General features: G+C 31.8%; 1 protein-coding gene across 1 annotated transcript; it reads left to right on the top strand.

Moving 5' to 3' along the window:
* The first annotated feature begins 54,436 nt into the window (after positions 1 to 54,436).
* Positions 54,437 to 71,880, top strand: LOC127736956 (lutropin-choriogonadotropic hormone receptor-like). Its single transcript, XM_052247519.1, has 7 exons — positions 54,437 to 54,441; positions 55,095 to 55,166; positions 55,820 to 55,906; positions 62,566 to 62,655; positions 63,353 to 63,421; positions 65,130 to 65,198; positions 69,232 to 71,880. Exons 1-7 carry the CDS (start codon positions 54,437 to 54,439, stop codon positions 71,531 to 71,533), a joined length of 2,694 nt encoding a protein of 897 aa, XP_052103479.1. The 3' UTR covers positions 71,534 to 71,880.
* Positions 71,881 to 72,089: the final 209 nt, after the last annotated feature.

Below are 72,089 nucleotides of genomic sequence, written 5' to 3'. Positions count from 1 at the left end.
GACCTAGTCTGAACCATATCTATTGTATTTCATCAATTTAGGAACTGTTTTTAACAGCTATTTCCCCTGGCTAGAAATTTGAACAACAATTTGAAATTTAAAATGTATTCAATATGGCATTGAAACCAAAATTTCACAATAAACATAATATAAATTCAACACCATATTTATCAACACTTACATATATATCACCTTTAAAATAAAAATAAAACAAGCTGATCAAATAATCTCAAAACTGAATTGTGACTAATATTTTCAATGTTATTCAAATTTTTTTGAATGTTTCAGATATATTTTATGGTTATTGGACAATTTTAACCATTTACTTAAGCCTTGTATAGATTTATGATGTCAGTTGAGTTTAGTTAATAATGCAGTGAACATTTTTTTATTAAAATATATTTAAAATAGTATTTAAAGCAACTTAATAAATTTTAAAAATCACACCTTTGTTTTGTAAAACCAAGAATTTAATATAATCATGATAATAGAACTTCCATAGCAATCCTTGATAACCATTTAAAAAAGGAAATGTGTTCCAAAGTTGCAGAAAAAATTTATTTCAATTAAAATTAAATAACTTTTGTCAAAATTAAAGACATGGCATACAAGAAGCACTTTAATAAGGTTTATTTACCTCAGTACATGTGTGTTTTACAGGTAAAAAGAAAGCCCTTTTTTTCTTAAACTCGTGTATTACTTATCTAGTGAATTCAAAAGGCCTTGCGATTTAAGTTTCACAGGATGTTGCAATTTTTAATGAATGTTCATTAGAAATTAATACTCTCTGACCAGGTGTGATCTTTTTAATGAGTTTGCCCCAAAGCAGGAGGTATTACTTTATACTTTAACACTAATCAGAAGAAAAATTTTATCTATTTCTTTAATTTTTTTATCCCTTTTTGATATATATTATATATAATATATCCCAAATTATAATAAGAATAGATATATTTCTAATATAAGGTTAAACAATTTCAGTGATTTTTTTAGCTGTTGTTGCCTCATTAAAAAGATAATTAAATAACTATTGTATGTAACCATGAAACCTATATAGTTTTTCTTTAGGAATTTAGGAAAATTAAGTTTGAAAAAAAAACACATGCCAAACAAGAAGCACCTTAATAAGGTTTTATTACCTTCAGTAAAGGTGTGGTTTTTAGTTTAAAGAAAATCTTTTTTTTAACAAAACTCTAAAACTTTAAAAATTAATATAATTAAATTATTATATAAGATAATTTAATTTAACTATCTCTATTTGATAAATCTGAGAATCATGTAAGGATGTAAAAATATGTTTTTATATATATCTTTATTTTATTGTGGCTGTTGTCATGTCAGAAAAAAAGAAATTAATTTCAACAGCTAAAATAAAAAAAAAGTATAGGTTTTTTGGTCAAGAATGGTTCAGACTGGTCGAGTATTGTTCAGACCTTTGGTCGAGTATGGTTTAGACTGAAAAAATTGGTCGAGTACAGGTCGAAAATGGGTTAAGACTGTTTCAGACTGGTCGAGTAATAGTTCAGACTATTTTCAATGGCAAAGATAAGGGTCAAGTACAAATCAGTACGGTCGAGTATGGTTAAGACTGGGGTCGAGTAATGTCGGGTAAAATTCAGACCAATTCAGACTGGTCGAGTAAAAATCAGTACAGTCGAGTACAGATATAGGCCATTTCAGACTTATACTGGTTTGTAGTGTTTTATTTCTTAACACACAGTTTTTGTATCAAGTTTGCTTTTGAAACTTGTTGAACATATGAAGGTATAAAAAAATCTTAAATTTGAAACTTTTCATCCACACCGTATCCGTTTCCCCCAATAGATGGACAAAATTCCAATTCGGTGTGTAAATATTGTCCAATTATTCTTATAAATTCATCTATATTCGATATAAAATCGCAAATGTAATTATACAATAATCTGTTCGTTGTTTGAATTTTTATCTCCTATTTTCATTATACTTCAAAAATTTCAAAAGGTCGAGTAGATATTATACGGCAATACTGTGTATAATACCTAAACATGGTTAGAGAAAGAGAGGCGAAAGATACCAAAGGGACATTCAAACTCATAAGTCGAAAATTTACTGACAACGCCATGGCTAAAACAGAAAAAGGCAAACTGACAAACAATAGTCCACAAAACACAACATAGAAAACTAAAGAATGAGCAACACGAACCCCACCAAAACCTGGGGGTGATCTTAGGTGCTCCAGAAGGATAAGCAGATCCTGCTCCACATGTGGCACCCGCCGTGCTGGGCATGTTAGTACAAACCCGGTGATAAGTATAATTCGGTAGGTCACATTCGGGATTGTAGTTACGACAAATGGAACACATTCGTTGTCATCTGTGAAACGGATATTCCATAACGGTCAACCAATTCGTGATGGCGTCCGTAAAATTTACGAAGGGACGATTAGCTTCCTTTGTGAGCAGCAACCCTCTATCAAGGAAATCATGACAGGAAGTACAAGCCCTGGAGAATTATATTTAGAGAAAGTAATATAGATAATTGTTCTATAAGTGAGTATATAGTATTCATCATTTATAAAAAAAGGATGTAATATATAGTATTTTTATGCAATCAAAAAGTTCTCTGAAACTTACATTATGAAGATGCTTGATTTTTTGAATTACAACATATTTGTTATGTTATGTTCAACAAACAGTCGTCATTCCTATGGGAATCAATTGAGCTCTTTTTCTAGCTGACTTGTTCATGCATTCATACGAATGACATCATACAGGGACTTTTATTAATCAAGAATAAAAAGCTAGTATTATCCTTTTACTTCTTTTCTGTATATAGATGATACCCTCTCATTTGATTTTTCAATGTTTAGCGACAATGGTGATCACTTATATCCATTAAACGTGCAAAATTAATAGATATCACATATATAAGTCTGCTTCATATCTTTACTCAGATCTAGAAATTGACAGTAAGGGAAAACTTCTGATAATTAAACTTCATGACAAAATGGATGATTCAAACTTTCATATTGTTTAATGGAGCAAGCAAATGTTGATATGAATGTTTAGAAAAACTTTTTTTCAAATCTTATATTCAGCCATGAGATAGGTTAAGATAATTTACATGTACCGATGGTTGATAAATATAGGAATGTCCTAGGGTTAGAAAAGAGACATTTGCCAATCCGCTATTATGTGATGCATTATCACCGCTTTTGACCTCTCAACGGATTATAAACGGAGTAAAATAAGGGATGTTACTACATAAATTACTAACCCGGGTTTGTAGTGCTCAATTTCTATTTGTTTTTGTGTCGTGTTTTGAAGACATATCTTTATCATTTTGCCTTGGTACTGTTTGTCTTTTTTTAATTATGGATCTTTGACGAAAATGTAGTTTTAAATCCTTTTGCCTGTCCTATCGATATCTTACACAAAATGTTAAACCATCATTCTCCTTTCAAATGTCTGGTTTTAAATATGATGCATGAATACGGAACAAAGACTCCGTTCGTAAGTTGCATACTTTTTATCACTATAAGATATCGTAAGACTTTTTTTTATACTCACTCAACTGAAAATGCAAACATCAAAATACTGGATTGTTAATCCAAAAATTTCTCATTGAAGTAGTCGAAGGTTTGGTTTTGTCAGGTTTTGTGGACTTCCCCCTTTTTAATTTACCTTGAGGTTTGGTAGTTTTATTATTACATTTTTAACTGATCTTTTTGCATTTTTAAAGATAAATAAATTGAAATAATACAAAAGTAACACAAGTTTCGAGTTAGTACAGGATTATAATAACTGTCTCATTCAGATTTTTCACAGGGCAGCATAAATGTTCGCATGCATAAATTTCAGTAAGAAATCTTTACCGTTCATAGAAATGGCTAATAAACATATTGTCACACTGTTAAGATTTCAAGTAACAACAACCCAAAGGCGTCTTGTTGTATTTGAAAGTATCATATTAGGTGAATATTGGGCGAAATATCAATAGGCTGTATAAATCCAATAGAAATAACAATGATAACAGACTATCAAGGATAGTAATTTTAAAACATGTCAGCATTGACCTCCAGGAATCCAATATATTGCGATATCAGATGATGATATACTAACACCAAATGAATTTACATGATGATTAACTTTATTCTTGCTTCAGTTACTTAGCACAATACAAGTCGACAACTCAGTTAAGACATTCTGTGATCTTCTATCTTATAAATTGTATCTGTTGTCATCATTTGCATGTTCGTGGAAAGAAGCAATCTTACATATATATATATTCTCATCTTCGATCACCTAAAAAAGGTTGACATTTGCATGTCTATAGGCACTTCCTTCTGAATATATATACGATGCCTACCGGAAATTCTATTCGTCCGGTCAGCTAAGTCCGTTAATTTAACTTGTCAACGAAATGCACGAAATTACTGGAGGAACATTACGATAGAGAATAAAAAACGAGCATAATGAAATTAACATATTTTATTGTACTTAAATAATATTGCAAAATTACAATAGAGAAAATTACCATAGCCTGGATGTATTAATAAACAAAAAAATGTTGACCAATTTGGCGTTTTACCGGACTGCATAATTTCACCAATTAACCGGAGTAAAATGAGTGATGTTACTACAAAAAAAGTAAAATAACAAAAATACCGAACTCCAAGGGAAATTCAATCCGAAATGTTCCTTATCAAATGGCAAAATCAAAAGCTCAAACACATCAAACGAAAGAAAAACAACTGACATATTCAAGACTTGGTACAGGCATTTCCTTATGTAGAAAATGGTGGATTAAACCTGGTTTTATAGCTAGCTAAACCTCTCACTTGTATGACAGTCGCATATAATTCCATTATATTGACAACTATGTGCGAACAAAACAAACAGACATAATAGAAAAAAATTCAAAAATAAGGGTACATCAAAGATATACGAAGATGTGGTATGAGTGCCAATGAGACAACTCTCCATTCTAGTCACAATTTGTAAAAGTAAACCATTATAGGTCAAAGTACGGCCTTCAACACGGAGCCATGGCTCACACCGAACAGCAAGCTTTAAAGGGCTCCAAAAATGACTAGTGTAAAATCATTTAAACAGGAAAACCAACGATACACTCTATATAAAAAACGAGAAACGAGAAACACTTATGAACCACATCAACAAACGACAACCACTAAACATCAGTCAACATTGTGTTAAAATCTTAATCACTATAAAACAAACAAATATGTCAACAAAGAAACACAAAATGGCATATAGACAAAGCACATAAGCAAAAATGAAAGACTAGAATACAAAAAATGACCATAGCACAATAACACATGTACAATAGTGGGATGTTTAAGTACCCAGCCACGCCAAAAGGAAATTACCAAGAATAAACTAAACAGTAAAGGTTAATAATTTACAAAGACAAATTGCTTAAATCCACTTCATTTGAACTTTGGTGGATAGATTTCACATTGGCAATCATACCACATCTCCTTATTTTTAAATAAAAGAACACTATAACACGTAATAAAGATGATAAACAATGTCAGTACCTATAATCTATTCTTCAAGACCATCATGTATTATCAAATTGCTAACCCGGGTTTGTATTCCTCAATTTTTATTTGTTTTTTGTGTCGTGTTTTGAAGACTGATATCTTTATCTTTTTGTCATGGTACTGTTTGTCTTTTTTAAATTATGGATCTTTGACGAAAACAACAGTTACTCCCTTCGAAAATGTAATTTTAAGTCCTTTGGCCGTCCTACTGATATCTTACACAAAATGTCTGGTTTTAAATATAATGCATGAAAACGGAATAAAGACTCCGTTCGTAAGTTGCACACTTTTTATCACTATTAGATATCTTAAGACATTTTTATACTCCCTCAACTGAAAATGCATACATCAGAGAATGTTCGCATTGATATGGTCGACGGTTTGGTTTTGTCAGGTTTTGTGGACTTCACCCTTTTTAATTTACCTTGAGGTTAGGTAGTTTTGTTATTACATTTTTAATTGATGTTTTTGCATTTTTTAAAGATAAATGAATCGAAATAAAACAAAAATAACACAAGTTTCGAGTTGTTAATACATGACTATGATAACTGTCTCATTCAGATTTTTCACCGGACAGCATAACTGTTAGCATGCATAAATTTCAGTAAAAAATCTGTACGGTTCATAGAAATGGCTAAAAAGCATATTGTCAAACTGTTAAGATCAGCAAGTAACAACAACCTAAAGGCGTCTTGTTGTGTTTGAAAGTATCATATTAGGTGAATATTGGGTGAAATATCAAAATGTGTTGTAAATCCAATAGAAATAACAATGATCATAGACTATCGAGGATAGTAGTTTTAACCTCCAGGAATCCAATATTGCGATATCAGATGATGATATACTAAGACCAAATGAATTTACATGATGATTAACTTTATTCTTGCTTCAGTTACTTAGCACAATACAAGTCGACAACTCAGTTAAGACATTCTGTGATCTTCTATTTCATAAATTGTATCTGTTGTCATCATTTACATGTTCATGAAAAGAAGCAATCTTACACATATATATATTATCATCTTCGATCACCTAAAACGGTTGACATTTGCATGTCTATAGGCACTTCCTTCTGAATATATATACGATGCCTACCGGAAATTCTATTCGTCCGGTCAGTCCGTTCATTTTACTTGTCAACGAAATGCACGAAATTACTGGAGGAACATTACGACAGAAAATAAAGACAAATAAATGAAATTAACATACTTGATTGTACTTAAATATTATTGCAAAATTACAATAGAGAAAATGACCATAGCCTGGATTTATTAATAAACAAAAAGTGTTGACCAATTTGGTGTTTGTTTGATAGTCGAATATGAGCAAAGTAGATTTAAGAATGCAATATTTCAAGCATCTTTATTTATTTTCGAGGTGCGTGAAAATAGGTAGTTCTTAACTCGACATGGAGACAGAAAGTTTTGCCTAGTGGATAAAATAATTAATCTTTAAAACATCCTGCAGGTATTTTCATAAAAAAATAAGAAGGAATGTTGTACTATTTTTTTTTTTTGGAAAACTTTGAATTTAAGCTATCAGATTTTTGTTGAACATGAAAAAAAATCCTTATACCACGGGTTGAATGATTCCAAATATAATATAGATAGACAACAAACAATGGGTTTTTTATGTAACTATAAGGTATATTCTTAAAAAAATAGTGCCCATACATACTGGCTATTTATGGGTAAAATCCCGTAATGCGATCCTTATGGAAACAAAGAAAATGACAACCATAATCTTCTTGGTCTCAAGAAGGACGTATTAATGAATGTGTGTTTATCTATAATAAAGTTTCCTCAACTACAAAACCCCAAAAATTGTTTATATCCTCATCCAGAGGAATTGTAAGTTAAAGAAATGCACCTCCCATAAAGAGCTAAAAAAAACCAGAACAAATACAAAATCAGCAAAAAATCTTCGTCATTCAAGTGCAAAAATATAGACAAAGCTCAGGAATAAAACGGTGTTAAGAGAATAACTTACTTCATTATTGTGTTTGGAGTTCGATCAATTTTTATCATTCATTCTTAGATATGATAATGGTATTGGACAACATGTTGTTTTTATCCAAATAACAGCTCCAAAGAAGGAGAATCCTAATATTAAAACCCGAAATATCTCGACATAGTTACATTAAATTAACTATTACAGAATATGTTGAAAAATAAATTCTTCTTACATGCTAGAAGAGCACTGTGCTAGAGCAGAAAGGAAAAGCTCAATCCTTTTTTTGGTTTCAATTTGATGTCGTTAAATAAGTGCAAAACGAATTTTCTTTATATTTTGATAATAATGTTCTAAGAGTCAAGCTGATAGTCGTCTATTGTTTTATATGCCAACTATTGAGATAGTATGTATTTCCGGTTTCTTCATCAGAAAACCGATATGACGCCTTTAGCCGTAAAATGATTTATCAACTGTTTGTAAAATAATGTTATTGGCTTACCATTTGAAGTAGCAATTCTATCAGAAATAATCCTTGGGAGGTTATTATTAACAAATATCTTAGGTATATAAGTTTTGATTAAACAGTTTGTTTTGTTACAGTTTTATTCTGTATTATTTCTATATAAGACACTTCTTATCTTCTAACTACAATGATATCTCAACTGAAGTCAATAGAGAGGGCTTTTGTATTCTCTGTCATTCATTATAAAGCAAGCGATACATAACCCAAATAGTCAATTTCTAGCATTACCCGAAACTTATCGTTTGCATTTGGGTTGAATCACAGAGAACACATAAGCCCTCCCTGATTTTCTTTAGTTTGTAAAGTCATTGGACATGTTATCCTCTATCGTATTTTATTCCTATTTGACGCAACTAGAAAGCATTTGTTTATGTTAAGCATTTTAATGTCAAAGTTGATCATAAATTTTGCCGGTGCACTTTTTTCGAACTTTGCCAAATCTGGTTATAATGCTACTTTTGACAAAAAATTAATACATAAATAGAAATACGGAAATAAATTCAAATAAACAACTTTTATAACCTTCAAAATTGCTGAAATTCTCATAATCCATATAAATCATATTGGGAATTATAAGTTACATAATGAGTCAATGTTCTATATTGCTTCATTTCAACTCGAGTTATTCAATTTCAATATAGCAATAAACGAGCCTATGTCAATATTAGTATTATTAATGTTGAAACAAATACCGAGAGTTCACATCAAGCGATATATAATTCTCATGAGTTCTTAAACCTTTTTCTCTTTTGATAAAAATAAATTCTGGTGAAATATTTTCGATTTCGCAAGCTTCATTTCAAATATTAGTCCGCCTACGGAATTGGGAATATTGCGTCAGGAAACCAAACTACTATAAATCAGACGTTTTCAAGCCTTTTGTACGCTTCAAAATGGAATCAGAATTTACAAAAAGAAAGTGGAACATGTGTAGAAATCACAAATCTCTGTTGCCAAAGATCCGTTTCGACCATTGTCACCATTTTGAAACACATTGCAGGATAAGTCAACCGGAACGCAATTTTTCGTAACACGAATGGAAAACAAGTGACATACTCCTGACTTGGTACAGGCATTTCCTTATGTAGAAAATGGTGGATTAAACCTGGTTTTATAGCACGCTAAACTTGTATGCCACTCGCATAGAATTATAACTTAAGGAAACATCTTGATAAAACACTGACATTCATTTACCAATGCTAAAATTGCAGACAGCGTACATTGAAGATTGGTCTTAAATTCAAGTCTTACAGTTCGGACAACAGCTTAAAAGGAATCTTCATAAATGAACGGCATTTTCGTAGGGGAATTTATACATATATGTCAAAGCATAGAACAAAAAACGACATTAGACAAAATCAAGAGAACTTGTGCTTATAAGTTGAAACGGCTAGCATATAAAAGAAATGTTGACTAAAAACATATCTAAAAAATGAATGCACATTCACAATGGTGGTATTAGAGGTAACAGTAGTTTATCGATGTTAAAATCTCATTAAATGCAGGTGCTATGAAAGAATAAGCGACGATTGTTCCACTAGTGACACATATTGTGTTCTTTTGTTGGTTTCTTTTTTACAAAGCCAACTAACCAAAATAAAGAAGATAAAATTGAGAATGGAAACGGAGAATGTGTCAAAGAGACAACAACCCGACCAAAGAGCAGAAAACAGCACAAGGCCACCAATGGGTCTTCAACACAGCAAGAAAATTCCGCACCCGGATGCAGGCTTCAGCTGGCCCCTAAATCTAAATGTGTACCAGTTCATAAAAATGGACGTCACACTAAACTCCGAAACATATAGATGAACCAAAATTAAAAAAAACATACAAGACTAACAAAGGCCAGAGGCTCCTGACTTGGGACAGGCTAAAAAATGCGGCGGGGTTAAACATGTTAAGTGAGATCTCAACCCTCCCTCTATACCTCTAGCCAATGTAGAATAAACAAACACATAGCAATACGCACAGTAAAACTCAGTTCAAAGGAAGTCAGAGTCCGATGTTAGAACAGGTAATAGAAGAAACTTAGCAAAATGACAATGATAACATAAATTAACAAAGGACTACTAGCAGTAACTGACATGCCAGCTCCAATTAAATTGATTGAAAGATTATGTCTTCATCATATGAAAATCAAGCACAATCCCTCCCGTTAGAGTTTTAGTATCATACCATCATAAAATATATGAGAAGAACATAACCCGTATCATGCCAACAACTGGTTTGAGAATAAATGTTTGTATTTCCGATGCAAAGACCCTATGAGTAAATCAATATTAATTCCAAAAAATGCCATCGTAACTATATCCCTTCTGAAAAAGTCTGTTTAAAGGTTTGGTTAGGTTTTGAGGTGAATGTCGACATTTATTGTGCTTTGTATAGAATATTACCATTAAAGATTGGATGTGAAATACCTGAACGTATAAGATGTCTACACGTTGATTTATATTTACGAATAATGTCCTTGTACTGATGATGAAATTTAGTAAATATTTTGACAAGTTTGTGATATCGAAAACCCTGGTGTAATAATTTTTCTGTAATACAGCGATTTCTTTCGTTAAAATCAAATACGTTGTTACATACACGAGCGAATCGAACAAGTTGAGATATATAAACACCATAAGATGGTGACAAGGGAACGTCACCATCTATAATCGGATAATTAACAACAGGAAATGAAAAAATCATCTCATTTATCGTAAATTTTAGTATTAAGCTTCCTATTAAAGATATAATTATCAAGACCCAAGAAAGGGCAGTGTTCATTGTTAGTATTAACTTTAATAATAAATAATAAAGGTATAGAACCGATTTGAGATATAAAGATCTCGTATAAATTTTTAAATAATTGAGAACAGAAGTGTCGCTAGTGTCTTTCTGTTATGGTTACCAGCATCACTCGTCGAAAGACTTCGTGTCATTTCAATATTAACCTGAAAAAATGTAGAATCCGGATTTTCAAGACATGCTGTTTGCGACCAACTAACAATAACATTGAAAACCATTACGTTCGTTTAGACGTTTGTAGAAAAATCTCTAACAGGACATTTCACTGTTGTCAAAAGTTTTAAAAAACACAACATAATTTACCAATATCATTCCTGTTGAAAAACTTTATAAAGCAGTTACTTCCTATCATGATATACAATGTTCTCAAAAGCGTTATTTAGAACATAGCTTATAATACAACATTTCGAAAATTATAACGTGAAATAGCATTGTGTTATCCCTCGGGACAAATATCTATCAAACCATCCATTGTTTTAGAAATGAATCTGTTATATCTCGTCATTAAAAGGTTAACTGTTTCATGAATATAAGCAAACTTACAATTTTAATGACTAAATCACTCTTCTTTGGAGTAAATAGAACTGTTTCTATATAAGAATAAAAGTTAATCGGTATGCGTCACTGAAAAGAAAGCCCACGAAACAAACAAAAAACAAAAACAAATAAAAACAATGAAATGAATACAACCCAACTTAGCACATTTTAATAGTGTAGACATGAAAAATGAAAATGAGATTTGAAAGAAATAGTAGTAGTAACCGAAAAAAATAATCATATCGTTTCGAAGTTTTGAAAAAAACTTTAAAAATAATTAATGAATATAATTCTACATTGAACTAATATGATCAATACTGCATTTAAAAAATGTATTGGCCAGGAGTGAATGGTTGGTGTCTCAGTCTACACCTCTTACATTTTGTATTTATAAATCACTTGGATATTGTCACATAACTATATAATGACAACTGCAGTGGTGAAAGCTTGAGCTTTGAGCGTTCCTGATGAAGGTAAATCCAGAAAAGCGCTTTGGACGCATAAAATTATAAAACGTGTTGTTTTCAATTTTTTGCAAATACTGTGTCTTCGTCACAAGAATTATATTACAAATTAAGCATGATCAGTCGGAACTTTGATAAATCCGTAACTTACGTAAGCATTGTAACAAATAACATACGACAATATAGATATTAATGAATACAAATGTTAGCTGATGTCATTCAAATGACAGTCTTGTCAAGAGAAAGATATCAATAGGGCAATCAGGAGCTGTAATCAGAAAAAAAAATGGAAAACTTGTCACTGTCTGGTAAAAAAATCGCATTTAAAAAACATCAGTAGAATAATAAATGTTGTATAATAAAAAACACTTGGAGTTAATGTTGCTGGATCTCCAGTATATGTGTAATGATTTGTGGTCCAGCTGTTCTATGTCCTACGACATGTGTTTTTGTTTTGTTTATAATGAACCCTTTCTTATCATCTATTTTTTTCCATTTTTCATTACTCTGGGCGATTAAAACATTGAAATATGACATTGATACTTTTTGATTTTGAGACTTTGTTTTCACAATTCATCTAAAAGTGTTGTTGAGTTGCTGTCTAATTATCGTTTACCTGAATCTCCTTTTTCATTCAAGATTTTTTTTTAAAATATGAAAATATCGGTATTGAATAAGAATGCACGAAGTTTCATGTTTTGAAAACACGTACGTCTATGTGCACAATATAAACACTATTTGAAAGTTATTTTTCTACATATACAAGAACATATATAAAATTCCTAGAGTTTTTTATATGAAAAATCATAACATTGTTTTCTTACTTAAGGATGTTCGCTACTCTGTTTCAAAATAACAAGCTTTTTAAAAGACTGTTATAAATTGATAGTATATAAATAAAGGAACTAAAAAAGTAGAAAAAAATGAAGGGTCCAACTGCTTGTTTTCGAGATAGATGCCATTGAAAATTTAGCGGGAAATGATTCTCTCTAGATTTTTCATACAGTTAACATTGGCACCTTTTTTCTTTCAAAAACAATGAAAAAATAACAACGATTTTATAAGATTTTCCAATATGGCTTTTCAAACTATATGTAATAAAATTATGAAAAGAAAAGTAGAGGTTAGCGGGTAAAATTTTTGATGGCACTACGTGGATAAAACCAGAGGATTCCGTATATCTGGCAAAAAATCTAAACAAAAGGAGCGAGTATCCTTAAATTTTTACAGGCTTTTCTGCTCTTATAATTTTCCTATTTTATATGTTGATATAAGGTCTTTTAAATTTAGTTGCCTGCCTATAATATCAATTCTATATAGTGACTTTGTCAATATTTGTGTATCTTAAACTGTGATGAATTCCTAAAAATTCAATGACAGTTATAGGTCTGAATCTGAGTTAAAGAAATATTTATCACATATTGTGTTTTTCTGTGATTTCAGAGTCTTTTTAGAATACGAAATAAAGTACTAGTACTAATATATTTATTAGACGATGCCGATTATCTTCGATGACTTTTTCTATATATTTTCCACTTACAAAAATATCAATATTTATGTAATTATCAAGGGAAGATTAATACCAACACTATTTATTCCACATATGTTCTTATTCACATACCTATGGAAAAATCTGCTGAACATATTCTGATTTCTTTTTCTTTCGATTTGACTATTGTTCACAATAACTTTTAAAAATATGAAGGAAAACAATGATATTTGATAAAACGTACAATGTTTGTAATTGCTGTTTTCTTGTAAAAAGCCAAAATCTATGAACTAATTTGTAAGCGTAAGAAAAATTCCTAAGAGCATTAAACGATACAAATTGGAGGTAATTAGTACTTGCGCACAGCGTACTTTGTGATTGTATTCGGAGTTCGTTGAGATTTCATTAATAATGGTTAGATCAAGATGTGTTATCGAAATGATTTTGCTCTAAACAAAAGATTATGTATTTACATATAACTCAACATTGACAATAATACAACAAATAAACATTCTCTTTTCTTTGGACAAATCCCTGTTCAGATGTTTTTGACAGTTGTCTATCCCGTAGTTCCGTTGGTTGATTTAGTCGAGCGTTTGGTTTTGTCAGGTTTTATGGACTTTCCTTCTTTGAATATACCATGAAGGTCGGTCTTTTTGTTAATACATTTTACATTCATATTCATGTTTCCGTACACGCGCGATAAAAACAGGGAATTTTGATGATCCATTTTAGCAACGTTGTTGCTACCCATATTTCAGCGAGCGCTTTTCGTCTCATGTATCACAGTAAACATATCATTGAAACCAATATCGAATTGAAGCTAGAAGTTAATATCTGAAACTTTTTCTATAAACTGACACAGGTGGTCGACTTCAAACTTCTCAACTGACAAGAGACATTTTTACATGATTAGATCTTAAGACAGCAGAAAGGTCGTCTGATCTTTCAATTTACTGATAGTGTCCTGTTCCCTATTGTGACTTTTTTTACGGAGTCTGCATTTGCATGACAGGTTATATTGCATAGTAGAATACGCCTTCCCTGTCGATACATTCGGTCTTGCTCCATCTTTAGTTCATGCGATTCCCTCAAGTTTTTTCTCTTAGTGGGTCAATTGAAAATCCATTTACTATTCTTGAACATCTGTTGTGGCCTCTTATTAATCAAAAAATCCATTCATTCTTACCCAAAATGTAAAGATTCGTGGCTGTTACAAATGTTACATATGGTGTCTTGTTACACGCCTTAGGTAGTCCACCTAGATAGGGGTTTTTGGCACTAAATTGCAGATTTATTCTTTTAGATAACTGATCAATATGGTCAACAATACAACAATACAACAAAATGTCTGTACCAAGTCAGGAGTATGACCGTTGTTTTCGAGTCGTTCTGTTGGTTTATATAGTCGAGCGTTTGGGGTTGTCAGCTTAAATGAGCATAACCTTTTATGAATTTACATTGGAGTTCGGGTTTTTTTAGTACACTTTTATGTTGATATTCACGTTTCCGTTCACGCCCGATAAGAACGGTGACTTTTGATGATCCATGCTAGCAATATTACAGTGACCGCTTGCATATCATATATCCTAGTGAACGAGATATCGTACGCAGCAAACATGCGTAATGTCGATTTCAGTCGTTATTTCTCATTGGAGAGATGATATATAACTGCTTTTGAAATGGAAATTCGACAACGGAAAAACTTAGATCTGGTTTGAAATCGTCTACCTGTGTTAATTTATAGTAAACGATTCAGATATTAACCAGACCTGCTAGTTTCTATATTGTTCTTAATGGTATGTTCACTGCTGTAAATGATATGCAAGCGCTTTATGTCAGCAACGTTGTTGCTACCACTATTTCGAGCGATTGCATCTCATGTTTCTCAGTATATCCCAGGATGAGTGAAAAATATTCGTGTTCATCTGTAAAAAAAAAAAAATTACATAACGGTTTCCACGAAAGAAATTTCAGAAAATCACAAATCCGTCCCATCTTTTTACCAGATGCCTAAACTTCACAAAATTTCTTATAAAGAACGATATATAGCCGGGTCATAAAGATATTCGACTAAGTATTTTTCTAAAGTTCTTACCACTATTCTTTCTACAGTAAAAGATGGCCTTCAGAAGTATTATAATGAAGTATATTCAACATGTGGTGTCAACCAGATGTAAATATTCTAAAGCTCTACTAAGAAAAATCTTCAATCACAATCACAATCTTTACAATTTTGCAGTAATATCAAAACCTTTGCTTTTTCTATTTCTCATGCTCAATTGAAAGAACGACTTCATTGTCTCATTTAACAGAGCCTTTTTTCTACAAAAATAGGAAACGTAGATACAAATTCCTTGTTTAGGTCACGAAAGATTTTACTTTTCGAAGAGCCACACTGATTTCCACAACAAATACACTAAAGATGATATCATCAAAATGCTGAACTTTGTGTTCAGTTTGTGGATATTTCAGCAGGAAGTCGGTATTCTAATGGGAACTATTGTGCACCACTACTAACTGACTTGTATATATAATAAGCAGAATTTACACAGAACAATACACAAAAAGAAAAAGCCTCTTGCAAAGTTTTAATTTCACTTTCAGACATATTGATGATGTTCTGTCACTCAATAACCTACATTTTAATGAGTGCTTACAACTCATACAGTCCGGTGAACTTGAGAATAATGATACTACCAAAAGTAGAAGGTCTGCTCCATATTTTGAGCATTTGCTTGATATTGACACAGAAGGACGACTTCAAATTAAAATCTATGACAAACGTGATGATTTCAACTTTCTAATTGTCAACTTCCCATTTCTCAACAGAAACATTTCATATGCTTCATGGTATAGCGTTCATATATCTCAATTAATACGTTACGATCGTGTTCAAGCTATACGGAATTCATTAACAGTGGTGTGCTCCTTACACAAAAGTTCCAACAGAGTTATGAAGTAGAACGCCTGAACTGTTCAATACATAAGTTTTACGGTCACATTCACGAATTGGTTTACGATATGATATACCCCGGTATCTGTGACTCAACTTGCTATGTTTTCGCATTCTTATATCTTAAGATACTAGAATAGTGCGCTTCGAACGTTATAAACTTACACAATAGAGATTTTCACTAATGAGATATTAGCCAAAGTGAGTGACGATAAGAACACATATGAACACGAAAAGAATGACTACATGTTATTTAATTAAAAATATAATATATATATTAGATTAAAGTATAAAACTAAATAAAGTAGAAAGAAAGGTACTTAATTCGGAGACAATACAAGAGTTTACATAATCGATCAAACAATCCCACTAACCACAATTAACAATAATTTGAAAAAACTATAGTTTACCCAACAATTCCATAACTTATTCTGAACGATTTGTAATTGAAATGTTTACGTAATGGTATATTTTGGCTACAAGTATTATTAATGAGTGAAGCATTATTATGACCTCTCGGTGAATATATTACAAAAGTTACGAAACATTAATGTTATATTGTTATTATTGTTTTCTTGTGACGGCAGGAATAAAAGACCAGCTTTGAAGTGTGGACAATTAAAATTGAATAAAAGATATAACAAAAGATATGCAAATTCTGTGAATATAGTGATCAAATGGATGATTGATGACAATGTATATTTTCAAATTCATTAATTGGGAACTTTATGAAAATACATAAACACGCAATAAAACAAAATATGTATCAGTTCATTAGCAATCGGCAGACGAAGCTAGAGATGTAGTTTACATGTCCTTATTCACTTATTTATCATGATAGAGGGTTGCTGCTTACAAGGAAAATATTAAACCAAGAGTTCCAAGCGGTGAAGTTGAAATCATTCCTTCGTAAATTTTACGGACGCCATCACGAATTGGTTGACCGTTATGGAATATCCGTTTTACAGATGACAACGGATATGTTCCAAATGTCGTGACTACAATCCCGTCCCCTTTTCCCCGAATGTGACTTACCGATTTAGACTTATTACCGGGTTTGTACTAAGTAACACGACGGTTGCCACATGTGGAGCAGGATCTGCTTACCCTTCCGGAGCACCTGAGATCACCCCCAGTTTTTGGTGGGGTTCTTGTTACTCAGTATTTAGTTTTCTATGTTGTGTTTTGTGTACTTTTGTTTGTCTGTTGGTCTTTTTCTTTTTTAGTAATGGCGTTGTCAGTTTATTTTCGACTTATTAGTTTGAATGTCCCTTTGGTATCTTTCGCCTCTATTTTATAACTAAATGTAATATTCAAAGAAGATTGGTACCCGTCACATTTATAGAATTAACATTTAATCAAATATTTCTTTCGATCAATAATAACTTGAATATCAACGAATGATAGTTACGCAAAAGTACATCATAACACAACTAGAAAAAAAATCCAGTTCTATGATTTTCCGTACTGTTTTATGGTGAATAAATGTTTACATTAACTCCTTACTTTATGTTCTGACATTTTCCATCAAAATACAATAACACAGAAAATAAATTTTTGGCCTAATTTTGAAGCTATATGCAACCACTATTTTCTTACGAACATAGTTATTATTCGAGTGGACGTGTTTCGTAAATTACTTACACATTATCTAAATGTCAAAGGGAGTGTTAAAAACAGCGAAGGGTCATGCGTTTCTCCTCACTACAGTTGAACAACAAAAATAATGCAATTTTATATATAAATATGACAGGAACCTGTTTGATATACACAAGGTGAGAATTAAAAAGATTATTTTTGATAAAAAGGTTTAGACACTAAACTGATTATTGAAACTGCTGACTGACTACAAGCCTATGTTTATATAATTTTTGTATATTTGGCTTCCTAAATTTCTGATTTCGAATGAATTGGAAAGAAACCCTTATAACTAGAACAGCTGCCCTTCAAAGCAAATTAGAACCAAATTTTTGATAGCGGAAAGAAGCCAAATCAGAACTCTATTCTCTTCAGACGTCAGTTTTGACGTAATTCAAAAGGATATCACTTTAATGTAGAGTACCTATTGTGGTGTTTTGAGACATAAACTGGTAAATAATGTTTTTTTATTCAATACATTTTATGACTTAACTCTGCAGTGGCTACTTTTGGTTTGTTAGATGATCCTCCCATTTTAAAGTTTTTGATAGATAACGCATTCTTTACCGTAAGGAAAATATCTAAATAGACACTTATTCTCAACATGCTCCCACAACCTCAATACAGCTCTCTATATAAATAAGAAGATATGGTATGAGTGCCAATGAAACAACTCTCCATCCAAGTCACAATGTATAAAAAGTTAACAATTAGAGGTCAAAGTACGGCCTTCAACACGGAGCCTTCGCTCATACCGAACAGCAAGCTATAAAAGGCCCCAAAATGACTAGTGTGAAACAATTCAAACAGGAAAACCAACGGTCTAATCTATAAAAAACGAAAAACGAGAAACACCTATGAACCACACCAACAAACGACAACCACTGAACAACAGGCTCTAATCTATAATGGACATATAGTAAACCTTTTCTATGAATTTGTTAAAATTTGCACATTGCAACCTTGATTTCATGACCATTACTTGTGAAGGTCAAAAAGATACGTGCCTTGGATTTATGATGAATCATTATTCACTACAACCTATCTACTAATATTACAGTACTTAATAATACTGTTTCAAAGAATCTATTCGTAACTTTGAAAAATGATATCAGGGACCTTTTCCTTGGACACATGATAATTTGAAATAACGAGATATTATGATCTCAAATATGATTTTTGAAATTTTAAGTTTATTTCAAGAGCCAGTTAGCGATAAGATCTACAAAGAATTGATTCAAGGTTTTATTTATTAAGAAGCAATCAAAATGTACAAATTTCAGACTTCATCTATTAAAATGTTCAACACTTTCTGTTAAATTTCGATTTTTCCAAATAATTCTTCTGATTAGTATTTATTATGAGAACGTATCATTCGAGATGAATAACAGTGTACAAGAACGATAGAGTTATACGGCAGATTTATGTGACAAAACTACAATGAAATCGCAGAAGAAAAACAGAATATCAAACAACCAAATGTTTTGTTCTTTGTCTTTACAGTTGTTGAAAAGTCTTCAATATTGAATTTATGATACAGCGATCAATTTCAAAGTTAATACTTCGAGAAAAATACTCTTAAGTCATGAACATTTCAGCATAACTTTACGAGCAATTTTTGTCGAAAGTTTTTTTTGAAAATAGCCCCAGAGGCTGCATTAGAGCGTAAGAAGAAAAAGTTGTCTTGTTTGTAAAAAGTATTAGCCATGCAAATGTTTTTGTCCTCCTTCAATCTATACAACATATATGTCATACACTGTTTGTCTGTATATGTTTTGTATTTTTTTTTGTGTTAAAGGTTGTTGTACCATCGACGTATACATCATAAATAATCCTAAAAACGCAAACCGTGTAACAAAATTATGACCACTGTTACCGTTGACGTCGGCGATTTCAACCGCATGTTATTATTTATCGCAATATATTATGTCTTTGAAGAAAAGTCTGCACTCAAAGTCAATAAATTGAATATAAACTGATGAAGTGTATCTACTAGTTCAGGGGCGGAAGGAATTCCCGAAAAAAATAAAGCAGTCTTTCCAGGATCCCGAAAAAATTGTACATTAATTCATCGAAAATAAAGGCCTTATCCAGAATTCCTGCAAAAATAAAGGCCTAATCCTGACATCCCGAAGAAGGTCCTTCTGACCCTCCTAGTTTTATCATTCATTTACCACCAAAATACTTGCAAAGGGAAACAAACAGACAATCAGAGGACACATAAAAACTTTGAAGGATTAAGAAAAGTAAGGTTGAAATTGTCAATGAAAATGATCGAGAGAATTTTCAAATTTAAAACTATCGCGTTCTTGTGAATAATAAAAGAGTTTGGGTTGTGAAAGGACAAAAACAAATTAAATTAGGTAAAAAAGAAAGGTAAAACGCCCATAACTTATTTTTTTATTTGAATGTTTAAACATTTCGATCAATTGACTTACAAAAGGTTCGTGAAAGTTCAAACAATAATAACCAGTACAGAAAAGGCACTAAAAAACTCTAAAATAACAAAAACACAAGTAATTGATAATATCCTACTGCATCAACAACTGCGCACAGTTATTTAAAGTCAGCTCAAAGTACACAACATGCCAGTATGCAATCATGCCTACCTAAACTGTACTATCGGTTGCTGTGCTTCATAAGAAGATTTCATACAACAACGTCATAACCAGTATAGGAATACACAATATTGTACAATGCCAGGAGCAAACTATATAGAGTTTCAATGCAGAATTAACAAATGAAACATTTTAGTATTGGTTCAGCTATAAAATAGCGAGTTTCTTTCTCTTTGCAAATTGTTAATGATTTTATTTTTTACTGAATCCGTCTACCTTACTTCATTCTAATACACGATTTTCTTTAATGATATTAAAACATGTACAAATCTGCTGCAAGCAAAAAAATAGAAAAGGTGAATCAGACTATTCTCTACTGAAGACGCTAACATGTTGCTACATTGCAACACAAAAGTGTTAGCTCTGGTACAGTGGTTATGAAATTGACAAGAATTAGTTTTACGATAATAAAATGTGCAGGAATTAGTTTTGCAATAAGATGATATATTGCTTTGTAAAAACTCTCAATTTAACATGTATTTCATATGAAGAAATATTTGATTGTTAAAAATCTTACTACAGAGAAATATTTAAGTGAAAAAAATCTTACATTAAGCACTGTATATTCCACGTATACCTAAAATTATAGAAGTGATTTATATCTTTGAAGAAAATTTATCGGAGCAATAACATCAAAATTACAAAAGTACAATTGCACGGTCGGAATACATCCTGATTTATTGATTTATTATTTTAATGTTATTTCATCGTTATCATCTGTTCACACATGCACAAGAAAGATGTATTTTCCGAAATCAAATATATTGAAATGTCAAATAAAACAGTTCGTTATCCGTAAAGATTTCAATTTTGTTTGATTATCAGTATTGAAATACATCCGTTGATTCAAGGAATTATGCACTACATAGATTTGTGTTGATAAGGTCTATTCTTATCCAATTTTCAGCGTAATAAAATGGATTTATTTTTAGGTTTTTCTTAATAAATCCCTGTCGAGGAAAAAAAATATTGTACTATTTAAAATAAAAAACTTCGGTTAAATGAAGCCAACATCAACCATTGATTGGCAGTACAAAATACGTTAGTTGACTTGTAAAATTAATTGAAACCGTGAATCTTTTTTCACTCTTCCCAATGTTTATAACTGAACCAACAACTTCAATGCCACAGTTCATACTTTGAAACAAAAGTTTTTTTGTTTAAGAAATTTGGGTGCCAGATTTTAACAAAGTATTCTTATATTTTATCATTTAGTGTAAATTGTAAAACGTTTTGCTTAAAATTAGATTGATTGAAAAAATATGAAAGTAGACCTTTGTTTTAAAACTGAAATAGCAAAACAGTTGAACTTAATACATTCATAGAAAAGTCATTCTCAAAAGTGCAAATTCCAAAAAAACACTTGTTATATGTGACAAATGTCATTTGAACCAATTACTCCGAAAATACTCTTATTAAAGAGTGAAACAATTATTATAAATGTCCCTCCGATTGGTTGTTATTGAAAACATGTGCAATAATAACACTGTTCGGGAAACATAACCACGTTATAATTCATTTATATTGTCATTTTTCAAAACTGACACTTTATTTTGTGTAATGTGAATTCCGTCTGTTTAGTGCTATCTTCTCAGAAACAAATTCTCCTTGGGATCAGCGTCAGATGTTATACTAAATTTATCAGTTGACTGGCGAAAATAAGGAGAGTTTTCTACGTAGATATTGTTATAAATAACAAATAGCTGAGAGGGTTATAGAGCAGATTGTTATCCGTGGAAAATCATTGCTAACCGAGAGTTACAGGGGATAGAGAATATTGTTATCCCGAGAAAAAGCATTGTCAAACGGGAGCTAAGATGGTTACAGCGATCATTGGTATTACACAAAAACACTATAGTGCCTAACAAGATTTTGTGAGGTAGACGAAATTGACCTTAAAACGATCGTATTGAATTTTGTTGTCCAAAAATAGACAGATCGGACATATGTTACAGACTTGGGGAATAGCTCTGGTAGCAAGGATGGAGGCGATTATTTATACGGACAGATAAAAACACATCTGCTTCCATTTCTACATTTTAATCAGACAAAGATGACGTCACAAACAAGAATACAAAATACTGGCAAAAGGGGAACAACTCTCTCTTACACACAGAAACATAATCCGACCATACATACTGATATATAACATCCCGCCCACAAAACAAAAAAAATACTAATTTTTTACAATGGTCAATATGTTTATGTGTTTAAAAAAATACAATTTATAATTATTACCAAAATTTAAATGGATTTTTGGAATGAAGAACAGACCATGTCTCGTCTCGTGTACTGTCTTTGTGATTTATTATAATGAATGTCTACATGTATACCGTTTTCAACCAGAAAGCACGTGAGATTTATCTCATTGCATCATACATTATTTAATGTCCGTAACATTTTTACTTTATTAACAGACTACTATTGTTTGGGTTTAATTGTAATTATAACAGTATAATGAGACTGAAAAATGTTGGGTTTTTTGGGGGTTAAGATAAACAATAATTTTACCTGGCATAGCCGTGCGTAAACAGTATTTCTTTTTTGAAAAATGACTTGTTTAATGGAATAAAACGTATGATTTATAAATTATCTCTTTTGTCTCGGGAATGGGTTGTAAAAAAAGAATTATCTACTCTATATATGGAATTATTTTTGAAAATATAAGAAGTGGCAATTCTTACCTTTCATACCGTTAGTATCATTTATAAAATATAATATGGACTCGTCCAGTGTCCAGTTTGAAGGTCATTTAAGTTATTGTACACGTGTGTGTACATGTAAAAATACAATATTAGGTCAATGTCAGATAAATATCAACTTTTTTGTATGAGGCTTAGAAACTGGGGAGAAGCGAGCTAGGTTTACCGAGCTTTCAACAGTTTTATGCCGAATACAAAAGAGTGGATCGTTTTCTGACATTGATCTAATATTGTTTTTATACTGCAGCTAAACATTGCTACAATTATATTCATAAAATGAAAACACAAAAAAAAATAAAACACATTTTCCATCCTTAAACAAGCCCCAGATGGTCCGGGAAACCAATTATCGTCCATTGACAAATATAGTCCCTAGTGTGGACAGTGTATTACTTGCAATTTTTTTTCATACCCCTTCCAAATTTAATTCTTTATGTTTTATGCCTCAAATAGTAAGTAGGGGGTACAATTATACTGTAAAGAAATGGGATCATGAATTTTACAGTAAAGTAGTGATTTGTTCCAGCTGAAAAAGGTTAAAAATCAGTATATCCTAGAAGCTGTCAAAAGAATTCAAGACCGCCTAAGCATAAAATTGTCCATATTTTGAGTTGAAGGTGATGAAGTTTTCTATAATTTGATATAATTTGTCCCAAAAGTAGTTCACGACACTGTAAAAATATTATTGAGAAAGCGCAGGTTTTTTTTTATTTTAAAACATTTATTGTTTCACAAATAATACATGGATACAAAGAAAAATCATTTCTTAAAACAATGCAAAAAAATTCATTCTGATTGGTATAGTGGTATTGTCATAAAGTGCGTTGAAATGAACCGTGGTATAGCAAACATCGAATTCCCTCACAAAATGTTATCACACACTATGGCCATTTATCAGTAATTGTAATGTCACAAACCAAGTACATATATTGTATATTTGTTAGAATAAAACAATTGCCATGAACTTATTTTAGATGTATTTCGAAAGTTAAAAAATTCCAAATCACAATCTGAAATCCTCGGTTTTGGGTTGGGTTCGTGTTTTAATTTTTTGTCTTTCTTTGTAGTTTTTTTACTTGTTTGTTTTTTAGTTTTTTCCTCTATTGGTCAATTTGTTACTCTTGGTTGTCGATTTCTCTCCTTGGTATCGTCATACTTTTTTTACAATTGTTCCTAGTACTGAAAATTTAATGAAAATCCATTGATAAGTCGCATTTGGTTATGTCTTGAACGAGGAAATGGTGACGGAATTGTAGCTACAACAAGTGGCAAAATCCGTATGTAGTCTGGAACACATATATTCCATTATGGCTTACCAAATTATTAAGACGTCCGTAAAAATTTTATACAGATTATTTCATCTTCCCCATTAAGAACCTTTGAATTAAAAACTATTATGTACGTAGCAACCCTCCATCAGGGAAACCAGTAAAGGAAACGCAAGAATACCGTTTTATCAACTTAAATATACAATATATGTACATTGTCGGAAAATATAAAATTTATTTGTATGAGCTTAAGAAACAGGACGAAAAGCGAGGCTCGCCGAGCTTTTCTCCTGTTTCGTAGCGAGTACAGATAAATTTTATATTTTCCGACAATGTACATATATTGTTTTTATCCTGAAATTTACACCCAACACTTGAAACTTTAGTTGTAAAAATATAAATCTGTATTTGTGTACCTGTTATTTGTACAATAGTTAGCTGATTGCAGGATAAAGATATTTACTTCGTATGCAGGTGCATATAATCGAAATTTCAAAATTTAGAATTGTCAATCATGATGACCTAACTGTATCTATGGTAAACCTTGTTTCAAATTTTACTGGAAATAATACGATCAACATAGTAGCCATATTTTGAATTATTCAGTAAGAGTAATATCTGTTAAGCGGAACGTGAATTTAAAGGATAGCGCTAGCTTCATTTCATTCTCCTTTATAAGCCCCAATTTGAAGTCTGCATCATACAGATAAAGGGAAAAGTCGACGAATAAAGGAGCACCATTGATTTCCATAAACGTGTCGCTTTTAAAAATTACGCCCATCAAACATAACAAAATGTTGTCACTTACAGAATCAAGCATGCACGATGTCAGTTTCAGAGAACTTTATGGGCGAATCAGATTATTTTTTTTTTTAAAGTTTTCCTAGGTAAGGAATACCTGTGTAAATGGTAAAAAGTTGATTTAATTCAAACTATTGACAGTTCTTTCGGAATTCTTTTAGTGTCTTCGTCTTATTCACATTGCTACAAGAGTGGACAGTTACATCGAAGACTCGGTTTTGATTCTTGATAAAATAGATATTGGGTATTTAGAAAGAGGCTCTATGAGGATTTTGACAAACCCAGCAAAATACTGTTGAATGTAAATACACTTACAATGTATTTACTTTGGTATCCAAAAGCGTTCAGGAATATCCAGTTCTTCATTGTTTTTAATCTGCAAAGAGGGCAACATACAGTATCAACAACTGCAAGGTATCAATATTGCAAGCTGTAAATCGTCTATAAACGTGAATAAATCTAACAGAAACATTCAAAGACCTGAATTAATTTATCCAAGTGAATTATCGAAACATAATTCGCACAATATTAGGTTTGTGACGGGATCCCTTTTCGGATCACTAATATAAGACTTATTCCGCCTCTTTTTATAGCTTGATTTTAAAGGTTCATAGTTTTTTCTAATAAATTTAGCGTGCAAACATTGAGATAAGTCATAACACAGTATATGATCACTTTGCAGCACACACAATTTTCATTCTTTGAATTACCATGGTTTAGGAAAAATTCATCTCATGCTTGGTTTTATTATTTTGTTGGCTTGCTGTCTTACTGATGCATTATCTTTTTAAAATTTTTATTCAAATGCTTGTATTGTTGTTCCTGATATTTTTATAAGCGTACTACATCGTACATGATTGCACATTGTTGAATGCCGTACGTTGACCTGTAGTTGTTCACAGTCTTGTCCTTTGGTCTTTCGTTGAAAGTTGTCCCATTGGCAATTATGCCACATATCCTTATTCGTATAATGTAGGTATTGTAAAAAGCTTAAGTATGTAGGCAAGCAGACTGTCTAGACAAAACAGTCAGAAAGAATATTTTTTATTTTAAAACTACAAAGAATCAAACAGAACTTGGTCTAGTCTATGATTCTTTATTGTTTTGGTAAACAAGATTTTCATCATATATCACTTTATATGAGAATCAATTATAAATATATCAACCTGATACTCACCGTCCATATTAAAAAGCTATTTTTTACCGTTTAAGAAATGTTACATAACTTCTAAATAAGTAGCGTATATTATAGTGAGAGAAATTATCCTTCCCAATAATAAAATTCTCATGAATCAAAGTTATAAAAGAAAACCACATGTATCAATTAATTTATTGAGTGTCCTGACTAAAATTATGTAAAGACAAAGGGGGTTGGGGCGGAAGACACCAAGGTGACAAACTCATAAGTCGAGAGAAACTGAAAACGCCATGGCAAAATATAAAGACGACGAAAAGTCAACCGAGTTCACAATACAGTTCGTAGAAAAGACTAAAAACTTCAGGAACTCTTCGGAAAAATTTTCACGAGTTGACCTAGTCGCAGGTCGGTTGTATATTTCCTTTACCTAAATATTGTTCAAATGCTGTGCACATGATAAAAATAAAAGTTGTAAGTATCGGTGATATTTTTTTTCATTTTACTGTTAAATATGGTAAAATAGAAAGAAAGTAAACAAATTCTGATCAAACAAATTCTTTGATTATTCTTTTTCAACTGTATGATAGAAATTGATACTACTATAGCATAAGTGATATAGATATAGTACGAAAAACTAATTTTATGATGGTGCCCATAAGAAGAAGAATCTAAATAATCATAGTGTCTTTTCACCCCGTCGAATAAAACATCAGCCAATTCAAAACTATTCTATTTTTCAAAATGAATTATATATTGCATACCCTTCTTCGTGAATAAGTTGTGGCCACATGTGGAACAGGATCTGCTTACCCTTACCATTCTGGAGCACCTGAGATCACCCCCCCCAGTTTTGGTGGGGTTCATATTGCTCAGTCTTTAGTTTTCTATTTTAGCCATGGCGTTGTCAGTTTATTTTTAACTTATGAGTTTTAATATCCCTTTGGTATCTTTCGCCTCTCTTGTGGAATAGTTACTGTAACGTTGATTTCATCAACGAAAAAATGTGATTATTAAATAAACTCATCATAAATACCAGCATTAATTTTTTTACGCCACACGCGCGTTTCGTCTTCAAAAGACTCATCAGTGACGCTCGAATAAAAAACGTCAAAAAGGCCAAATAAAATACAAAGTTGAAGAGCATTGAGGAACCAAAATTACGAAAGGTTTTGCCAAACACGGCTTAGGTAATCTATTCCTGAGGTAGAAAATCCTAGTGTTTAGAAAAATTTAAGGTTTTGTAAACAGTTAATTTATGATCATGACCATAATGAACTTTCTAATGTATATTTAACATCACATCTGTACTATAAACATATCAAAGAGTAATTAAATTTTGTTATTAATACATCATCTTGACCACCAAAACATATTAAATTTACTGTTAATTATCCCTTTTGCCATCAACGAAAAGAGATACTAGAATTATTTCATCAATATTCAAAATCCAAAGACGAAGAACATGACTTCGATAGTATAAATTACAAAGTCAGATGATTTAGTATTCAAAATATGAGAGAGTAAATAATTTATATGCAACCTGATACAAACTGATACAAAAAGTCTTCAGAAATACTTTTAAGTCTTAATCTATAATGCTAAATTAGGAGATTTTCCAGATTATATTGATCATAGTGACTTTTGTGTTCTGAAGCTCGCAAATATAGTTTAGTTTTCATCATTGAGCTTGGGTTAGCCTTGGAAAAAAGTGAAATCACAAAAATACTGAACTCCGAGGAAGATTCAAAACGGAAAGTCCCTAATCAAAAGGCAAAATCAAATGATAAAACACATCAAACAAATGGACAACAACTGTCATATTCCTGACTTGGTACAGGCATTTTCAAATGTAGAAAATGGTGAATTGAACCTGGTTTTATAACGCTAAACCTCTCACTTGTATGACAGTCGCATCAAATACCATTATATTTACAACGATGCGTGAACAAAACAGACACAATAGGTAAATTGTCAAAATATGAGTACAGCAGTCATCACTGTGTCACAATCTCAAAACAAACAAAAATTTAACAAAGAAGCACAAAAAGCATCTATCAAATATAACAACCACATTCATTGCTTACACTTATATATGTATTATAAATTGTGGGGAAAAGAAAGTTCTTTATGAATGATGCTTTTCACGGTATTCGATTAGGACAAGATTCAGATTAATGTGAATACTTCCGTTTCTAATTCAAGCACATGGTAGGACATTTTTTGACTGGAAACTAACAACTGTTACATATCCAAACAATAACGTGCCTTGACGTACCATAAAGAGACATTTGGTCAGAAAACCTAAAATATAATTGAACTTGGACCACATCCTAGCTGTGGAACCTTAGCTCGTAGGTCCTTATGATATCTTTTGACAATTTGCGGACCATAGATATGATAAGGACCTAAGAGCTAAGGTTCCGCAGCTACCAAAGCACATGCCCGTGATCTAGTGCAGCTCTAAAATTTATCATCGAATAAGAGTTATTTCCTTTCAAGGCAAGATTACTAATTTACTACAGTGACTGTAGATAAATTGTTATAAAAATCACTTGTTTCACTTGTCTCTTTACCACAGTAAACTTGTTAGCAAAGTGATACATAACAATTTTGCTGCGCTATATAAACATTAGCTGTAGCCCTCCTCCGGGTGCGGGATTTTCTCGCTGTGTTGAAGACCCATTGGTGGCCTTGGGCTGTTTTCTGCTCTTTGGTCGGGTTGTTGTCTCTTTGACACATTTCCCGTTTCCATTCTCAATTGTATTTATATATTTACAGAACTTGAATTTACAAAACTTAATGTTAACCAATACATGCTGTAGATGCTTTCGACAATTGTTGGATCCATTTGAGTTTATGGTTCCCCATGTTTTATTGCATTTTTTGTACATTGACCTTAAGCTCAAGACGAACTTGATGAATTTAAATCCAAAAATGTTCATTGATCGCAACACAAAATATGGGTATAATTCCACTGATGGTCCCGAGGGAACCTGATGAAGGTTATTACAGAAACACGTGTAGTGTGCTCCGAAATCGGTATTATACCTTCATAATTCAAAATTATATTTATATCAGTAAGGCTTTGGAGAAGAGATCACGTTAAAAAAGAGAATGGTACAAATGGACTATTTTGCAGAGTTCAAAAAATTACTATCCAGCCCCCAGTATGACTTACATGGACTAAAACCAGAATTGAGAATGGAAATGGGGAATGTGTCAAAGAGACAACAACCCGACCAAAGATCAGAAAAACAGCACAAAGCCAACAACGGGTCTTCAACACAGCGAGAAAAATCCCGCACCCGGAGGCGGGCTTCAGCTAGCCCCTAAACAAAAATGTGTATTAGTTCAGTGAAAATGGACGTCACACTGAAAATCAAGCACAATCCCTCTCTATAGGGGTTTAGTATCATACCATCATAAAATATACGAGAAGAACATAACCCGTATCATGCCAACAACTGGTTTTAGAATCAATGTGTTTATTTCTGATGCAAAGACCATATGAGTGAATCAATACTAATTCCAAAATATGCCATCTTTAATGACCTGACAACAGTATCGTAACTATATCCCTTTTGAATAAGTTTAAAGGTTTGGTTAGCTTTTGACGACATTTTGTGCTTTGTATAGAATATTACCATTAAAGATTGGATGTGAAATACACGAACGTATAAGATGTCTGCATGTTGATTTATATTTACGAATGATGTACTTGTACCAATGATAAAATTTAGTAAATGTTTTGACTAGTTTGTGATATCAAAAACCCTGGTGTAATAATTTTTCAGTAATACAGAGATTTCTTTCGTTAAAATCAAATACTTTTTTACATACACGAGCGAATGGACTAGTTTACTTTTATTTTATTGTTGTTATTACGTACAGTGTACTTCAAACCTACATGATAGTAAGTATATGTACACTTTCTTTAAGGATGTACACCTCTGAGGAGCCAAAAATTTCTTTAAACTTTTTAAACTAAGAATTAAACTTTTTTTCTTAACCTGATTTTTGGGTTTATATGACTGTAAGAATATGACGAAGAAAAAATCATAATTAATGGTGCACTTCTATTTTTACTACGGCCATTTGAAAGTACCCCATTTTTATGATTTTCCAATTTTTCAGCAATTTTTACCCATTTTTGGGCTATTATCATGAAAAAATCACAGTTTCACAATTAAACTTTTTTTCATACTTTCACCCAAGATGAAGTTGACCAATCTGAATAAATTTAACTTAAAAACCTATAGGTAGGTGTAAATATAAGAAAGTTTTATAAAATGTTGTTGCTTTTTCGTGTCAAATTGACCATGCTGTAAATTTGGAAAATTGGGATTTTTCTCTTTTTTTTTAGAACAAAAAGCATATTATATCAACTTCTTTGTTATGAATGATTGAAAAAATACATTCTAAGAATTTTTAAAAGAAAAAAATTGATATTTTTGGTAAAATCATTTCTTTGTACATTTCACCCATTTTCTCAACATTTTGGCTGATGACACTGACCGGATTGCCTATAAAACTTGAAAATTTCATAACTCAAAACTACTTATTGTAAGTACACAATTTTTTCACATAGTTTAGTTTGATTATAATATTTTTTAAATTCATTGATATTTTCCACTTGTATAACATGTTTAAGAAATAATTCCCGAACAAGATTTCAATAGACTGAAACATCAGAAGAACACATCCTTAAAGACTATATACTAACATTCAGTAAGTTTTATTACCTTTTGTTCATTTTTTAAAATACTATGTATTATCTTCTACATTACAATTTTGTATTAATATTTGTATATGGTATTATTGCAGTATTAACCTAGCCTCGCCTCGTCATAGAGGTTTGAATAGATATTTGAGAACAGTGCTAATTTTGTATACTTTCACTTTTAAAATCAAGCTGTCACTCAAAAAATACCTTGGTAGTGCCAAAGTCTGTTACAGCCGTAACGTATCACCTCAAATGAGTCAATAGGTAAAATTTTGTCAAGTATAACGTTTCGAGACAAATCTTCATTATGTTGTTGAGATTAATTTACAAGAAGTTAAACATTAAACAATTTGATTTTCTGGCGTGATTAAGGCAGGAAAATTTTAGAAATAAATATATATATATATATATATATATATGCCTAAAAAGTGTACACAACAACACCAATAACAAAAAAAGGAACCATAAATGTAATTATTTATAAATATTTCGGATAACAGATATCCTTCATCAGTAAATATGATTGTGATATTGAATGAATCATATATCAGTCTACTTAGATTAAACTATAACAATCTTGAAATTTATACAATAAAAAAGTCCAACCGAACAACAGGTAAGACGCTTGCACAATTCTAAACATGTGTTAAACACGACATAGGTTATATGACTAGTTACAACAGAGAGTTCAAATATATGCTTTAAATAAAAATAATAATGTGCGATATGAACTAGCACAATTCTAAAGCTTTAACGGTGACGACAGTTATGATGTTACAAGAACGATTGCGTCAATAAGAATTCCAAATAAACAGCACTGAACAATCTAAATTTGTAAATATTTCAAATTTGTCAACGGTAGAGTAGTTACAACAGAGTCTGCGTATTTAAACATCGCAAACAAACGGCCGTTAAAATATAATAATAAATTTTGACTAAGGTTAACTAGTTGAACGTGGCTTGGTACTTTTACATCCCTCAAAAAATTAAGCAATTTAAATTGGTATATTCAACAGATTTATTTTAGAGATGAGTAAGGTAAAGAAATAGAAACAGAGACTGTAATAATAAGTAATATGTGAAGCACTTCATGGAGTCGAACTACATCTTTTCATTTATCCCATTTGGTGCCAAAGTTGTTAATTTTCTTATCCAAAATCTTTCCCGAGTGAGTCTATCCTCCCTAGACCAAGCAGAGTTGTGGCCAATGATTGTAATGGTCAGTCGATTGAGATCTGCCTTAGTGTGGCCAGGGGATCTCAAATGTCGACTGTTGAAATATTTACAAATTTAGATCGTTCAGTGCTGTTTATTTGGAATTCTTATTGACGCAATCGTTCTTGTAACATCATAACTGTCGTCACCGTTAAAGCTTTAGAATTGTGCTAGTTCATATCGCACATTATTATTTTTATTTAAAGCATATATCTGAACTCTCTGTTGTAACTAGTCATATAACCTATGTCGTGTTTAACACATATTTAGAATTGTGCAAGCGTCTTACCTGATGTTCGGTTGGACTTTTTTTATTGTATAAATTTCAAGATTGTTATAGTTTAATCTAAGTAGACTGATATATGATTCATTCAATATCACAATCATATTTACTGATGAAGGATATCTGTTATCCGAAATATTTATAAATAATTACGTATACATCTATAGTTTCTTTTTTTGTTATTGGTGTTGTGTACACTTTTTAGGCGTTTATATAATTTATTTATTGTGTACATGTATCGTTACTCGTAACGATCCAGCGTCTTCGTGGGAAAAAATCGTTGACTATTATTCAGACGTTTTATATATATATATATATATATTTCTCTAATTCTTCGTCAATTTATCCCTTTCTGCACCCATTGTATAAAAAAATATTTAATCAACGTGTGGTTCGTTTGATCTCAGTTCTTCATTGGTTAAAATCCGATTATGACGTCGAATTTTCTTGCTTTCCTCTGAATTTCCTATTGTGACGGCATGAAAAAAGGCGACCATGCCTGATGACGACACATAGAAAGAGCACATCTTTTTGCAGATCATTCGAAAAGAAGGAATAAATTTCCCTGCGTATTGTTTGAAAATCATTAGAGAAACAGATTCCACCACCAAATCTCGTGTAATACGATATTTATCCACTCTCGACAGTTAAATTTTAAATATTTAAAACGCTCGGCGAGCCTCGCGTTTTAAATTTGAAAATTTAACTGTCTCGAGTGGATAAATATCGTATCACACTCGATGCAGTGGTAGAATCTATATATATATATATATATATATATATATACAAGTCTAAATTGAAAACAACGTTCAAACCTATGATTGCGTTGGATAAAAACCGCAATTTTATACGTGTGCATGCAAAACAAATTTCTTGTTAGAGGGGTCTAAATACAGCACAAACAACATTTTCCTAAAGACCAAAAAAGTGAAAAAGTATATTTTAGCAAAACGCATTTGACTAACAGGTCGAACAACAAATGTTCTTAAACCCTGCTGACTGCCATTGGCGATTGCCAAATAAACGGATCACCGATGTAATAAATGGATCTTAATTATAAATTAAATACTTAACAGAAAACAATAAACTTGCGGAACAGATGGTATACCGCAAACAAAAGGTGCAAAGGTTTTTGTACACCATATCCGGATTTCGACAATTAATTTCTCTTCAGTGATGTTAGGAATCGAAACGGTATTTGAAAAGCCATACAATTTACCTCAATTTAGGATAGACTCTTGAATTTTGTGGAGTCAAAATAGGATGAACGGATCATATAAACCCGAAGGCAAATATAATACAAGCCCAAACGAAAAAATAAAAACAAGTCTAAATTGAAAACAACGTTCAAACCTATGATTGCGTTGGATAAAAACCGCAATTTTTATACGTGTGCATGCAAAACAAATTTCTTGTTAGAGGGGTCTAAATACAGCACAAACAACATTTTCCAAAAGACCAAAAAAGTGAAAAAGTATATTTTAGCAAAACGCATTTGGGGAGTATATATATATAAAATCGTTCTGTTCTTACATATAAGCCACGTGTTCAATATAAATACCTACAGTTTCTTCTGAGATACAGAAAAGGGTTTGCTTGAACTTTGGTCAAGACTTTTAAGTTTGCCACTTTTAAGTTAACATCTGATTAATCAAATCAATTCAGATTTATATGTTCCTTTAACTCAGAATTCATTGGTCAGTCCAGTTAACCAAATAAGCGAATTGATATTTTGCCCATTAGTATACACATGACACCTAGAGGATTTTACCATTAATGGAAACAAATGGAATGCACTATTCGATATATATTTTAATTTTGCACAACAAAAGGACTCGCTTAGTATAGTATAGATTCCCCTATAGTTTTTGAAATATTTAAGGGGATCAATTTAACACAAAAGTGAAATCTTTAAATATTGTTTTATTGGTACTTACATTGACTTCGTTTTTTTTTAAATTAAAACATAACTTGATATATAGATAAATATATATTTCTATATATGTACAGTTAATAGGATTCATTATCCTGTCGATACTGTTTACTTATATTATGACATTGCACAAAGTCGTGCGTCTCTCAGACTTTAAAACGTCTATACACTAAATCCGTTGGAAGTGTTATGGTTGATACTTTAGTCTGGGAGAATATGATTTATTTAAAAGTTGTAATTTGTTTTAACTAGCTTTCTGTAACTGCGACTACTCCGATTTCGGTGTCTTGTGTCCATTGTTTTATGTTACTTATTTTGTGCCTTCTGGTGGATAGTTGTCTCATTGTCAATCATACAACATCTCCTTTTTTAAATACGTTATGAGAGACGATAGCATATTAAGTTTCCTTTTGGTCATTAGATTAATGTCACTTACCTATAATTATATTTTTCCAAATTAGTCAATAGCTGACGAAGACTTATGCGTCCAATAACAGCTAATGCCAAATAATCGAAAACCAAAAGAGTGCAATCATTTTGATATATTAATTGCTACAGTGTCCTTATTTATCCTTTGACAAACTGACTAAAAAAATCACACAAACTAGTTTCATTATTCAACATAGATGTAAAGATTTATTTTAAAGCTCAAAAGATTTTTTTCTGGTTTAAAAATCTATCTTGTATAACGTAGCAGATGTGATAATTGGAATTGATTTTAGATTTGCATTTATGCCTATTTCTAGACATATGTCAAATAATTGCGACTTAAAGGTAATTGCTAAAGTTCTTTTTATTTGCAGGAGCAACAATATATTTTATTTAAGGTTTTAGATCATCGGTCTCTTTCATTCAATTCGAACTGCTGAGCTTTTTGTTTATATATGTATATACTTTGTCTTCTCCCTGCTTCTGTGGCATCGTGACAACATTACCTGTATAGTATTAAGTAGATGGTATAACTTGCAGATCAGCTGTTTTTGTCTGTCGAAAAAGATGGTAATGTTACTTACCATACAGAAACATCGATATTTATTCTATTGTATACATCTTTAAAATATGTAATAACGTTATGGCAGACGTTGTCCGTCGGAAAACCCATGGTTATACAGGGTTAACACCATAATGTACATATTTCTCGTCTGAAAATTAGCCTCTCAAGGCTAGAGCTGCAAATTTGCCATAGCAAATTTTTGATCTTCCCTCAGCGGAATTTGAAGCTCTTCGTGTGTGACATAGTGGAAAATCCGCCTGCACTGTTTCAAGCGTCCCAAATGTGCATTACCACCACGAATTATGCTTCAGCGATGCTCGAGAAAAAATATGAAAATATTTGAAAATTCAAATTCAAAACCAAATATTGAAAGTCGGAAAAGAAACAATGAGAAGGGAAACACAAAGCTTAAGGGCTGTTCAAGATGTGGAAGTTCCTTAATATTCAAATGCATTTAGGTAATTTAACCACTTCTGTGTTTGCAACACTATACATATTTCCGTTCTAGTACCAAAGACAAAGATAAAAAAGCGCAATAATTAAGCATTGAAAATTAACCATGTTGAAATGACAACATTGCACAATGCAGGACGAGTAAAATGATGAGATGTATATGTTGTTAGTGAATGCTGATTGTTTAAGTCTGCAGTAATTTCAAATCTTGAATTGCTCTTTTACTGACGGCCTTATGTCCTATTATTCAATTTTTTTTTTTTCATTCTTATTTTCGATCAGTCGTTCTGATGTCTCAAAATAAATACGGAAAACGAGATTAAAGACTTTCTTCGATGTAATCCTAAGAAATTCTGGATGCAAAGTTGTCTGTTTCCTTTGAAAATTGATTGGTAACTGCTACTTATATCATGTTCATTGTAGGTATATGCATATATTCGTTTATTAAAGCTTCCACTTTCAGTTGGGACAACAAAGAGTACTTTATTCTTTATAAGATATATTTGGTCTTACAAACGATGATTTTTATCGGAAAAATGCATATCGTAAATTATCATTAATCTTACTATACAGTTACTGACAATACTTTTCATCTCCTCACATACAAATCGTCTTATTTTACCATTCCGACTTTTCTGTAGATTAAAAGCTATCCATATCGTAACATTTGTAAAATCATCTCTAATCTTTAACGAAACAAATCTGTAGTGCAATAAAAGGTAATCAAATGTTTCTGTAAAACCATTGACTAGTAACCTAGTGCATTATAAAAGTAGGAGTAAAACCTTAGAAATATATAAATAACGATTATCATAATGTCTCTACCTTCCTTCAACAGAACAATCATTTTCTAATCAGACTTTAGTCGAGAATAACATCATTCAACACCGTCTTCTCATCTCTCTATACTTTACCTTCCGGGGCACCTGAGATCACCCCGGTTTTGGTGGGTTTCATGATGTTTTCTATGTTGTGTTTTGTAGACGATTGTTTGTCTATTGGTCGTTTTTTCGTTATTTTGACATGGTATTGTTAATTCGTTTTCGACTTGTGCGTTTTGACTATCCCTTTGTTATTTTCCGCCTTTCTTTTTTAGACAAAGCGTTCATGTTATGATTCCGATACGATCACGACTAATAATACTATCATTTTTAATCGAAATTAATGCTTTCATAAAACCAACTGATGGAGTATAATAGAATGGTAACAGTTCTGATAACAAGGAACTGCTAACCCTTCTGATGACAAGGGACTGCTAACCCTTCTGAAGTACATTAAACACAACCTATGTTATTTGGATTCGTGTATCAATCTTTTATGTTATGTAAATTATTGTGTGTTTTGGGCTTCTCTTCTTTCTCCTGTGGTAATTACTGCAATTTTTGGTTTTGTAGGTCTCTCCGACTTATAAGTTTTAATTGTTCCTTTCGTATCTTCCGTCTTTTTTAACGTTCTCTATGTCAGGTAAAAGAAATGTCAAAATGAAACTTTATAATTATGATCTAAAACGTTTCTGAAACATAAAAATAATTCAACTTCGCTGAAAAAAGCATCAGTCTAAGGTTTTGAAAACACAGTGGCCAAGAGGAAAAAACAGAAAAAACATAATAAAAAGTCTTCGACACCAGTCACTTTTGTTAATAATTTAAGTTTAAAATATGTTTAAATTCTCGGAAATAACGTAATACCGCTTTCCATTTTGTACTTGTGCTTAATCTTTTAAAAGATCCCTAGTATAACATCAAATTTTTTAGGGAGTTGGATTGACAGTGTTGTAGTTGTATTGCTTTTTTGTTCTGGTCTTATACTGTTTCATAGATTCTCGCATTTTGATTTTTAATTGTGACACAGTCTACTGGTCACTAAAACCATGTTGGCGTCCATAAAATTTGAAATAACTTTATATAACATTTAACCTTATATTGACTATCTTCCGTCTCAGCAGCAATTTAGCACTGGCTAAAGAGTAATATATTAATACGGAAATACACATTTGGTATGAAAGTGCTGTTTGTTAATAAGGAATGATATAGAAAACATTTTAGTGAAGCTTAATAAGATTGAAAAGAGCAATAAATGCCTACTAGAATCTAGAGATATTCATTAATAACAGAGGCAACAGACATTGAAATGACTTTACAATCTGCATCAATCGGAAAACAAAATTTAGAAAGCAATTGTACATGGTTTGCCATACAAGCATCACTTTTGTGCTAAATCTTTTCCAGGTTACGGTATCATGATAATAAGTTCAATATCATATTATTTAGTGTTAGATCATTATTACTTCAATTAATTGCCATCTACAAGTATCAAATGAGGTGAGAAAATAAAAGTGAAATATTCACGGGAGTGTATTTTAAAAGTCTCAAATAAACGGCATTTTGAAACGTGTAATGAAGAAGACGCCGTAATTTTTAAACTGTAAATGTTGAACATAAATTTGTGTATCAAGTTTATAAGTTTCCTTTTAGGATTCATGAAAGACTTGTCTACTATAGTACTGATATGAAGAGTTTCAGAAGCACCTGGTTGTATTAGCTGAATTGCGATCGTTATGTGTTAAAAGAAAAAAAAATTTCAGGTTTTGTTTGTTTTTCTAGGGTTTTTGTTTGTGTGTCTGGTACTTGTTTTGTATTTGTTGGTAATGAAGACTTTAAAAGAGAGGAGAAAGATACCAAAGGGATATTCAAACTCATAAGTCGAAAATAAACTGACAAGACCATGGTAAAAAAAGAAAAAGACTAAAAGACAAACAACAGTTTACAAAACACAACATAGAAAACTGAGTAACAGAAACCCCACCAAAAATCCCAGATGCTCCGGAATGGTCCTACTCCAATTGTGGCACCCGTCAATTGAAATATATCTTTAAGTCTTAGCAAGCGTGCCATTCTTTGGTGTATTTTTCCAAGATTGATTCTTTTGAAATTTATTTTTAATTAAAGAGTCTGTTTTATCATTAGCATCTATGCTGTGTTGTAAAAGTCTCAGCTTTATTGAAGAATATACATAACGACGTCATTAGAATGCCGTTGATGACATTTCTTTTTTGACAACCGCATTTATTGAGTGCACATATGTGATAAGATAAGTCTAACTCCTTGCAATTTTTTGTTGTTACTTTCTTATATGCCTGGTGTATTGACATTACGATCATAATTATGCGAACATTAAACAAATTGAATTTAAGCTTTCTGTTGTCCCTCTGATAGAGACTTTGAAAATCGGTGTGGTCTTTCTCTGTTAATATTGATTAACTGAAGTGCAAAAAACTTCTAAATATTAGAGAAAAATAAGAAGCATTAATAAACGTAGGCGTAAGCGTCAGTGATACATCAAGCACAAAGTACTTAATTTGAAATTGTGCTTCAATCATTCTCATCTTGGTAATTGTACATCCTTATATTCATATTGATAAAACTAGTGTCAGAAGTAGTTTAAGAAGCGCAAAATGGTTAAAAATCTTAATGTATAATGAATCATAACAAGTAAATTATATTTAAATATGGTGTTCATGAATATATCATAACCAATTTCAAACAATACCCGAAACTAAAAGATTAAACAACTGAGATGTAATGTTGTCGAAAAGTTAATTTATCAGAAAAGAGGTAAAACATGTTTAGCGTTATCAGCATCATTTTCATGAAATAAATGTAGTTGGTGTAAATAATCGTATTTTATTTAGAATCCTGCAAATAGAAATATATCTCACAATGAGTCTCTTCGTTTTCCGATTTTGGTGCATCAGATGTGGATTTCGATAATAAAGTCCCCCCTTCATTGCGCTCGAGGCCAACGTATTTGAAATTCCAAAACCTAATACGAACATTGCCCAATTCTGTACATAAAGAACCCTTGGTAAAAAGGTGTTATTTTTATAGCAATAACATTCGATTCATTATTTGTATGTCTTATTTTCTTTTGAAATGAATATGTTCTCTATCCATCCCCCTCTCGAGATGCTCTTTGTTTGAACTGTTCTTGTTGTCTTGTATCAGAAAATGAAGGAAATGTAGAATAAGATTGCCAATGAGAGCTCGGAGACCAAAGTACGAGAATGTAAACAAAACCCATACTGTATAGCTACAAAAGTTCACGCCAGAACAAAATGTTTTACCGTGAAGTTCGCCGTTTTTATGCTTTAAGTGTTAAGAATTTGTATGTAGTTTTTTTTTTAAATTCAAGGCGAACTGAATATATGATTGTGTTTTCAAGTTCAATAATGTCAGTGTCAAAGTGCTGGCGGTATAAGCGGGTGATATTCTTTGGGATAAGTAGCCTGCCAGATGTGATATTGCAACCCAATAAAACATTTTAAAATAATTAATTTCCAGACAACACGTGATTTAGACCAACTGAGTGTAATAGCAAACAACTAAGTACATTACTAAGTGACATATGGAACGTTACCATGTTCAACGATATAGAATAGTCGAAGGCCGACAGAAATTATCAATCATAGGATAGAAAACGCCACAGACAAAACAATTCCCTGCAAGAATTACAATGCAAACTAAAAGTTAGCAATAAAAACTCCACTTAAACTCGCCGGGTATTTTTGTATAAAATTGATACAATGCAAGACAAATGTTTCTGTTTTATGAAAATCCCGTTGGAAAAATCTTGGTTAGTTGATAATTTGTGCTGTTCAAAGTTTCAGTCTATTTATTATAATTTTCAAGATATTAAGTACACTAAATTTGGTTAAAAAAATCATCATTACCTCCAGTATTGAACAGAAAAAAATATCTCTATCTATTAAGTATGTACACCTCTGAGGAGCCAAAAATTTCTAGAATTAAACTTTTTTTCTTAAGCTGATTTTTGGGTTCATATGACTGTAAGAAAGTAATTGGAGAAAAAGTCATATGATGGTGCACTTCTTTTTTTGCTACGGCCATTTGAAAGTACCCATTTTTAATGATTTTCCCACTTTTCATCAATTTTTATCCAGTTTGGGGCTATTATCATGAAAAAACCACTGTTTCACAATTAAACTTTTTATCATACTTTCACTAAAAGTGAAGAGAACCAATCTGAATAAATTTAACTAAAAAAACTAAAGGTTGGTGTTAATGTTAGAAAATTTTATAAAATTTTGTTGCTTTTTCGTTTTAAAATGACCATGCTGTCAATTTTGTAAATTTGGGATTTTTTTCTTTTTTTTTAGAACAAAAAGCATATCATTTCAACTTCTTTGTTATAAATGATTGAAAAAAAATACATATCTAAGAATTTTCAAAAGAAAAAAAAATGATGCAGGATGTACATATTTTGGTAAAATCATTTCTTTGTACTCCTCACCCATTTTCTCAACATTTTGGCTGATGACACTGACCGGATTGGTTATAAAATTTGAAAATTTTATTCCTCGAAAACTACTTATTCTAAGTACATAGTTTTTTCACAGAGTTTTGTTTGAATATAATATTTCTAAATTCATTGACATTTTCCACTTGTATCACATGTTTTGGAAATAATTCCCGAACGAGATTTCAACGAGACTGAAGCATCAGAAGAATACATCCTTAAAGTGTTATTCCGCCTCTCTTCTTCAAGCCAAAAAAACACACACAAAACATTGGATAAAGATATCCATTGAAGGACAATAACTCGTATAAGGGATTGACCGATCATTTCTGCAAAGTTACCTTATTTGTAGATCTAATCAAACTGATCCTTTTTGCTGTTTGAGCTTTCTCTTTATCTACTATTATGCCGATGATACTACTTTTCATCAAAAACCAAAAAAAAAATATTGGGTAAAAATCATCATTGTAGGTCAATGACTCCTTTAAGGGGGATCGACTGATGATTTCAGCCATATTAATTTATTTCTAGATTTTCTTCAGTTGACCGTGACTGTCTTGCTGATTATTTTTGCTGTTTACAGTGTCCCACTATCTACAACAGAATAAATAAATAACACTTTATAAATTTGGTGCGTCCGAAAGCGCTTTATGGAAAGCTTCGACAAAAAACGCAAACAAAATGTGTATCTGTCAACTCATTATCGTTGTTATTGCCCTTAAATAACAAATGATACCCATTTTGTTTGGTTCAGCGACGAGTCTTGTTTTCTGCTGCAGAAATTTGGTATCAGAATGCGATAAACAGGCGCAAAAATGAAAGTTCATTGCTCTCATGTATGCAGGAAGTGGATAGCTTTGCTGTAATGTGGGTGGTGAGCGTAAAATCCCGCAAAAGTCCCGGGCAATTTAACAGGTTTACGGTACAGAGACAAAATTCTCAAATCTCACCTCATGCACGTACTTGACCGATAAACGGAGATATTCTAACAGAATAACACTAGGTTGCGCACAGCGCGTTTAACAATGAACTTACTTGAGCAGAACATCATCAACGTGCTTCCATGGGTTTCCAAATCGCCGGACTTTAATCCGATTGGCACCTATGGGACCAACTGGATGAAGTGTGCGCCAGCGTCAACCCCGACCCAGATCCTCGATTAAGTTCGTAAAATGTACAAACATGAATTGCTAACAATACCACAGAATATTGTGAGAAGTTGATTGTGTATGTCGAGGAGATGAATAAAAGTGTTGGACACGCGATATGGTTATACACGGTACTAACTTTAACGTTACCGGAAATGTGCTGAACTGTGATGAACTTTTCATTCACTAATCTCTGGAGAATGGACTGTTTTAATTTTTTATCAAAAACATTCTGAATCAACATTAATAACTGTAACTGATATTTTAGAATAAATTACATATCTTAAGATACTTAAATGAACTTATGCGTTTCTGTCGTTCAGGATGAGTGGATGAAAATTTGGACTGTCACTAGAAAAAGAGGAATTGTTGTATAAATGTAGACATTTGCCATGTTATAACATGCCACCTACGGAATTTCAGAGAGTTTTGTTGCAGAGGTTCTTAAACGTGAATAGAGCGTGCCGCTATCCATACACGAGATATCGGTTTTAACGTCTCCATTCCGGACGGGCGTGGCTTGCAGCACATTAATACATCCCGTACAGCCAAACGGACACCCCACTTTAGCACGGATTTTTCTGTCGGACGGGAGAAAATCAGGAATGACGATATTTGTATACCCGAGTCAACCCTTGGGTATTAAGGTATGCAGGTGGCACTTTTGGTAATCAAGATGTATTTTGAAGCAAGGTAAACATACCCCCCATACATAAACCTATCATATTATGTACAAAGAATATAAACTTGGTTGAACTTTGGTGCAAAAACTGTTGTGGTGCCAGACAATGACATTTATTTTGATATCTTTATATGTTTATATCTAATAGAAATCTGCCGTTTATGACAGCTTTCTTCGTCATATGGACTTATATGTAAATAAACATTATGTAACTTTAATACGTTATATTTATTTCTCAGATTCGAAGTTATTCGTTGACGCATACATAGGTCAACTTGTTCATTCATTATACAATTTACTGCTCCTTAATTAGTACAAATGTAGTTTAAATGTCACTCTTCACACAAGAAAAGTGCATGGTTTCTCAGAAAAATCTGAGAAAAATCTGAATTTTTATATTGATCCCATACAACACTGATGGCGTACACTATTTGTATTGTCTTGTATTCATTTTTCTAATCCATATGTAAAACAGAAGCTTAAGTGTAAAGTACATCTAAATGGTACTGATGCAATAACACATGCAAATTAATGGATACAATATCAATTTTACTGTAATAATCATTTAGAAGATATCATTGATCAATACATGCTTTACGTATGCTTTCTTTTATGATAAATGAAGATTTAGAAGAATGATTTTGATCAAATGCAATTCAGGCAAAATATGCGTGATTGGGCGATATTTACAATTCAAGGGATACAATCAATTAAAAATTGGGAAATAGGTCTATAAATGTATAAAATGCACATACAATTTTTTTATTGCGATTTCTCAAAAAATCGTCCCCAGATCTCGAATTTCATTATAGAGGATATGGTATTGGTGTTAAGTTTTCCGATTTAATGATATGAAATAATAGGGAGTCAACGAAATTTTTTTCCAGTAGAAATCAATAAGTCTCGATATGTAGCGCTAAATAGGGTCAAAACGACAAGATTATCGAACATCAGTATGGTCGTGACGGCGTCACGCTGCCAAAAGTTATAATTTTTCATACATCACTAATACCTAATCAAATGATTAAGACTGCATAAGAGAACCCGGTGACCCCTACAATTTTCATATCGCAAAAACAGAAATGTTTTCTATTTATTCTTTTAAAAGAAGCCACCAAATGTTTACCCTATCTAATGAAGTGGTCAATCAATAAGTCTAGCTATAACTTAATCTCTTAAAGGAAAACATACACAATAAATGTATTGTACATGCAAAGAAATTATTAAAACCATTTATCGATTTGTGATTGATATAAAAATGATTATATCAGTAGATGAAGTACTTTGAACTTGCTTCTAGTATTTGCGAGCATTCTATGATACAATATACAATTTTTACTATTTAGTATTGTTTCAATTGATCACGTGCTTCTGTCATCTGTAAAAGTGATCTGTGATGCAAGTTTTACTCTTATCCGTTTGTTAAAAACCACCTGTCGAAATAAAACAGGTATTTATTGGTCCTAAATATTAGTAAAAATCCCTAACGTGTAATGAACCTTGAGGAACTTTGCCAGTGGTTGCTTAGTCATTTTTGTCTTTTAGCACTTTTCGCAGATTTTTGTATAGCCTCCGAGTAGTACATACAATCTATCCAAAAAATTGAAAACAACACGTTTAATAATTTCATGCGTCCGAAGCGCTTTTCTGGATTTACCTTCATCAGGAACGCTCAAAGCCAAACATTTGAAATCCGAGGATGTATAAGTACCGAAACCGTTGAAGAGCTATATGACAAAAATATCTAAAATAAATATCCAAATTCATCTAAAGTCAACTTTGCCTGAGGGAGTTGAAACCTTAGTTTCTTTATAATTTAAAAATTTAAAAACGGACAATTTTAGAAAAGTTTGTTAAATCATGTCAGTACCGAAGTACTGACTACTGAGCTGATGATACCCTCGGGGACTGATAGTCCACCAGCAGAGGTATCGACCCAGTGATTTAAAAAATTGAAAACAACACGTTTAATAATTTCATGCGTCCTAAGCGCTTTTCTGGATTTACCTTCATCATGCAGGAACGCTCAAAGCCAAACATTTGAAATCCGAGGATGTATAAGTACCGAAACCGTTGAAGAGCTATATGACAAAAATACCTAAAATAAATATCCAAATTCATCTAAAGTCATCTTTGCCTGAGGGAGTTGAAACCTTAGTTTCTTAAAAATTTAAAAATTTAAAAACGGACAATTTTAGAAAAGTTTGTTAAATCATGTCAGTACCAAAGTACTGACTACTGAGCTGATGATACCCTCGGGGACTGATAGTCCACCAGCAGAGGTATCGACCCAGTGATGTAAAAAATTGAAAACAACACGTTTAATAATTTCATGCGTCCGAAGCCATGAACTAAAATATACCACATAAAATGGTATGTAAAGGAATATTTTCTTTATGGCGATTTCACTAGCAAAAGTATTATCTTTACCCTACAAACTACTCCAACAAGGTTTTGTTGAAGAATGATGTCATAATCACATGTTTTATCATGTTTATGTTTTTGAACCAGATGTGAGAAAATAATAAATTCATGGAATAGAAACGACTTCAAAGCTTCATGTCAAATAACTATTTCACCTCTGATTCGTTAAAATCAATGAAGATCATTTTAAAACTTATATTTAAACATTTACATTGACTGAACTAAATTCCTGATACTCACAAATAAAGTTAATCTTAGTAAGCACTATGTATAGAATAGTATTGAGCAAACACGAGTTTCATAATCTACATCAAATTCGAAACATATAATCTATCTTTTTATCATGCGAAAAAATATTCCGAATGCCGATTAAGAAGTTGATAATCGTTAAAACACAAGTAAGTTGCTCCCGAAGGTGGCATAAGTGGTAAAATGGTTGATTTGTGTCTTTACCATTACGACAATGAACAAACCAACAACATGATGGCGATTAATCTTTTTGCGGTGTCCGTTCTTTTCGGGGTTTTCCATACAAATAAGGAGCATATTATTTCCTGGAATTTTGTATATCTGATTACCGAAAATAATGTAATGTAAACAAAGTAAAGAATCTTGATAATTTTCTTGTTTTTTTTTTCTCTCTCATGAAACCGTAAAATAACTTGAGCTATCTGAATGAAACGGCTATTTATACAGATTATATCAAGGATCGATTTATAAAAAATCCGCATCAGAATTCATTTTAAATTCATCCTGAGATTAGTTTATCCACACTTATTACTTGTACATTTTAATAGAGCTGTGCATGCATTGTTGGTGGGCCTACATATACACCATATGTTTTCTACTTTAAAAGTTTGTTCGTAATTGTATTTTCAAAATATATTTCTTGAAGAAATGGTATTTTTGTGAATTGAATAAAAAGATCACAACTGTAAAGATTAAACAACGACAGCGCAATCAAAACTTCTGACGTTATGTAAATTATCAAGTCAGAAATGTGACAGTCAACTTCAAATTGTTCCATCAGTTCAAGTGTATTCCCAGTTTGACTGTCAAAGTAAAGTACATTTGTTAATCAATTGTACGACAGATGTACTTTAAAGCACAGTAAAAAATGATTACAATATTTAGAAAAATATTTAAAGCATTAAACTATCGTTTATTTCTTTTCTAAAAATTGCTCATCAATTACACTTTTAATTTGTAATAAACGTATTTGAAATCAATACGAACTTTGAGGAAGGATAATAGAGAGTTCGGGAGAATGAAAACACAACGACAAACTGCATGTATAATCCCTAGATACGACAAACTGCATGAATAATCCCTAAATACGACAAACTGCATGTATAATCCCTAAATACGACAAACCGCATGTATGATCCCTAAATACGACAAACTGCATGTGTAATCCCTAAATACGACAAAATGCATGGCATGTATAATCCCTAAATACGACAATATGCATGGGATTGTATAATCCCTAAATACGGCAAAATGCATATATAACTCCTAAATACGACTGACTGTATAAATACGACAAAATGCATGTATAATATATATATACAAAACACAAAGAACTTTTGATTGAGTAATATGATCCCAGAGTGTTATGTAAGATTAAAGGTCTTATTTGCCATGTTAGCTTACTTAGAATATGGATTTAAAATGAAATTCTGCTTCTTTTGATATATATATACTATTATGATCATCTTTAAGTGTAAAATTAGATTTAAAAAAATCTCTTATACAAAACATGAAACTATTTCGTATATTTATTGTCACAATTTTCACAAAAGATTCTCAGTAAATAATCTTACCATACTGAGATACAAGGATTGAAATGTTGTACGCCAGACGCGCGTTTCGTCTTCAAAAGACTGTAAAAAGGCCAAATAAAGTATGAAGCTGAAGAGCACTGAGGACCGAAATTCAAAAGTAAACTATTCTATGTTCTTCATCGCTCTCTTTTTTTTTTTAGAGTATCGACAACGAATAAAACATATGTTCGTCTAGATGTACAGTAAGACGTATCATATTTTCTTAGCCTGGAAAACCTTAAGTGATTTGTTAAGTTGTCAATTCATTGACTTGATTAAGCAATATTTTATTTCGGTTTGTTTTATTCTTACATTTACATTAATTGCAATTTATCATGTGAGTTGTTGCAAATTGAAATTGAGAATATTTGCTTTTCACAAATAGCAATAATTTAAATAATAACATTATCTCCAATCTACGATGACAAGAAACAGTATTTGACTTGATATTGAATATGCAATTTACGTTCTTTAAATCTTCTATCAAATTTTACCATATTCCAATTCTACATGTGTTAAAAAGTTAATGACGTTATGTTTCTTGACTAATAAGGATGTATGATAAAAAAAAAAGATGAATGAGATATGGGATAGGGACCATATCAATTAAAGAAAATACCAAAATCACCTTCATAAAGGGATAGAAGCACAGAGCAGTTTTTAAATACTCTAAAGGTAACTAAGGTACGACTCCAGTACCTCACAACAAGTTCACGATAGCTTATTTCAAATAGAATCAGTTCAGACACTATTATCAATCGTTAGTAACTAACCGCCATCTGGTTATTTGTTGTTAATGTTACGTCTATGAAGAAACATTCTGGTCACAATGCAATGTTGACATGTTCGGCAGAGCAACGCGTTGCTGTTGGTTAGCGTTGTTTTGACAGCTAGTTCCTGTTCCCAGAGCGACAAGTAACAGCTCCTCTGCGTTCGTTGTAATCGCTGCACGTTTGAATTTGTCCACTTATTCAATCGGAATAAAACATGCCCTTACTTGACAATTAAGAATTTTCAAATGATGTTAAACAATGGTGCATTGTCTGCATGCGTTCGAGAATTTTATATTCAGAGCCTGCTAGTCATGAAAAGCAATTATCAGGTCTTTCGAGACTTTCATTATTGCCGAACTTTTATTGTATACGTATCCTATCATTGTGTTGCAGAGTATGTTTTTTTTTATTATATATTATATGCATTTCTAATGAAGGAAATCCTAAAAGATTCTACTCTTTTGTTGAACATATATGGGGTGTCATATGCTCATCGTGGTACAATTTAAATCGAATGTCAAACTGAAATTACAGGACAATTAAAGTAAGGGTTGCAAACCAACAGCTATGTAGACATTTGATGACTCGTTTTGCTCTCGGTTTTTAAAAGATTTATAGAGAATTTGATCATTCCTATCTATGTGCAGTGTTTACTGCAATTTGACTAAAGCGTAATCAAAGGTACTTTTGGGTTTCATTATTAGCAATAATGTCTGCTGCTTACATATTCAACTATACATTATATGTTATTCAGGTCTCAGACAGAGTATAGAATGTGACATTTCCGGCTAAGGGTTAAGATATTTTTACTTATTCCCTTAATGATAATTCATCTTAGAGTAGACTAACATGCAAGTTGTTGAACAATCAGTATTCTCGAAAAAAAATTATGATAAATGGCGTACATTGCGACATGCATTTGTTTGGATAAACTATTTGCATAAATCTCCTTTAAAATGTCCATGAAGCCTAAACCAACATTAAAATAATATAATCCATTACAGACAATTTACTTTGCACTAAAACGTGTCCAGATGAATATCAAAACATTAACAGCATCTATTACAATTAGACAAAATTAATATAGCATAATTGCATTTTCAGTTGCGTAATTCATTGAAGTAATGCTTTTAAAATCATTTACTGAAATCAACTCATAACTTCTCTAGAATTAATTTGGATATCGACTACAGTTATGCGTGTGACAAAATTGGACGTATCAGACTGAAACCACCGACAGTAAAATTTTTGCTTCAGAGAATCGTCCGTTTGGATGTTGGATATGTATAATACACTAGACTGAGTAAGCATAAACCTCCGGTCTGAAAAGGGGTATTAAATACGAAGCTTTCAGCATGTAATTAAAAAGTAAAACTAAAACAACTAAAATGGTTCGAAAAAAGTATTAAACGAAGGAAACAAACCTATCAAAAACTCCGAGTGTCGACTAGAGTATAGAACTATGATCATCATCTGAACTTCTCAATCTAGGCATTAAAACTTAAAAGATCGTCTGTTTTGGCTTTGTGTTATGAGTAAACACGCATCCACGTAAGTCAGGAATGGAGCCGTTAAAGAGTTCTGGTAACAAGTCTTTGAGGGGTTCGTAATTGGCAGGTTGCAAGGCAAAACTTTGTCAACTGGCATTCTAATTAACTGCCATATTTATGTTCAATCTACTTTGAAAAATTGATATATACCTATTGGATTTATTCCTTTGTTCTCGTCCTTAATGTGTATGAAATATTAACTACTGGGCGTTTAGCTAAAAACATACCATCAAGATTCAATTAATCTATGATCTCAAATGCAAAACAAACATAAAACACAAATAAAGTTACAAGACTTACAACCTCCACCTTAATGCAAAAACATGTACATACTTAAGAAATTGAGTACTGAAGTGTATGTATTACGATTTATTATCAGATTATTTTTACTGTGGATTTAGCGTTGGTAAATCAGACAAACTGTTCTTTGTATTTTAATATCCGAACATCCAGACAATCGCTTTACTTAACTAGAGTCGTTAAGCAGAAACAAATTCGTTTTGCCAACGCTTGCTTAACACTTAATGCCAAGTCAACCCGGACTTGATTTGGTGTCGTAAGCGGGTTTTTATTTGTGTGTAGATCGCCTTTGTGTTTAAATCCGTGTGTGAATGCATTTTTAGAGACCCAAAGACGAACACCCTTGCAATCAGTTTATTCATTAAAGATGCTAAATGTAACATACTTATCGTATGTGAACATAAAGTTTCAGATGAACGTTTCGTTGTTGGCATATATCCTGGCTTTGTGGCTTTTTCCTTTTTAAGGAACACCTCTGCAACTATAATTATGATGTTGAGAGTTACTTATTGGCATATATTTCGATTTTTTTTCTTGCTTAGTAAGCCAGTATGGTCTATGTTGAAAAATTAGAAGAAAAAAAATGTTATTTAGAACAAAATCTGTATTCATCAGACATTTTGTTTCTAAACATTTAAAGATTGTTCATTATTATTATTTTTTTATTCATCAAATTCACCAGTCATTTCTATATTTCTTAAAAGTTTAATCCTAACAGTCAGTCATACATTCAAGTAAATTTTCTTAATTGGGACATAAAATCACCCACACAAGAAACATTTTCGATCTTTTTTCGAGTTAATAAAGAATTTGATCTGTGGATTTCGTATGATAATGCTTGTCAAGCCTAAATATGATGCATGGCAATTAACGCTTTTCATAACAAATTTCTATTTTATCAGATATTGGTTAGACATTTTTATCGTAGGAGATCAAATTAGATGAAAAAAATGATTTGTACTGGTCAACGTAATTATCCATAAATTATTTAAATCATAGTGAACTCGTTTTTCCAGACAAAGATCAAATTATATTTATATAAGACAAGTGTACGAGGATCATGTGGGGTTTTTATATGCTGTATTTAGAACATTACCGTTAAGCTTTTCTTAAACAATAAATAGAATAATTTCCATACCAAGTTGAAATTATACAAGCTCTCTATTTCATGTTTACAACATGAAACAAATTGTGATATAAAGAAATGTTTGAAATAATTACCTTAAACACATTATCTATTAACTATTGTTGCCAAAGGGTATTTGTGTTATACAAGTCTGATAACTTAGAATTTTACCGTCCAGATAATATGATCCGTGCTGAGAGGGTCACGCGCTGCAGGATTTCATGTAAATATATATATATATATATATATATATATATATATATATATATATTTACATGAATATATATGTGCAGATCAAAACTTGGACGGTGTCTGATCCTCCGCGTTCGAAGCGTTTCACGTTATCTTCGCGTTTAAGAATCTTTGCAAACTCTTTGATTCAGGGTACAATTTTCGAATTCAACCCTAAGCACACTCTGTTCAAGTGACAGTATAAAATATCCCGCTTTTCAACGTACCTAATTTATTGTTTTAGTCCTCCATGTGGATGAAATATTTGTCACTGTGAGTGGAACAAGGACATCACAATCAATCAGTAATTTAGCTTACGCATTAAACGGAACAACCTATTTGCAATAAAGGGATTTTTCAGGTTAATTATTGTGACATATAATAAGCCGTAGTGTAATGTTAAAATACCACAACTGTTATTTTTATATCCGAATGGATAGAAGAAAGTTACATACATTTGTTAAGCAACATGGTTTTTGTAATCACTATTGTGGTTTCTAACAATTGTTATTAAAATGCGACAAGGCTTAACTCTAATTTATATATGATAGTACTTTACATAATAGTTATCCAAATATTAAACAAAATAATCATTTTCATTCATAGAATTCCATAGACCAATATCCTTTTTGCGTCAAATAAGATGAAAAAATAATTAAGTTCAAATGTGTCACTTGAATTAGTATTTGCGCTATTGAACACAATAATGACTTTCTTTAACAATTCGCTTGCTTTGCTTAAAAGATCGAAGATGTTCTTTAGATTTTTGGATTGAAAGACGTTTTCCGGGAAAAGGCATGATGACGCCACATGTTAGTACCTTGAATTCCTAACTGTCAGTATTAGATACAATTCTAGGCATTAGTCTGTCAGATATCAATATTTCTTTTTTGAATTTTATCTCAAATATTTTCATTAGGTTTTTTTTTAGGAAAAACTGCAAATAGTGCCGTTGAAAAAATAACCTCCGTTTTTTTAATTGATAGAAGGATTGATAAAGGTCCAGTTGCAAAGATTACAATAACAATAAAAACATGTTAATCAGATATTAATATATCCAAATTTGTAAATTTTACTAGCCCTACATACTGGGTCGGATGTCGTGCTAGTACACAAGGTAACAGTTTACAGCCATACATATCACTCCACTTCGACACATTATCCCGAGCTGACAATCCATTGATATTCCTCTTAAAATTATGGGTGCATGGTGAAGAAGCAGAAAATACTAATGTGTAAGGTCTTTTGATTTGACCAAACAGGAGAACGAACCAAAAGCCTCCCGAATGCCAGCTGAAAGCGAGCACGTTATCACGGTACCACCTTATTTTTGGGATCATAAATATTTAGATATGAGCAACAGTCTTATCCGGAAAAACATCGTTTGGTATATATATATATATTATACAAAGATATTAATGTGAAAAACATTGGAGATTGAAGAATTTTACAATTTTTGCTATTTCAGGTGTCAAATAATGCCTCTTGTCAAATCTCTTCCTCGCAATTAACAGAATAAAGTTGTGTTTTACGATAGTGCAACTCTAATTTCCATTAGCAATTTGATAATTAGCCCATTAATTATATCTGAAGTTGTTGTGAAACTTCTTTGTTTTTAACTTTTCTAACATATCCTTGGAAACTCCCAAATGTAATACGATATTTTTAATTTTGCATTTATCTCCAGATGCACTGTCCTTAAACTTTATGCCTTCGAAAACTATACTGCATTCGATACTGTCAATTTGACAAAATTTCAAATGAACTGCAATTTCAGGCTTAACCTTTATTTGTGAAATTACATAATAATGTCACGTGATTAGCCTCAAAACTGAATTGAAAAAAGTATTTTAGATAGGGGAGACATTTTGTTTTTCCAAAGGCCTCCCATAGTCACCTTGAATAATTGTTACGAGGATTCATTATAACTTCCTCATACTGATCGGATGCTACTGCATTTTTCCTACACCCAGCACAACTGGCAACACATTGTTAAAAGTCTAGGATTTTAACTGAATAAAATAACGTTGACAAATGCATTGGAAAATTTTAGTCAATATGGATGACAATAGATTTTGGCAGATTCTTAGAAATTTGTTCAGTAGTTTTAATTACTAGTTATATTTTATGTTTCAACCTTTCGCAGTACACAAAAACATGGATGTCTTTCCATTTATTTCTCATTTTAGTAGTTCAGATAATTAAACCTTTTTGTGTAATTCTACATGAAAGGCATGGCTATATAACATGTTAAGAGAATGCCATTAATTCCAGTAGAATTAAAAGCATCTTTATTGAAAACAGAATAATTATATAATTTTTGTTACTATTTATTGCTTTTATGATTTAAGAGGGAATTTTACTAATTTAAATATATTGGTATCTGGAAAATATCAATGCTATAACTGCATATTATAAACTTTAAAAACGAAAATGGTCCGTTGAAAGAGTAACAGAAATACGATGATTTATGGAAGAAAAACGATAGTCAAAATAGAGAATATACCTAGTAACATTTATACATCATATATTTGCTGCAAACATTGTAAATTTTTTTAAGACATTGAAATGAACACGCATAATAGTTTGTATTTGTTCTTTTATCGTTGTTTTTTTTTTGGTTATCTGTAATACAGAAATCATTTAATAAAATTTTAAGATACCTATCTTTTAGTTAAGACAGCATGTTCCGCCTAGATGTTTGTTGAATTTTTTGTTTGTATTATGGGGTTGCTGTCTCATTGACGTAACTAAGTTTATTATTTGTAAGTAATATTTCTGTGACGCTTTTAGTCTGGATTTATTTGTGGCCATTGATCTTCAACTGAGCGACATTGCAAGACAGGGTCAAGTATTCACAAAATTAGATCATCTATTTTAAGTTTTGTCTACGTCCTTGTCCAAAATCAGGAACTTCGTCAATATAACGTTTGTCGCTGTTTTGTATCTGGCATAAGTATAATGGATTTATAATAGAATAGAATATTGTTTTTAGCATCACAGTTATTATCCTTTGTTTAATATATATACTTAAACCATGCCGTTAGTTTGCTCGTTTGAATTGTTTTACATTTGTTATTTCGGGGCCTTTTATAGCTTGCTATGCGGTATGGGTTTTGCTAATTGTTGTAGGCCATGTAGTGATTTATATAGTTACTTACTTCTACTTCATTTGGTCTCTGGTGGATTGTTGTCTCATTGGTAATCATACCATATATTCTTATTATTTTTTTTATAAAGTAATGGATTAAGTTGGAACGCTCCTCGAGAAACCTCAGAACATAGAGTCCGTGTCAGATATTTGGTCGAAGTTCCTTTGAAATAAGTATCCACTTATCTTAATTTTCGGTAATGTAGAGCTTGTGCACCGTATTTTTGTTTTTGGTTTGTTGGTTATGAAGTTGTGTTCTTGTTTTTGCCTTCTTCGGTATCCTTTTATTTTTGTTATTAGTGCAAGCACAGGCCCATATTACGAGGTCGTATAGTTACCTATTTTGCTTATACTGCTGACAGGATAGTTTAGCCTACTGTTTTGTTGAAGTTTATAAAAAGAAAAATTAAGAATGTATAAAACCATTAAAGGTAGGAAGATTGTAACCGACAAACAGATTAAATATCATTTGATATGAGAGTCTTCGACCTCGGTTATCATGACATTTCTCATTTATTTAATACCTGTTTGCTTCATTTTACAGATATTTCAGTGGAACATTAATTAGGGTAGTTCCTGAAAAAGCCTTTGAAGCTTTTCCTCTTGTTTCAAGAATGTAAGTACATAAATACAAATATACGATTCGTAAGTTGCATTCAGATATGCTTTTGTGGAGAATTTTTACAAGGGGATTTCCTTAAAGATCAATTACTTACTGAAAGTAAAATACCTCAATGGCCCTAATAATGTCCCAATAAGATGAAGCCATTTTTATACTGTATATTTGTGATTAGCATTTTAATATGTATCTCTATCTTAAAGTTGTAATTTAGTAGGTGAGAGATGGTAGTGTGTTTGTTCCATCGAAAAGAAATTATATTGACACTTTATCGTTCATAATAAAATATCAGAAACAGCATAACTTAACAATACGTCTTTTCCAATTTCGTCTTTTTCAAATAACATTGTGATTTTAATATTTGCGGGATCAAGACCGTTCCGCATGTTCTATTTAACAAAAACTGGGGTAAATGACATTTCTTACAGTTATGTTAGTATTTTTCCCAATATATATTAAGTTAAATATAACAATTGAATTATTTTGAAAGGATTAAAAATTTCAACTTTTAATTTCAATAGAAGAATAATTGCTATCATTGTACAGTTCTTTTCACTGAATCGTCCTATATAAATTTAAGGAGATCCTTACAAGGTTAGCTACACATAGTAAAACCTTTGTACATTAATAATTCCATTTAATTATTTCAGATTTTTTAGATATTTGGACGAAAGTCCTTGTTTACTTGAGAAGTTAACACCTTCCTGTTTTGATGATTTAAATTTCCTAAAAGTGATGTAAGTATATTTAGAATATACATTTAACTTTGATTCATTTTTATTGATCATCATGTAAAAATGGACCATGACGTTTGCACTTTTTCCTGTAACACGAAAGGACATTTGCGCTCCAAACACTATGGACACTTGCGCATTAAACGGTAATACACCTGACCTAAATTGACCGGACATTTGCGCTTTTTACCTATGATAGTTTAACTGTAATCTTTACCAAATTAAACAAAGTCATGGAAAGATGTTCACATATATTTTGAAAGTTCTTCCAAACAAACGACACAATCAGAAAAAAAATTATTCGGGTGAACGATAGAGATAAAGCGCAAATGTTCTATAGAAAAAGCGCAAATATAGAATTTGTAAATTTACAATGTACCACTGAGATTTTGTGTTGAATATAACTGCTAACGTTGTTACAGTGACAGTACACCATTGATTCTATATGTTCAATGTTATATAGATATATACCGTCGTTCTAAAATTGTTATTTCGGTAATACATATATATATATATATCGATCTTTTTAACCTTCTTTCTGTAGGAGGTGTTGGTCATACTTAACTTCCATCAAAAATATAAATAACCCTTGGAATATGCATATTTTGATTTCACTTCAGTTATTAATAATTCATTTGTTTTTTATCATTCATTATTTCCTTGGGATTTTGATTTCCCGTGGGAAAATTTATTCTATGTAATTATTCCAAAGGAGAGAACGTTGCCATTGAAAATGGATTTTAAACAGAGAAGGAAATCTTAGTTTCCTCGTAGCATATGTATGCTCACATTCAAATTTTGATTGTACCAATAAAAAATAGTCCTTTTTAGAGCATTTAGGTGTACATATCTTATACGCCTGTCTATAGCTGAAGACTGAATGTTAACCTCTAAACGTTTTTGGGGCCTTTGGGTTGATATTTCATTGACGTAAACCCCAGATTTCTCTCTATTTATCTTAATGCCTATACTAAGTATTACCAAAAATGTTGACTGCGATATAGAAATATAGTCATACGGACTTCTCCTATCGGCAGTAAAACCATGCTAAAGAGGTCGTCCGTTAACCGTTGCCTATGCGTGATGTATAAATTTGCAGTCACGTCTAGTCAATACTGCAATTTTAAATCCAGTGCCTCGTGACTGGGAATGCATTGCTCTTTTCACGTTGAAGCTCCTTAGGGTGCCTTTGATGACCTATTGTAAGCAAACTTTTTGCCTCTATCAGTCATAATTTATCATAATTTTTCAGCGTCTGCATGTCTAAATGTCCACCCTTCATCATTTTGCAGAACCAACGTATTTGGGTTATTTTTTCCACAGTACGTTAAGAAAACAGCAATCAATCTTTACTTATTATGCACTTTTAAAAACATACTGACATTCAACTTGTGATATTTCCTACCCATCGGAATATGCCTTTCCGTTAAGAATTAAATATTAAATATTGTAGAGATTGTAGTTTCCTTATTTCTTGTTACATACCGCATATTTCGTTTGGGATTTTGGAGCAAATATGAAAGAAGGATAGAACGATATTTAATGTTTTGACACAATGTTTTAAACATTTCGGACAAAAAGTAGAACATTTTTATATTTGATTTCATTTGGTTCCAAGTGTTGATTGATTGGTTGATTAATTGGGGTTAAACGCCACTTTCAGCACAAGTGTGCTATTTGTGCTATATGGCGGCCAGTATCTATTGGTGGAAGAAGACGGGGTGCGCTGAGAGAACCACAATCCTAGTCAATTAAGATTGAAGTCGATCGTACCTGCCAAGTACGGGATTCAAACTCACAACCTCAGTGTTGACAGGGTAGTGATACAGTAGTTCGACTACTTAGACCACTCGAACACCGATGCCCGTTCAAGTGTTGAAGTTTTACGGACGGCATCACGAGTCGGTTGACCGTTATGGAATATCTGTGTCACGGATGACCATGAATTGTAGTAACACCAATCTCGTCCTCTTTTCCTCGATTATGACATCACCGGATTTTTTCTTGCACGAACAACACGACGGGTGCCATATGTGGAGCAGAAACTTCTTAACCTTCTGAAGCACATTAGTCCCCCCATACCCCCCGGTTTTTTCATGGTGTTCGATGTAGTGTTTTGAGAATTTGTTTATCTTTTCGTCGTTTTTCGTTATTTCCAAGGTGTTTTCCTTCGATTCAATTATTTTGAATGTCCCATTGTATCTTGGTATCATCCGTCTCTTGTATTGACAATGTCGCTGGTCTTTTGCAACTGTGTGGTATTTTTTGCGATTCCTGTGATTCATTTTTGTATAGTGTTAAAAGAAAACCATTAATTATCTGTGATCAACTCTTTCTGTGTTAGATATAACCTAAATATTGAACAAAATAAGGGCATAGTTTGGGTCGATTCTAAAAATGACATTTAGAGGAAAGAGATGTTTAAAAAGCTTGTTAACTGTAAACACACAACTGTAATAGTTCATGTGCTCTGATTTTGAAATTAATTATAATAAAGTGGGTCTAAGTCACAACAAAAAGTGATCAACAGTATGGTTTCTTTTTTTTTTTTATCTAAATCAAACTATCTTTGCTGGATAACAATATTAAACATAATTGTTGTTGCATGTCACAGCAAATGCGTTATCTTTATCTTTAATGGCTAGTTCAGGCTTTCATTATAGTGATCATTAATATGTGACATTTTCAAATAAGGTTTGACATATAAATTTGTTATGAAATATCACCATATTACAACTTCCTAAAACACTTCTTATATTGAAAATACGCGCATTTGTTAAAATCTAGAAATAGACCTAGTTTAATCGTGATTTATGGAATTTCTGCCATTCATAGAATAAATAAGAGATAATGCATGCATATAATAGTTACCATGATGTGTCCTTGAATCTAATGGAAGATAACATGCTACTGTTCAGACGTCATATCACCAAGGCTAATTTATCATCATGATGCACATTCTCTGAGGGTTTTCGCTGCCAAACTAAACTCAATACGAAAATAAATGTTAGGATCGGATCTCATTTAAACTACTAGGGAAAAGTTTGGTTTCATTTTCATGTCATTTAAGGCGAATGAAGTCATCTTTAGTGATCTATGATTCAATGTGTGCGTATAATGTCCCTTTTTATATATTTATGAACAACCAAAGTATATATTGGGATGTTTTTGTTAAAAGCCTTTTTCATAAACATTATTTAAAAGGACTGTTGCTTTTGGTACAACAAACAGCTAAATAAGTCATGCCTTTATTTAATATGAAATTTCTAAAACTGAATAATAAATTGCTTCTAGCACAAATAACTGGTTTATCTTTATGTTCATTATTAAAATAATAAGTCGGAAAATATGAGTATTATTGCCTAATGGTTAAATACTACAGTTTTCTATACTACAGGGAGTATAAGAAATTAAAATTTATCCGATTCTAGATTCATGTAGGGACGAAAAAGTGCAGAGTCATCATGTTGAGACAAAAATGATGGTTATTGATATACAACTTTAATGCAAGGAATCCACAATTGGCTATTTTGTACTAAATGCACCAAACGCAAGTTAACAGAATGATTGATGCATGTAAACACTATGTCATAACGATTTTTGTTTTTGAATATCCCCTTTTTTATCCTCAAATACACATGAAAACAAGACATTTCTGAGAGAAAATCTTAACCTTGAAAACTTTCTAGTTGGTTTGTTCTGCTCCTGGAGTATATATCCTTATGGCTAATTTGATGCGTTTGCATTGTTGGAGGGGTTTCTTCATAATCAAAAATAGGCATAGTTTCAGCTTAATCAAAATAAAATTTATTCTTTTCACTATGTATTAAGTTGTTCACCTTATTGGCAGTTCATGCAGAAAACATTATATTCATGCATCATTTTATATTTTTTAAATCTGTTTTTGTAACAAATAGCATAAAACTTTCCATTTGTCGATTCTTGGAAAGGACTGATTTGGAAATGAAGTTTCCCAAGGGGCATAATCCAGCTCATTGCACTCATACCACATCTTCTTATTTATACATACAGCAACAAACACAACTTACAGCTATGGTTTTTGCATAGTTAATGTCCAAACTGTAAAATATCACTGTTTTCTTCAGCTGGAGGCAGTACCAATGATTTTATGTCAAACTTTGAAAATTTGGAGCAAGATTGCAATATATCAAAACATCGAATGGAGATTTGTGTGAATAATTAGAAGGTTTTGCTTTTAATATGTTGATAATTTTGGACAGAATCACAGGCACTTGTCTCTGATTTTTTCCCCTGTATACCTTAATATATATAACACAAGGTACTTAACTCGCATTTTTTTAAAATGTCACCCTGTCGCGAACTTTTGTTATATTTCGATTTCTCGGTTTTCTACCCTACTAAAACTTGTTATGCCGTAAATCTAAATTGATTTATCTACACATTGGTGTATAATACGCCTACATTTTTAGTCGGAATCATTCGTAGCAGGCCTCCCCAAGTATGTCAACCGTAATTATTTCGCATACCAACAACCGATTGGAAATATCTCTTATTGGTGAATGATATCAAATTATTTTAATTTCTATTTCTGGATAACCGTATCAAATCATGTTATTCTAACATACGTGAATTTACTTTGCTTTTTAAGAACATTCATCAATTTTATGAGAATAATTTGATGTCACTTTATATGGAAATTAAGTGATTAACATGTAAATTAATTGTTCAGTCCTTGCAAATTTAACAAAATCCATGTCTATTAGAACATTCGTTCTAATTTCTGCATCTTCGCATTTCACTTAACCCTTATATCTTAACTATGTCAAAAAGATATATTCCAGACTACATAAAATGTCATTAATAGAATACTTCATTCAGGCATGTGACATGTTCAACAGAACGTACAACGAAACACTTAGGTCTTCTTTTTTAATGAGTTCAAATATTCATGTCAATATGTTTAATTTTAATGCACACAAATCCGATATTTTCTATGAATTTCGATGTTTAAAACTGACGACAATTTTCACTTGAACTCATTTGATACGAGATTTGAGTTCTAACCACATCGACGCTGATTGTTTTCTATTTAGTCATGAAATAAAAAAAAGCAACATCTGTATAAACAGCTTACAGTTCTTTTGATAAAGGTTTTCGACTCAAAGCCCATCTATGTAGGATGTATACGATTTTTGAGTTCATTATTTCAGCATAGTAACTATAGAAAAAATAACGTTTTGTGACAGTTAATCTTTTAATTTAATTAATTGCATATTTAGTGGATGTTTCACTTATGTACTTTACTAAAATTGAAAAAAAAAAGCCTTGGAAGGAACTTTGTTTATACATACCATACTGTAAAATCCACCGCCGAAAATCATTTTTTTAATAGTTACAGGGAGGTGTGGGGTATGCGCCAATGAGATAGCATACCAGTTACACAAAAATCCTAGAACATTCAGTAAAATATCAACATTCGGTCTTTATCAATTGACAAATGTCTGTATAATTGTTATATCACCGCTCTGAAGGAGGGGGTTTGAATAGAATTGAAAATTCTCTTGGTAGACATTTTCAATTTCAAAAATACGCCATTACGGAGCTTTTTTAATTCTTATTTACCAATTTACAGATGAAAAATATTAAAAGTGATCCACGCAGGATCATTTGAATTTATTTATATTCTCTTGTTTACAAAATGAAAATAAAATTTTATGTATATGAACATAATTTGTTTTGTTCGTAGTATTTACCTAAGATACTTACATTTCACTAGACTTTATGAACTTTCTTTGTCATGTTGCAGAGGAATTACCGGGTGTCATCGCCTGCATACCATTGAATCTGGAGTGTTTGGCAGATTCCGTGTTCTTAACAGAATGTAAGTAGTTTAAAGATAAACAATTGAAATTATTACATTACATTTACAAGTTTGTTTATATTTCTTTCTTTTTTCGTAGAAAGCATAAGGCAGTGGGTAAATTATTGTAAAACTATTGATTGACTTCATCGACAACATAGTTATTACAATCACCAACACCACTATCACTAATAACACCACCGACATATCCAACATTACCACAAAAGAAACAACTTCAACATCTGTACCATAGTATGCATATTTGTTTACATTCAGACTTCTTGGAATCATATGAAGGTACCCAAATATGTATATTTATTTACAGTCAAACGTCATGGCATCACACGAAGCAATATATATGGCAATTTCTCTCTTTGAATATTCATGTTGTAGAAACATACGGAAAATCATGGGAAACTAGTATATTAGTTTTCTGTAATATCACAGAATTTCATATCGTTATCTTATAAAAAAAAATATATACTATTTCCTTTCACTTAGCAAAATCACATTGGCAGATGGATGGAGTTCCGGTTTGCGAAATTTATTCATTAAGAAATCTGCACGATTATTACAAATCTTATATACACGTCTAGATGAATAATTTGATTAACTGTGCATATTACGTCATTTTGCTTAAAAAAAAACCAGACCGATAGTTATAGTTTTTTACGGTACTTACCTCCTGTTTTATTTTTAAACCACGGCGGCATTCGTAAACTTGAACAGTTAGGTTCTTACCAGGTTAAAAAAAATAAACAAAACGTTGACATTTAATAATATTAGAGCTAAGACATTGTATAATTATGCACTTTTTTAGACATATACTTCACAGTGGGTTGACAAGTGTACCAAATTTTGAGAATTTTGTTACTGTCAATAAAGACCAGAATGGTTTAATAGATGAAATGTAAGTTAAAATAAAACTGAGTTTTTTTGTTTTTTTTTTGGATTGACCTTTGTTAGTAATATTCAGGGCGCCACGTTTAACGTTTATGACAGCAAAAGATAAGTGAACCACTGGAGCTGTTTAACCAAACTTTGTCGTCATAGTGAAGAAAAAATATTAGTAGTGATATGATCGCTAATAATACCAACCGTGTTTAAAGCACCATAAGATTATAGAGTGAATTTTTACACAGTTATAAGACACTCCATTATATCAAACAATTGACAAACACCAGTACTGTAAGGTAAGGTATACAGGCTTCTTATGCAATTTTTATGCAAGAAAACAGTTTAATTTCAACCCAAAATAACATGGAATATATCTGACATGTGTTCGTGCCAACAGTAAAATAAAGGAGCGATATCATATAAAAATAAGAAGATGTTGTATAATTGCCACTGACACAACTCTCCACCAGCGACCAAATGGCATAGAATTTAACAACTTATATCACCATACGGCCTCCAACAATGAGTAAAACTCATACCGCATAATAAGTTCAGTTCTCAATCGTCAGATGTTTTTTTAGTTGAAAAAATAGCTGACCAATTGATGATATTTTCTAATCTTCGATACCAATCGGTACAAATGTATGCGCCTGATAGCATTTCCTGTGTGTAAGGTAGACAACTGAAACTAATTTCTCAATATTTTTCAGTGACCTGTCTAATAATCGAATAGAAGAAATAAAAGAACATGCATTTCTCAGTGTGAAAGTAAATATACTGTGAGTATCCTTTTTCGTTTCTGAATACTTGGAATTATTTCGTACTTTAAACGTGCTGGTGGTATATTGTAAAACTGTCCACTGTAATTATAAATAACACACTTCTTAAATCGCAATCAAATCTTATAAACAGAAAACAAACATATCATCTAAAATCTTAATCATACAAACACCATTTGTAATAAATCAGATAATGCTTCTACGGTTGAAACGTAAAATCCTCTAATGCGTATTCCTGGACAAAAATGTATATAAAAGAAAATACGTACAACCCCAACTAGACTTGAACTTGACGCCATTCTTTGCCCAAAAACAGTTGCAAAGATGTTTGTTCAGATTTATATAAAAGTATAAAAATATCCTATCGTGTAAATATATCCTTTGAGCAATTCATGTTGATTGACGACTTGAGTTACGGCTCTACTAGATTTTGCACATTGGTTTTGTGTTTGAAAACTAAGATACTAATAATCTGTCCATCAGTTGCCCTTCTTGAACGTGCCCGAGCCCTGAAGTTATTTATAAGAAACCGGAGTCGATTTAATGTAGTGATGAATGAAAAATTACCTACATATTTATACATAATAATAAGAAGAAAGATGTGGTATGATTGCCAATGAGACAACTCTCCAACAGGCACCAAGTGACGTACAAGAAAGCGAGAAGATCACTGAACAATATTTTACAGCAGATCAAGTGGCGTATTTTTCTGTTTGCTTTGATATTTGAAATAGCAAGTTTAATTTTAGATTTTCACCGTGATCTATTCAAACATACATTATTTGACATCTTGCAGCCAATGCAGGTATTATATATAAAGAATACGGGGCATTCAAATTCTTTATTTTTACACAAAAACAGGAGCTTTTTTATAAGTAGTGATAACCATGCCAGTAGAGTGGACAATTTTTGTTTTAAAAAAAATATTTGACATGTGCGATCTATAACACAATTTAAATGTTAGTTACGAAACTGAGACACTGCAACGATCAAATAATCTGATTTGACACCACAGAGCTTGTGAATTGATAATTCATGCTCTTCCTTACCGCCTTGTTGAAGTATTTTTTTGATTTGGGAAATATATCTACCTTTTTGTGAAATCAGTTCTTGAATATCGTATTTATTGAGCTACGTTAACACAATATGCTGCAGCAGATTGAATGTTGCTAATCAAGAGTGAAAAGTTGACATAGGGAAACATAAATTTATCCCGCTTATCCTAAATTCTAGTGTTAAGTTGAAAATCTGGTATGTTATTAGCATTTACTGAGAAACGTAAACGCCAAATCTGCCACAAGAATTTCAATTTCAAGAAAAAAAATCTAGATATAATGTAGACTTTATTGTATGTAGTATCCTTAATACTAGTATCATGTTCAAAGGGATGATTAGGGTGCAAGGTTTCACTTTAAAAGAATTCTATAGGTGAAAGAACACATCTAATTATCTGAAAGTTAAGGTTTTTGCCAGATGTTTGTTTTTTGTTGTTTATCTTTTAAGAAGGCTTTGTATAGAATCTGCTTTAACATGATCAAATATGCTAACAGGATCAAACAATGAGAACCCCAATGATAAAAGTGTAGTTAATACTTTTACATTCATTTCAAATCAATGCAGCTTGTACACATAGTGTTTTTAATTAGCAGTGGTGGCACTATGTTTCAATTTTACATGGCATAATCATTATTCTGTGCTTAAATTGCAGGACACTAGACAACAACAAGTTGAGAAAGATCTACGATGGCGCATTCTTTAAATCGCAGGTAAAAACCCTGTAAGTAGTGATACATTTTTTTTTATTATTATTATCCTTTAATGCATCTTAGTAACAGAATGGAAACCCATTGTTGAATCGCTTGCAGGAAACTGTGTTAATCCCGAAAATGATTGTGCAATATCAGAAAAAATATCTGACTAAATATCAGAAACATTCTCTAACTAATTATACATTGTAAAAGCTGTGTTAATAAATTTAATGAATAAATTTATTGCACACAAATGTAAAAAATCATCAAAGGTACACAAGCATATAATTTGATTCGCCAGACGCACATTTTGTCTACATAAGACTCATCAATTCTGCTCGAAAATTAAAAACGAATTTAAAGGGCATTAAAAACCGAAAATTCCGAAATGATGTGCAAAATACGACTAAAAAATTTATTCCTGGTGGCACATATTAACCTTAGTGTTTCGAATAATTCAACATTTTATAAACGGTAAATAGAGAAAATGAACACATACATGATATTTCATGTCAACACGAAATTGCTCACTACTGGACTGATGATACCCTTAGGGACGAAACGTCCACCAACGATGGCATCTACCAAATGGCTGTAAATCGCATCAAAGATACCAGATTTATTTTTTAATTTGATGCGCCCAATGCGCGTTCGGTCTCGGACTCATTGGTGGCGCTCGACCAAAATAGTTTAATTGTCAAATTAAATACGAGCAAACAAAAAAAAGGCAAAATATGCCGAAGTGACATTAGAATAATGTCGAAGAAAAACAGACAATATGTAAGATATTTTGGAATCCTGATAACACTTAGATGAATGTTTTGTATCAAAATACCACTACGCTTGGAGAGACCAAATAAAACATGTACTAGTATTGCTTATCAATCACCTATATAAATAGATCCTAATCCATAATGGGATACTCGACTTTCTTGTCCAAAAGCATGACTAAGAAAGGACTATATGCTACTGGGAGTATAAAAAGTCAAATATATACAAACTTTAGAAATGTTACAAATACTTTCCTCGGAGTCCCAATATACAGAATAACCCTCTTGAGCATCTTCTTTCAACAAATTGGACAGGAGCATATGACCAATACTATTGCTAAACATTAAAAATAAGCTCACATTTCATGTAAACCAGCTTTTCCCAAAATTTACAATTCATAGTAAGAGTGACCTTGAACTTTGACATATTGAATCCGAATTGCTATGCGTCCGTCCCTTTCCTATATCTTCTATCTGTATAAATGTTATTACAATCCAGCAAGGCAAATTTAAGGATAATTTTCTCCAAAATTTTCTATTTTTTTTATATATTGACTCCAAAATCAAGTTGTCTTTCTCTGCCCTATATTTGTCATCTACATAAGTTCCATTCCATCCAGGCAACGGAAATTACTATCCATCTGAAATACATTTTTCAATCCCAACAAACTCATTTTGATAACAGTGGCCTTGAACTTTGACCCTTTGTCCCCCAAATCATTGGGCTGTCCTCCTTCTCTATGTTTTTGGTTTGTGGACGTTGCATGTATAAAGGATTTGACTATGTTCTCTTGAAGTGTAAGCATAGTTTGTTCCGTGTGCAGAAAGTACCTTATTGCTCTGTGATTAACACCTGGATTTGTATCGGGTTGAGGTGCATGCCAAGCGGAATAAGTTTACTATACAAATCCCGGTGTTATTGTTGTGTTTGTATGGACATTTGGATTAAGCCTTAGTTTCATTACAAAAATCTTATTTATTGAGTACTCAATGGAATAATTATTATGCAATTCAACAAGTTTGAGATTGTTCAGATTTGATTATTGATCCTTAACTACCAAAATTGCTACTTATAATTTCAAGCACTAAAACAATTATGGCATACTGTATTTCAATATACAAATTTTTTTTTTTTTTTTTGCTACTTTTGATTTGATGCTCTGGAAGGCGTATTGTGTTTTCTTGGAGCAGCTGCTTATTTTTATATTGTGCCCATTAAATAATTTCATTTTTGAATTTTATGATCAATTCTTTTTAATCTAATATTATGGACCCATTTTCAGGTTCATTTAAATCGATTTATTTTTTTAATTGACTCATTTCAGGTTAATTTGAATGAATATATCTTTTTAATTGCAGGCAACTACAAAATAATCCGACATTAACTGAAATTGGAGAAAACGCTTTCGATGCAATAGGGATTCTTGAAAATCTGTAAGATTTTTAATATAAAAGGAATTTCTATGAATTTTCTTAAACATTTGACATAAAATAAATTGCCTGAACAAGATATCATGAAACAAAGAATGATTTATGAATTGCTATACCAAAGTCCAACCTCCAGTAAGTCCTATTGCCTGCGTCACAATCCAAAACATAACACAACTGGGAATAATGTGTGATAGACGACGATGAATATCTGGTATCTTTTAAAAACAAAAGTCAACAGTTATCTAGTAAGCTGTAACACTAAAACACTCAATACCATCCGGTTTGTAATGACGGAGGTAGAAATTTGGACTTTTTATTAATTCAGTCGGTTTTGGGATAGATATGTAACGGAAATTTTGTATAGATTTATCACATGTCAAATTAATGGTTTATGCATACTTATTTCATTGATTTAAAATGAAAATAGCACTTCATCAATTGTGTCTTTCTGATACGCTTTTCTTAATTTACCATCATCGGAAAGGCTTGAAACATAAATAAATTAAAAGCTAAAAAGCATACGATGACTTCAAAACGTGAAGATTCATATTACCAAAGGGACATAAAGAGAAAAGCTAAATCATTCTAAGTTCAATTTTGTCTGACGGAGTTGGATCTTTAGTTACAAAATTTATCAACGTAAAATTTGAGAAAGGTATGTCTTTAATCATGTCAGTGCCGAAAGATTGACTACTGAGTGATTATATCCTCGGGAATTATCAGCCATTGAAAAAAGAAAGCATGTTGGGAAATTGTTTTCAACAACAAAGGATAATCAAGAGTTCGAAATATCTGTTATTATTTTTTATCATTTATTTAACCCTCTTATATAACCAAAGAATAATTTTGTGGCAAAGCATTTTGTAAAGCTAGAAGAAGACAAGAAAAAACGTCAAACGGAATTAATTTAACATGATTCTGTCAGCTAAGTTAATTTGGAAGATATTCTTCCATTTCTATGTGTGAATTTAGTAAGATTATGTCACTTAAAATTATCAATATTCACTTATTTATAAAACGAATGAAATCTAAATTGAAATGGGAATTTTTTTAGTTTCTATGAATAAATGAAGGCGTTGGTTTTGCATTCTAACAACACGTAAGTTTGATGTCAAAGTACAGACGTCAACTTACTTAGGTTATTACATTATTGTTATTTTAATTAAAACTTAGATATTACTTTGAATTAAGCGTTACGTTTTGGAAATTCAAATGCGCCAATAATCACTGACGTCACATCACAAACACCTTCCTTTTGATTAAAAAAAAGATAAAACATTGAACGTACCATTTACCTAACAGTAGTATGTTTAAAAGTAATAATATCATGTTTATCTGAAGTTACGAGTACCGTTCCGTATTGATGGAAAAAGCTTATAATAGGCAGTAACTGGTCATGAACCAGTAAATATGTAGAAAGTTATTTGTAAATGACAATTGTATTTATTTTCACGTTAGTAAATCCTTTCATCGAAAGAGAGTGGGACAATAATCGCGTACAACACGTATAACATAACTATACCGATTATGTTGATCATTCGTATTTTATTATTATTTTCTATTTATAATTGATTTCAATAAAACAGTCATGTATTATCATACTAACTAAGATTTCAATATCTTGTGTTGTTCCGATGATTTTTTGAACGGATATATTCTTTTGTTTAGAAATTTCTTAAAAATTTCTTTCGCTTTCTTCTGTTTTTTACTAATGTATACGAAAATATTTCCTGATGAGTGTCATAAACACAGAACCACATATAGTATATCTTATCTATAAATTTTGCTTACGTAATTTCTATGTTAGCGTTGAACGACCTATAAATGATAACCCATTTTGTTTCTTTTCTTTAATCAACAGAGATCTGTCCAGGACCTCTATTGAAAGCTTACCAAGGAAAGGATTGGCGAGTATAGTTAAGCTACGCTTGATAGGTACTAAATCGTTGAGGCAGTTTCCTCCTGTTATACATTTTAACCGAATTCAAATGGCACAACTCTATTATCCGCACCATTGCTGCTTCTTCAAAAATCCAGAAAAGCAAAATCCAACTGAATGGAGAGCTTACATAGAGTTCCAGAGACGTATCCAACAAGAATGCTCCATCCCATCGTTCAGTTCCACAGAGACACCCATTAAGTCCGACAGAAACGTTGTTGAGTCATCTACGTATGAATCTTTGCACGACAAAAGATTTAAAAGAGATATGTTTTCTAGTCATTTTATATATAATGATACATATGAAGAGGTGTGGAATGATAATCTTGGATTTGGAAATCCTGCTTTTGTCAATAAATCAAAATACCATGCTTCAAATTTTGAAACGGAAGGTAATATCGGATATTTTGATGATATACCGTCTAATGTATCTCATCCTCATGCGTTCTGTGGACAAGTTGTGAAGGATTATCGTCAAGTTATCTGTACACCAGAACCCGATGCATTTAACCCTTGTGAAGATCTAATGGGTTATGATTGGTTACGTATATTTGTGTGGATAATAGTTCTTGCTTCTTTATTTGGAAATTCTGTCGTTCTTATCGTTTTGATCAAAAGTAGGAGTAAACTGAATGTAACGAAATTTCTGATGTGTAATTTAGCGTTTGCAGATCTAATGATGGGTATCTATTTGTTACTTCTTGCATCAATTGATGCACACACTCTGAACGAGTACTTTAATTATGCTGTTATTTGGCAAAACGAAGGTGGGTGCCAAGCAGCAGGATTTCTATCCGTATTTTCATGTGAACTGTCAATATTTACACTGACCATAATTACTCTTGAAAGATGGTATGCCATTAGTCACGCTATTCACCTTACTAAACGTTTGCGTATTAGACAGGCAATGATTTTTATGGCTTTTGGTTGGCTATATTCTTTATTTATGGCACACCTGCCTTTAGTAGGCATAAGCAGTTATGGGCATGTAAGCATTTGTCTTCCAATGAAAGTTGAGGATGCTATTGACATTACTTATGTCGTTTCCCTCCTTGTTGTAAATGGAGTGGCCTTCTTATGTATCTGTGGTTGCTACATAAATATGTATTGCAAAGTGAGAGGAAGCCATACAAATGTTCGTAACAACGATGCTACAATTGCTAAACGTATGGCAATGCTCGTCTTTACAAACTTTGCTTGTTGGGCTCCTATTGCTTTTTTCGGTCTTACTGCGTCTGCAGGACTCCCGTTGATTGACATAACAAATTCAAAAATTTTATTAGTGTTTTTCTATCCATTAAATTCTTTTGCAAATCCATATTTGTATGTCATTATAACGAAGCAATTTCGAAAAGATTTATACATCCTGCTTGGAAAATACGGTATATGCACAGAAAGAGCTAACCGATACAGAGTAACTTTCACAAGCAATTCAAGGAACAGCTTAGCAAACAGAAATGGAATTAAAAGTAAGTGTACTTCATCTACAGGTAAACCTTTATTCTCAAGGTCGCCATCGAATAGCGAATCAAATTGTTCCACGTCAACTTTTCTTCACAATACTGTCAAACAACCATCTATAAGAATAGATTGCAAAGCAGTCGACAAAATACTAAATGAATCTTCCGATGGACAAACAGAAAGGCGTTTACGTTCTCCTCCTCCTTATATCCGCAGTGCTAGTGAGTATGTTGTGTTTTTTCCTCCTCCTAGAAGAGACAGCTATCCAAAATACAAATACCATAGCGGGAGGCACATAAATGTAGATACGAGCTTAAATGGTAATTTCACGGACACAGCAATCGCTTCTATGAGCGATGATAATCCATGGGTTCTTCAGAAGTGTGTAACTTTAGCAGACTCTGAACAGCCACATGCTATAAACCCTATAGACGAAGAAATATTAGAGGAATACGAGACAACAAAGTTAGCAGATGTTCAAATATTGACTGATGTAACCGGAAATGACAATATTCAAAATAAAGCTAGAGGTGACACAATAGATAATGAATGTGACGATGATAATATTCAACAGACATTATTGAAACATTGTACTTTAAGAGAGTCTCCAGTTCCGGTGATGGATAGAAAATGTCCTAGTGATTCTATATTATCTGATATCGCTAGAGATCATTATTATGAACTAAACAACATGGTGACAAGTCCGTCTAAAAGTAGTCCGGTTCTAGATGAAATAGATGACAGACGCGTTATATTTGAATGAATGGGTCATGAAATATAAGTGTCTTACGATAATTTGTTAAAACAAAACGAGTCTATACCTAACCTTGAGTAAAGCGTCTTTACTAACTTCTCTTTTTTTTAATCATTGTTTTATTGCCCATTTACATTTGTCTGACTACAGTCTCTGAAATTAACTTATCTGTTTCATAATTGAATTCAGTATATTCGATTATAAAATTGAAAATAAAACAATTAAAATACAAATATACATTTTCCATAAAAGTAGACTTAAATTAAGATAGACCAGATATAAACTTCATCCACGGAATGAAACTATTCTTTAGAATTATGTATTTATTTTGACAGTACGTTGTATTCACTTTCTTCTTCCTGAATATATTATGATGCTTGAAATGTTGTGTTAATTGTTTAATAAATGTTATAATGTTGGTTTTATTTCAATTTGTGAACAAATGATACTATAAGAAGCCTATATTCAATATTACTCGAATGTTGCAATAACGAAAAGGACATTCAACACAATATTCTTCGTTGGTCATTGAAAAAAGGAATAAAAAACGTACGAGGTCAATTTT

This window comes from Mytilus californianus, unplaced genomic scaffold, assembly GCF_021869535.1.
Source record: "Mytilus californianus isolate M0D057914Y unplaced genomic scaffold, xbMytCali1.0.p SCAF_4, whole genome shotgun sequence".
NCBI classification, from domain to species: domain Eukaryota; kingdom Metazoa; phylum Mollusca; class Bivalvia; order Mytilida; family Mytilidae; genus Mytilus; species Mytilus californianus.
Note: the sequence above shows the minus strand (reverse complement) of the source record. Positions and strands in the feature narration are given on the sequence as shown.

What these genes read in the sequence shown, in the direction of transcription:
- LOC127736956 (XM_052247519.1), top strand. An exon ending in AGTGTGAAAGTAAATATACT is followed by an intron (nt 63,422 to 65,129) that starts GTGAGTATCCTT and finishes CTTAAATTGCAG; the next exon opens with GACACTAGACAACAACAAGT. An exon ending in AAATCGCAGGTAAAAACCCT is followed by an intron (nt 65,199 to 69,231) that starts GTAAGTAGTGAT and finishes TTTAATCAACAG; the next exon opens with AGATCTGTCCAGGACCTCTA.